Here is a 72089-nt window from a genome sequence, read left to right on the forward strand (position 1 = left end):
TAAGAACACCAAGTCTATTCTACAGACTAAGACAGCAATCTCCATTTTGGAAAAGAAAAACAAACACCTCTGTATTCAGGTTATAATAAAAGACGCTTCTATGAGTAATGCTTTAACGTCCAGAACAGAAAGTAACTGTGGAATCAGTTTCTTAATGTGACAAGAGTACCTGGGCACCAGGAAACTTATGGCAGCTGGAACTGACTCTCCATCTATAGTAAAGAGAGACTGGTGAACATGTCGAGTTACTACATTCTGCAGAAATTTTTCCAAACATTACAGCTTACAAACTAGCGGGTATCTGTTATCTCCCCCTGCAGCCAGACAAACCTCCTCAGCACCTTTGCATGTTACAGATTCCCCACAATTTTAAGAGACTGGTTGACTGCTTTGACTTTCTGCTGGACAGTTGCTCCAGAGCCTCCTTTTTCTTGTCATCTCTTTGAGGCTAACGGAAGTCCCAACGTTCTATCATATCTGCAGCATCAGGCCCACTGTAAAATATACATCATGCATCTCAAAGAGTTTTGAAGCAGCATTTGTTACACATTGAACAAACATTTGCTATATATCAGTACACTCTCATGCCATAGCATACACAATTATCTATTTAACTGTGAGATGTAGTCATGTGTTCCCATGCAGACTCATTATTGTGGAGGAGGAGTGTCACGACACTGAAAAACACCCTGTCAGGATGAAATCATGACTGCGTATCAAGCAAGAATTGTCTTCCCTATCCTTAAATGTGGTATCTGAGCACATAAAAAAACATGATCAGCTACATTATGGAATCATCTTGGTTTCATTAGGTTGGTGTGAGCCCTAACTCATTCCAGACAGGCCCCAGCTTGGCATGAAGTACCACTGACATTGTGATCCCTTCCCAGGCTTCTTACACAGCTCCTGGCAGCACTGAAGGTCTGCATCAGTAAAGCTTTGGCGGAAAGAATGTTACTGTTTTTTAGAAAGGAAACCTGGATTACTTGCAATCTGCTTCTTTGTTTTATAAAAGCAACTATTATTTAACATTAAAGCAATCAATGCACTAGTGTGCTTTCTTCCACTTATGTTGTTTGCCTACTTTTCTACAGTGAGCAAAATGTGAAAAGGAAACCAAGCCAAACAAGATTTAACAGTGTTTATGAATCACACACACACATGTATGTATATATATATATACACATATTTTTTAATTTTTTTTTCTGAATTTCATGTACTGAACAAACATTAGGAATCGGGGAAAAAAGGACAACATACCCTACTGAAAAAGTGAATTGCTGATATTTTCTTCAAGAAATATAAGAAGTTCTAAAGCATCCTTGTAATGTTATATCCAAGCAAGGTAACAAAATTAATAGGTGCTAACTGCCATTAATTGATAGCAGACCACAGTCCAAAATACTAGCTTGCCATAGAGGAAGTGACTTTCACCTTGAGGGAAGGTTTTCCCTGCCAGACTGAGGTGCAGGTCTTATGTCTGAAATAATAATAATAATAATAAAATAAAATCAGTTTTTATTGGAATTTCAGAAGTTGTTAGCTCTAAAATACTCCAGAGCTCAAGAATGTGGGAAAAGATTATAGGAGCTGATTTTTTATTCAGTTTCACTCTAGCATTCAGAATACAGAAGAAAAAGTTGATACACCCATGCCCACAAGGGAGAAAACTGTCTTCCTTCCTCCTCTCCATTCAAGGTCTGTGATATCATTATTGATAAAGACAGAAGGACTGGAGTTGAGTGGTGATGTGCTAAATGTCAGAGGAACCATTAGCAAGGAATTCGCACAGGGTAAATAAATAAGTATCAGTTCCAAATCAAGAACTCACTTATGAAGCAGATCATTCAGTTCTCAATGCTTTCTGTACTTTGCTTGACTTCACAAAATCATCCTGGAGCAGACCAAGTGGATTTCTTTCAGAAAGAAAGAAAAGGGTCATGTTTCCACATAAGGATCTCTCAGAGTGAAAGAGCCAAAGTAATTCAAGAAAGGTACAAAGCCATCTGGGAGACAAAGCAACTTCCAGAGACTAGACAAAATGCAGATTTCACTATGTGATTATTCACACTATTTAGAGTGCATTCTGAATATATGTGGAAGAATCAGATTGCATCAGTCATGCCAAAGGGTAGCACCAGATGAGACAATCTCTCAAGACAATGCTGAAATATTTTCTTGCTTGCCCAATGAAAGCCCAGGATGAATTTTCTGTAGGTTTTCCTATCTAAACGAAAAGAAAGAGGGGTCTCATGCATTTTGCTAGATCAGCTTTTTTATTATCTCTTGATACACCGGTAGGGAAAGAAAATCAACTCATCCCATCTGGGAATTAAGAGCAAGTATAAATGAATTGACTTAGCTTTAAATCACCACAATGAGCAGACACATCATAACTCTAACTGGAATGTTACTCAAACATTTTAACATGTGCATCTGAATATGGAATGGCTAGTAATGACACTCCAGTAAAAAAAAATCAATTGCACCTCCAGTTATAGCTGGTAACTGAGAAAGATAATCATCTGCTCGAACTTCTACCTTTCCCTCCCAATTCCCTGTCGCAATAGCGGAGCCTTTCTGTTTTGTTCACAAGGAACCTACGAGTTTGAACTTCATTATCTTCACTCTGACATCATTTCAAACCCTTGTTTATCAAGCTCACTGGGCATTTTAATGCCTCTGTAATGTGCAGAAAACCATTCTGCCAGGAGGAGAGGACTTTTTCTCCTTAAAAAATAAAGAGGATGCTTATGCCAAAGCCCTTGAGTTTGACAGAAGCTGGCCCTTGAAACATAAATGTGTTTTTACTTCTTCTAAGCCATTTTCACTAAAAGCAAACCAATACAACAGTAACCAAAAATGTGTATATATTTGGCTGTCTAAACAAGTGCTATTACTTCAGAATAAGGTTGCAAGTTTGGATAGGCTTGTAAAGCAACCAAATAATTTTTGTTTACGACTGATTCATTGCACATTCAGTATATCAAACTAAATTCTCATAGAATTCCACTACTTCATTAATGCTAATTTCAAGCCTTTCCAAGCTGCTAATAGCATAATGATTTTGGAGCAATTGTTTCTACCTAATAGCTCCTTGACCCTGGAAGGTAAAATTTCTTCAGTGGTTCATAACCCAACAGACTGTAAGAGCTCTGTCATGTCAAGAATCTGCATCTTAATAAACCTCAGGTCATGTATTTGACCAATCTGGTGAGCAATATGCATTTCTAAAACTCTATAATTATGTATTTACATGATAGTTTGTAAAAGCCCAAAAGCTAGATGATCGAAAGATCTTTTTTAAGTAACAGTGTAATTAGTTAGTAATTAGTGTAATGTAGTTACATAAATATGTAGTAATATTTAGTTAGCTATTATTTGAACTTCCTTCTCAAAGAACAACATTTTTGAAGTTATTTTGAAAAGAAACAATCAGAGTGACACCAAAATCTGAAAGTTTAGACTTAGTCTTTACAGACTTTAGAGAACTGAAAACTAGTAAACAGTGGCTTCACTTGAAATTAGAGTAAATTAAAAGGTAAGAACTTAAGGAACAAGTCATATGTTGTATATTTGGTTGGTCTATCTAGACCTCATTTTTTTTTTTTTTTTTTTGTGAAGAGTTGCTTGGGTATTGGGGGAGTCACAATTAAACTGAGCCAAACAGAATAAAACTATATCTTAATCCAGCCAATCAAACAGTGATATCTTCTCTTTCTCGTTCTCCAAAAACAAACACACAAACAAACAACGAAAGCTCAGCTAACACTAGTAAAACTAAAAAATGTCACACAGTAGAAAGTTCCTTAAGAAATACTTCAGTGGATTTCAGGATATTGGAACATATTACAAAGTCCATCATTATCATTTGGCAACACTCACATTAATAGGTAGCAGTTAAAAACACTACAAGGCACTGAAGTGCAAAGAAAACCACCCTTCAACATTAAAAATATAACAGTACATGTATCGTCTTCTGTGAAACTATGAACTTCTTTATAAGATAACAAACCCGTAGCTATAGATTCAGTGAACTATCTCAGTGAACCTATGCCAGAAAAATTCAGACTTGCTTACTCTATATTTGTAACAACCTTGACAAAGACACTCAAAGATGAGTTTGAGGGAACGTTTATTCTGTCACTCTGTATGGGTAAACTATAGCCACTTTTGCCTTCAATTTACTACTCACTTTTAGCATTGCCTTATTGTCTGGGACTCTTGAAAAAGAATCTCATTAAGCCAAACACTGAATATACACAGGACAAAGACAGAATCAGATCCAAAGAACTTACAATTCAGCACATTTAGAAGAAAGACTTACATTAAATAAATGCAATAAGAAGTACAGAGAAAATAACCAACTACAGGTCTTTTTTTCTCTCTCTCTTTTTTTTTTTTCTTTTTTCACCAGAGAGTCCTGAAATCCTGAGCTTAAATCCTGATTTAGTCTCATAAAGAAAAGCATATTTACAAGTAACAGAAACGTGAGTTCACATTGAAGGCCTCATAAGCACTCTGAATTAAAACTCTTGAATGCAAAGGAAATCAGACTCAAGGCTAAGAACACAGACTGACACTCAAACTCTATTCTTAAATCAGGTCTTTGGCCTTTCCTGCACCTACCTAAGGCAAACATTAAAGCTAAATGTTGTCCTAGATTTCAACCTGAGTTTTATCAGTTTTATGAATTTACTTTTGTCTTTAATAATCACTGTTAGTCCTCTGTCTGTGTATGTTGGCACAAACAAGTAGGGGAGAGAAGGGATGAATCTCCAGTGTCGAAAAAATCAGCTGAATGCTGCACTCCCACACTGAGTTTGGCATACTAAAATCATAGGCTTTTCACAACCCTCAGTTATATTATTCATGCAGAATGCACTCAGCTTTCTATTGTTCCTGCTCTCATTGTTTATAAATGAGTCGTTGCTACATCTGGGGATGGAAGTTCTTTTAAGTTTCTCTTAGTAAAATTACTTCTGTAACAAGGTGCAGTACTATCACTCAGAGGTTAAAGAAGTTTCCGGAAATGTCTGTGTTTTTGGAAAGCAATATTTCCTTGCTTTATTGAAACAAAAATGAACAGCGCAACTGATCGTTTTGTTTTGGCCAACGGAGACACAGGTTCTTAATTGTTTCCTAAATGTTTCAGAAAGTAATTAAATGCTTCATTTTGTTCCTCATTACTGCAGTGTTTGCAGAAGAAATTTCTAAGTATGTAAAGAATCTTGTTTTTACATCTCACTTAAATGTTCCCAGTACTGACACATTAAAAAAAAAAAAAAAAAAAGGCCCTGAGATGTGTTTGAAATGTTGTGCATGGTGTAAGTACTATTTCTCATTATAGGACATGAAACGTGCCAGAAATTGCTGCTCCCTTCTGTTGCGGCCAATACAGCTGCAGAAAACCATGTAACACCTTTGTCTAGCAATACTGTGAATTTCATGATTTAGCTTGTTCAACAGTTCAGGCTGTCATCATTAATCCTGGTGACTGCACAAGATTCTGATGCATTCGCCAGCTTAGAGTTTTTTTCAATCCAATTTAACTTAATAAACAGCATTGCAATTGCAAAAGAAAAAAAAAATAAGTCAGTCACATGGCAACTTAAATACTTTTGGCTTCAGAGGACATCCTACTGTTGAGGTTTATCTTTATTAAAGATAGCCGCAATGCTCTTTTACTCCTCACAACTCTTTGTTTTTAAGCGTAGAGGACTTCTTTTATGCATTCTGATAAGGCTGATTGCAAATCCAAAGGTGTCAACTGACAGACTGACACCTAATATAGTAGGAACAGAAAATTGGAGTCAGATCCATCTATTCATATTCTGGAATGAAGAGGAACCTGTGTTTGGTACTACAGACTGAAGAAATGTATCAGTTTGCCCAGAAAATGCACATATAATTGTTTAACTAACGTTAACCAAAGTAACAACTCCATCTTTTTCAAAAAACAACTCCTGCCCACTGGCAAATACCCCTTGACTTCAAGAAATTGATGTTTTTAACTTTTAAATATCAACCCCTAACATACTAGCTGCTAAAAGAAGTTTAAGGAAACCTTCCCAAAGAGCAGTGTCATTATACCAACAAGCTTTCCCTTCTTCTCTGGATTCCTCTAACACTCTGCACTGTCTTCCTCCTCCCTCACCTCTTCTTGGCTGTTTTTTTTTCCTCCCCTGGCCTGATTCTGATTTTCATTACATCAATGCAAACTCTGGGTAACTCCAGTGATCTCCAGAGAAATCTGTGTCTCAATTTACAACTGCCTAGCCAGCAGAAAATGTAAATTGACCTGAATGGTATTTAGTTTGCTCATTCGTCCCTTTTATTTATAAGGAAAAAAAAAAGTCTAAATTCCAATGCTCACGCATACCTTCGGTAGTACCTCATTCCTTTACAGCGTATATTGATAAGATTGTTTTTCACTCAAAACATACAAGTAAAACTTGGTCTGCAATTAGTAACAGAAAAGCACAAAAAGTATTCATTTCAACAATGAAACTTTCAACTCTTTCAGGTCATCTGAAAGAGTGACAAGAGTGCACTGTTTTAATTGGTTTTAAAACAGCCATTATTTCTTGATATATTTGCATTTTAAGTGCCAAGTTTTGTCTAAGAAGAAAGAAAATGCTTGCAAATGTTCCTGTCACTGCCATATTCCAATTAGTTTCAGAGGAGCAAAAGGTGACAGATTAAAACAACTCCATGTAACAGTGGAGAGTAAATAGCCTACAAATCTGGAAACTATCGTGTGTGTGCACGATGAGGACTAGCACCACACAGAAAACATACAAGCAAAAAAAAAAAAAAAAAAAAAAGAGTGCATTGAAAGGAGACTGGGTTGTTTTTAATCAAATCCATGTCTATTCAAAACAGTCATATCTGAATTTCTAAGAGCAAGCAAAAATCACTGCGTATTTACCATACTAAATGCCTTTTTCATGAACTAACAAAACAGAAAAGATACAAATGAACCAATCAGGGATTTCGAGTGAGCTATCAGTGTTAGAAAAGCTAGTTTGCACATTCCAGTTGAGTCACCACAGAGAAGCAGGGGAAAAAAAAAAGAAAAAGAAAAGAAAAAGGAAAAAAAGGGGGGAAATAAATTACTGTGTGCAACTCCATCTGCAAACTGCTTCTCCCGCACTGGTATGTAATAAAATGTGTTGCTAAGATACAAGCTGCTAAAGAAGTTCATTAAAGGACACTTTAAACAAAGCTGCCAGACTCTTTTCCCTTTAAAGATTGCTTATTTGGTTCTGTCCCTTGTGTTTATAATTAGATCCTCTATACGAGAGATTGTGCTCCATTCAAGCCCACTCAGCAAAGAATGTTAATAAAATAACGTACATAAGACACTGGCTTAGGTGGTATATATTTATGGGCTACAGAGCTGCTGATAGAAATACATCTGGATTCCACTTGTATTTTTAAACAAGAAATAAAGCTTTTCAAAGTAGCTTCTCTCTAGTCTGGAGAGCAGAAATGTCAGTTTCTGTATCCAGCACTCTAACCTAACTTTTAGAACAGACAGCAAAGAGAACTGGCTTCTTGCCTGAAGTTTGGACGTTCTGAGATGTCTCTTGTGTAAGCTTTTATGTACAAGCTTTCGTTACCTAAGCTGAAATAAAGGCCAAGATTGTTTATGTCTTTCTCTTGGCAATCTTTATCCTTTTCCACCTGTATCTGAGCTCCTAGATGTGTGTTAATGATGGCAGAATTTCCTTGACCTTAACATAATAATGACAAAGGAGGTCTGTTTTGTCACGGTTTATATCCAGGAAAGTTATTTTTCTTAAAGAGGTCTTTATTTGACCTTGAATAAGATTTTAGTTTCCCTAGAAACATTTTCATGGTAGGTGTATTTTGGCTTTTGTTTTGGCTGAGGGGAGAAGAATAGGCAAGGCGTACTTTGCATTCACTCACTGTGGTGAAATTATATCTTAAGAAATAATTCCAGCATTTATCTGTTCAGCACTTAATAACATGAGACATATAAATCACAGATGAGAGTTAGTATCAGTGATTATATACGAAATGTTACTTGTCACTTTGTAACCTGCATCTCATATAAAATTCTGTATCACAGTCCCCAGTATGTATATATTTTTAATTATATTTTCAGGCTCATTTACATGCGCATATTGGCTTTCTGCCTGAATGATATCAAAGAGAAAGACCTTATGCTCACACTCAACCAACACACACACACACAAGCACATTTATACACAGAGATGCTCAAGTCTGTACATTTCTGAGAATGGAATCTTCTCTCATCTTTTTCATTCTTAGAAAAGCTTCAGTTCGCCAATAAATCTTTAGGCAATCTGAGCCGATTCAAAGCGCTTTAGAAAAATGTAGAATCACAGAAGATGCAGGTTAATCTCTGCTGCATGTCAAAAGTATCAATGATTATCACTTGGCTCATGTTAATCAAAATGTAAAGTACATTTTTACTTTCTGTAATGGTGTAAGATTTGTCAACAATACCTGAGTTTGCTCAGAAAGGTTATTCCATTCCTTCTCACTGGCTAAGAAGTAAGCTACATCATAAAGTGCCTTCAAGACCAAGTTAAATCAATGTGAAAGGCAGACAACTTAAATACTGTATAGATTTAATTTATGTTTCAAGACCAATTATATCCTCCTCTTGATGACATGTAAGCAATCAGACAAATTTTTAGATGAATGCACTGTTCTTACCACAGCCTCACTGATCAAGCTCTTAGGGCTAAAATCCAACTCTGAAAATAAGACTGCCTCACCAAAACTCAAATTAATACCACGCATTGTATCTACAGAGTTCCAAATACTTATTGTTCTGATTTTACTGCACTCACATTTAGGGCAAGTTCTCTGGTTCGCTTCCATTCAGTCAAATGAGTTACTTTGCACTTCAAACTCAGGCATATACTTAACCCCTCCACAGGTTAAAAAAAACAAACAAACAAACAAAAAAAAACCACATAGATTTTCCTATTTTTTCCACTGTTTCTGTATATTAGCCAGAAGGGTCTACCTGTACATGTGCAAAAGAACCCTGCAGTACGTATTAGATTTCAATAGATGCTTACTATTGGCAGTCGCAGGTTGTAGCTAGAACTAAGCCACATCAGCAATTTCACATGACACTTGGAAATTGCTACTACATAACAATAAGTAGCTGATTCAAAAAGAGAGAGAGGTAGAAAGCATGCCAAAGGAGGTACATTTTGGCTCAAGAAAACCATTTCCAAAAAGCAAAGTAATACCACTCTAAGTGAATAATAATAATAATTAATATATACATACATTTATATATATGCATATCAGAGGAGTGTGTTTAAGTTAAGGAGTGGATAGACCAAATATATTTCTGTTAGGCTGAAATAACTATCTAATTTAATGGCAGAAGGATGAATTTGCATTTCAATTAGTTCGATTCTTTTTTTGTTCTTCTATGTTCTTATCTTAAACTTGCAGTCCATTTTTGTACTTCTCTCCAACTACCGTGCATGTACAAATTGCCTTCTTTGACATCATGGTCACACATACACCACTTACCACGGCCTTGTCTTATTGATTTGCAAACTTCTATCTTTAAACTATATTGATTAGAAATAGTGTTGATACTTCATGTTTTGTTTGAGGGGTGGAGGGGAAAGTGAGGTATCGTTTTATAATCAAGTAAAAAAATACTGCATATTTTTATCTTTGATCACAGAGAGAAAGGATTAGAAGAAAAAGTTAAAAGTAACTCTGTATTAACATGCTTTTATATGCCTTCATGCTTTCAACTTGAAAATCAAATCTGGAATGAGATGAAAAGAGATTTTCTCTACTTGAACATACCAGAAGTGTTTAAACCGATGCAGTATCCTACCGGAAATGTGATTTTAATTCAGCATTCAAAAAACCTTCTCTAGCATCATGATACAGAGAAGAGACATTTAGAGCTATATTATGCTTCTGTTCCACAAGCAAAAGGAGCCAGTGGGCTAGGTACTGAAACAAAGTGAACTGATACAAGTATCTGACATGATAACACCGTTCTGGATCAGCCATACACAAGGCATGAATAAGTTGAGAATTTTTCCCATTGAACCAGAGCTCTAGACAAAGACTCCCTTGGAAGTATAGCTTTTAGCTTTCCAAGTGTCTACTAGAAAATTAAAACAAATTCTAACTCCAATACAGAATTCCTACATAAAACTAAAGCTTCTTCGAAAAGGTCTGTCTATCAAAGTATCTTGTACATTTGAACCTGTTTATTATAACTATATATAAGATATTTTACACTGTGTAACAGGTAGCAAATACTGCTAGTATAAAACCAGAAGTGAAATAAGAAGGTATTGTTGCCGTAATTCCTTTTTCTGAATAGACAAAGGCATTGTAAGGAAAAAAATTGCTAAATCACAGGGATAATCATCATAGCCAGCTCCTCTAATGAGGCATCATGGGATTACTGGAGTTATTATAAGAGTCATCTTATTGAAGAAATTCAAAGTTCATTGAAATCAATTGTACTGTTCTGACAGCAGGTGTTTTAAGTGGCTAAAATATCAAAGTGAACTCTTTAAAATGGTTAGAATGAATGTAACGTTCACTTTTCAACTCTTAGCCATGCCAATTGATACACTGTTCAGCTACAGAAAAGTGTACAGTCAAAGAAAAATGCTAGAATAAAATAGCATTTCACATGCTTGTCAAGCAGCTACCAAACAAAAGGTGATTCTAACTCCCTCCAGTACACATTTTCATTACAGATGTGCAATTTCCACGAACTTTAGAAGGGAAACCTAATGGAAAGCAGAAAGCCACGAGTATACATACTTCCACTGTGCTTTACTTCCAAGAAAATGTTCTTTATTATTCTTTTACCCAGTGTGAACATGGAATGTCAACATAGTATTAATGAAAGCAAAAACAGACTACTAAGTTTGCCATTATACTAACTGTATTCCCACATTTATCCTCCAAGGAGCTGAAAGTGAATTCTTTCCTAGTTTCATTCCTTCTTCAACAGATGGTGAAGCAATCAGTAGATTACTGGGTGGTTCAAGAAAAAAAGAAAGAGAAGAAAAAAAGAAGGAGAGGAGAAGGAAAAAGGAGAAGGAGAAGGAGGAGAAGGAGAAGGAAGAGGAAGAGGAAGAGGAAGAGGAAGAGGAACTGAGGTTTTCTGAATGAAAATCCAGAGTTAACTTTTACTTTGATATAGTAAGTTTGTTTGATTCTGAAATTGTATGGGTTTCCTTACAAAGTTAGAAGGACCTCAATGTGCAGAAGAACTGCCTATGTCTAATACCTGTGATTGAAAAATGTAATATTTCACCTGGGGGCTCCTCACACTGTCTCTCTTAGCTTCAGCAGGTGGTCAGTAAGGTCCTTCAAACTAAATTCTGCTAGGATTAACGTTGGTAGATAGAATTCAAGGCAGAATGAATAGGAGTGTTTTGGGACAGTTTTATACTAGGTACAACTTGATTTGGAAATGTCTTTGAGGTTTCATCTCACTTTTCACTGATGCTTATAACCCCTATTTTATTTCAACAATTTTGTAGGTACCAACCATGAAATACTGAGCTTTGGCAAATGTCAATAATTTCCCCTCTAACACATGTAAATAATGCTGCCATTTCCACATGCAGCACAGCATGTGTTTAAAAACAAACAAACAAACAAACCACAAGAAAAAACCCTACTTCCTCAGTTTCCCCAAAATAGAGATACTACACCAGTAAAATCAGACATCTTGAGCTAAATCCTTTCCAACAATTCGTGTAAGAAGTGTATTTTAATTTTAAGTATAACACTTTCTACAAACAGGCTTTGTGGTGATCACCACAGGCAAAATACAGTCAGTGATTTAATTTCAGATATACTACCCAAAAATACGGTCCAGCAATAGCACAGGCTGGGATAGCCTGCCTGAAACTAATGTTGATTTTCTGCATAGATAGTAAATTATCGTAAAGAAATGAGGCAGTGCACAAGTGAATGGCACATACATAATGTCTTTCAGGAAGACATATTTTTATTACTGTGCTCCAGGATAGGCTGACTGAATTCAGAGTTCATCATAGTTGAAAACACAGTAGCCCACCTGCTCTCATTGTTAATTTTTAAGACCTTGCTTACTACCTAGTACTTATGTCAGTAACAATTAACTTTCGACTGGAAGTTAAAGGTATATTTATTTGTTTATCTTGACCTATTAATTAGTAAGAGACAACTTTCAAAAATTAAAGAACACTTAATGACTCTGTAAGGACATAAAGAAAGCAAGATACACATGCCACAGAGCACCTCTTGTGTGATTTTAAGACCAGTGCTGGCTCTTATGATAGCCCTTTTATTTACACATAAATGCTTGTTGCTTGACAATTTAGATAAAAATGTTACTGCTGCTCTGCATGTGCTGTAGATTGAAGGTGTAAAACCACTGGACCAACTAATGGAGTCTTCACACATCATATCTTGTTCAAGAAAAGGTAACCCACTTTCAAATGCTATTACAATTCATCAAAACTATGGCATATTAAGAATGGACTTTGAACAAAAATCTAACTTCTGTCTTTCTGAATAAGACACCAAGTTACACACTGATTTAGGCCATGCCTTTTCAATAATAAAAATAATGGTTCCAAAATACTTTGAAAATATGAAAACACATTTTTAATTCCATACTTCTCCAAACAGTCACAATAATACACACACGCGTGCACACATATATCAGTGGCGTATTAGGAATCTTGAACTAGGCTGCAACTTAAAAACCAATTGTGCACATAAGTTTACTTCATACATTTACCTAAGGTACCAAAATTTGAGTTTCACATTCAACTCTTTCTGGCTTTAATTTAAGTTCTAAGGAGAGGTAATACTGCCACAAATGCTAACATCTACAATGAAAATTTGATAAGTAGAGGTACTGAAAGGTAACACTCAGCCTTGCTGTGTTTCTAACAGATGTGAATGATGTGATCATCCATTCATTTTACTATCTGTTTCACCATCCACACATGCATTTTAATTGAAACGTAATTTGAGAATCTTTTGTATTCAGCACATGCACAATCAAAGGTATACAATATTGAGTTATGAATTAGTTGTGCCAAAACAAACTGGGAGGAAGGAAGAAGAGGGTGGGGGTAAGAAGGGAAGGAATGTAAACACATATGGAAAAACAGTCTTCCCCCTTTCACAGCCCTCTTCAAGTTACCTTAGTGTTTTGATACCCACAAATCCGTGAGCCTGAAACTGCTAAACATCTCCAATACTAGACAGTTTGTTGTCTCAGTCCTTAAGACTCTCAAGGACTGACAGTTCATTTGTAAGCCAGTATCCAAAAAGAAACTACTAATAATACAAAATCTGCAAATTTGCTTGATGGTTTAGAGATTTGGTCGCAAGCTAAGACCTCCAAACTCATTTCACTTGTGAGTCAAGAAAGATTCCATTTTAGACCTCCAGAGGTGGCAGTCTGGAGCAAGAGAACATCACGTCACCAGCTAGGCTCTATTTATAAGCTCTTATTGCACAAGATACTGAAATTGGTCAAAGAAATCTAAAACTAGGGTTTTGCTTAAACATAACCTGTTTCCTGCTAGGTCAAATCTGCTGTTCATAGAATTTCAGTATTTTATGTTTAATTACAACATACTTTATTGATTTATTTATAAGACCATGAGAAAGTCAAGTCATAAATATACAGCAATTGTTTACTAGTTAGTTTGGATTAAGCATAAATAGATTGTGCAAGCTTAGCAAAAACCTTTCGCCAAGCTGAATCAGAACATTCAAACTGTATTTTCAAATGTGTCTCTCTGCCTTATCTAAATTCCAGCATGACACATAATAAATAGCTTCTCATTTACTATCATCATAAAAATTTAAACAGCCTTGAAACAGTTGCTACAATACAGGGGAAAATGATCAAATGTATGTTCTAAATACCCACTTAGAACAGTAAAACTATTTCCATATTGAAGAAAGAACACATAAAGATGCATTGTTGCAGTAAAGACTGCTACCTTGTTTAGAAGAAATCTTCTACTCAGTATAGTAGTATTAGAGTCAACAACTTGCTGTTTTACACTGCCAGAAAAAAAAAAAAGAAAAAAAGAAAAGAAAAAAGAAAAAAAAAAAAGAGGACTAACAGCCCTTAGCTATCACGTAGTGTCAGATTTGCTTTAAAAAAGAAAGTATCTGATTTGATTCTATACAGTGATTAAACATCTTTGTGCTCTGCTGAGTAGGGTATTCTATCCCCTCCCCCCTCCAAAAATGGCATCAAAGCAATCAAAATGGTAATGTTCAGCATGAATGGGGCCCCATCCCCCACCTTCAAACTCTGCAGACTTTTCTCCATGTTAGAAGAAACCAACACCCCTTCCTCACAAAATGGAAGCTTCCACTACCAAATTGAGAGTGCTGACAAATTCTGATTACAATAAACTGGGAGGAAAAGGGTGACATATAATCACCATCACCTATGGGCATGGATTAGATACCCGTGGATCACTTTGCAACTTTAAGAACAACTCCAGGAAAAGAAAAAAAAAAAAAAAAAGTGGGGGGAAGGGGGAGGGAGGGGGGGCGGGGAAGACAAAAAGAAAGAAAGAGAGAGAAGGAGAGAGAGAGAGAAAAGAAAGAAAGAAAAAAAGAAAGAGAGAGACAGAGACAGAGAGACAGAAAGAGAGTGAAAGAGAGATAAACAAGGAAAGAAAGATAAGAAAAAGCCCGTGAGGTCGCACACGTGCCCCCGCCTCAGCCCCCTGCCGGGAAGGCGGCCGCCCCTGGGCTCCCCCCTCGGGCGCTGTCCGCAGCCGTGGTGCTGAAAGAGCTGCTGCATTCCGGAGGAACAGCGTTCTCTCCCTCCCGCCACCGGGAGACGAGGGATGGGAAAGGAAGCTGGTCCTGTGCTGCCCGAGCTCAGCACAGCCGCACCGAGCCAGGGGAGTCGGGAGGAGAGCCAGGAGAGCCGAGGGGGGGGGGCGGGTGTGTGGAGGAGGAAAGTTCACCCCTTGGGGGAGTAGGGGGGTTAAGCCAGCAGATCAAGCCTGCAGATCTCATACTGCCTTTGTCAAGTGCCCTTTCAAGCACTGGAAGTGCTGAAAGTGGGAAAGGGCTTGGGGGGGGAGGGGGGGGAAAGGGAAGACGAAGGGGGGAGGTTGAACAGGCGAGTTATGTGAGTATGAGTGTGAGAGCGTGAGCGCGCGCCCGGCGGCGGGGCCGCTGTCCGCGGTGCTGAAAGCCCGCCGCCCCCAGCAAGTTCCCTGGCGGGGTGGGAACCCGCGGCGACAGGGGTCACTCGGCACAACCAGGGGCAGGAAAGTTTGGGGAGGGCAGGGGGGAGTGGTGGTGGGAGGCAGGAAGACAGGTTGCCGGTTTATTTTGTTCTTCTCCTCCGGTTTTTTCTTCCCCCAGTAGCTGAAACAGGTTAATCTGTTTTTATTCCTATTTTTGAAAAGGGGNGGGGGGGGAGTGAAAGTGCCTAAGTGAACTCGAATCAAAAGCTAACACGTCAGATCAGACCAAGGAAAGAGAAAGGCAAGTGGGGAGGAAAAAAAAAAATAAAGAAGAAAAGAAATAAAATAAAGTGATCAATAACAATCAGTTTTGTAATCAAACCCAGAAATGGCTCCAAACCGGGCTCCAGCCTCCTTGCTCCCAACTCTTGCTCTGCATATCACGCAGAAGTGCACAAAGTAGCCCAAGACAGGAGGATTTTCCATATTCCTAAAACATGTCGACCAACTCAAAATGGACGCCTCTTTTTTTTTTTTTTTTTTTTTTTTTTGTACGCTTTAACTACTGCTTATCTTTTTACTACTAGTACTAAAATCATCCTTTCCCCCAGCAAGACACACAAGAATCTGATCTCATTTTGAAAACATGCATTTTCTTACTTTACGCTTAGGAAAAATGGATGCTATATTCCCTGCTGTTCGTATTTTTCAGCTAACACAGACACTTTTCGGATGTTTAGAAAGTGCATCGTACAAACAAGAAAAAGCAAACAGAACTGAATCGATCTGTTCCTTACTTGTTTCTCATTAAGAGCTGCTATCCTTGATTGCCTTTCATGGATTTGTTTCTTAAGATCCCCGTTCTGCAAAAACGGCAATAAGATGCATATTAAAGGCAAAGTGGAAACTAAGCCCTGTAATGAATAAACTTGCGATCTAGAAATTGTTCAAAGGCAAAACCGTTCCATCGCAGCCGTACAAAAGCATGCACACACACAACACACAACCTTAGTAAGAAAGCTCAGCACAGACTACAAAATGAGATCTCTTACTGATAAAGTTTCTCATCCTGCTGTCCCAGCATAACTGCGCTGATTATGGCAGGGATAAAATACTGAAGAAGAGAAAAAAAAGGATCTGCATTTACCTGTGGATCTTGCTTCATCTGTGCAATTAGTTTCTATTAAAAAAAAAATAAAATAATAATCACCCCCGAAAAAGGAGGAATTAGAAACTGTTTCAAGTTTAATGGATTTTTTTTGAATGTATGTATTTGTGTGGACGGGGGAGGGAGGGGGGTAAGGAACAAAGAGGCAAGTAAACACTGCGAGTCAGTTTCAAGCAAAGCTCATAAATATTCAAGTCTCGTCCTAATCTCTCCAGCACACACACGCACACGCACACCCGCTCACACCCGCACACACTCACACGAGCCCCAGCCGCAATGCTAACTAACTCCGGCTCCACGGTACGCAAGGAGAGGACAAAACAACAACGGCGCAACCCCCCGAAGCACCCCGCAACTCGGGCCAACAAGCCGCCAAACTACTTTGCCCGACTGCTCGTCATTGCCGCGGGGGCCGGGGGTCCCCCCACCGCAGCCCCGGCCCCGCCGCCCCCCGCCGCTGCCTGCAGCATGCAACACGGGCGGCCCGACCCGGCCGCCGGGCGAGGAGCGGCTCACGGGCATCTCGTGGCGTTTTTTACCTGATGACATTGGATTTCCACTTTTAACGCCTCTTGCAAGCTGTGCAGCTCCATCCCCGCAACTTGCCGGGCACTTTCCTGTCACTTTCAGCTCCGAATGAAGTTGTTTTTGTTTGTTAGTTGGGTTTGCTTGTGTTGTTTTGTTTTGTTTGGCTCGCTTTTTTTTTTTCTTTTTTGGTTGCTTTTTTGTTTTGCTTTTTTTTTTTTTTTTTGGCTCCTTTTTTTTTTTTTTTTTTTTTTTGGCTTTTTTTCCCCCCTCTTTTTTTTTTTTTTTTTGCACCCAAGCAGCCACCCCTCCCCCCCCAAAAAAAATAAAAATAAAATAAACAACAAAAAAAAGCTGAGTAAAAAAAAAAAAGCGAAAAAAATTGCAATAATAATATATATATATAAAAAAAAAAAAGCGATAACAACAACCTAAAGAAACAACTACTACTCAGGCTGCAAAGCAAGTTCGTCGCTTCTTTGCTGGGGACACAGACTCATCACTCACTTTCCGCCAAACTAGGGGGGCCCCGCCCCGCCCCGCTCCGTGCCACCGCCCCCCGTCGCCCCCGCCGCCAATGGGGAGGGGAGGGGCTGCGAACGGGAGGGACTATATTTCCTCGCGGCGTGCGCGCCTTGATTTCACTTTGCCTGGGGAAAAAAAGTTGTGCCGCGGCTCTCCATGCTAATACAGAGGTACCCGGATGGGAGGGGAGGGGATTTGGGGGGGATTTAGGAGGGGGGGGAATGTAAAGGCTTCGGCCCCGCACATGCGCTCTGCCCGCTTCGCCGCCGCCGCCGCGGTGGGCGAGACAACAACAAAGTGCGAGGGGCTGAGTGTGGGGGGAGGGGATGGGCTGCCTCGGTGGGGCGGCTTCCCTCTCCGCCTCCAGGGTGTCCCCAGGGCCCGCTTCGGCAGCTCCCCGCTGCTAGGTTTCTTCCTGCTCTCTCCCTACATTGGTGTTTGGCCACGTAGTTGCAGTATCTTTTATTTTAATGCAGTAATTGGAGCCCTAGAATTGGGTTTACCTTCTCGCTGACGCATGATCAGAGTGGGGTTGGAAGGCAAAAGTAGTGCTTAGAATTATTTTACTGATGACGCTCAAAAGTGAGGGCACATCTTTACATGCATGATGATGGGGACGAGAGCCTCAATGCGCAGATACTCTCATGTCTGCAATGATTGCACGCAGGTGTTTTATTTAAGCAGCACGAAAACATGAAGTTGAAACTCACCCTAAATAATTAGTGAGTATTTCAAACACCACCATACTCCAGATGTGCTGAGATGCCAATTTTAGTAACAAATTAATTTTAATACTAATTAAGGACACCAATGCGCACCAAAACCAACTTACATCAAGTATACTGTAATAAAAGCTATTTTGAAGTATAACATGCTGGGAGTCCAAAACATTGTACTTAATTTACATTAAACTTCTCAAATGTGTTTTGTCCAAACATCAACAACTTCTTACATTTCAATCATAGAAATCATTAAAGTTGTAAAATCGTTAAAAAGACCTCAAAGATGATTAAGTCCAACCATCAGTCCATCACCACCATATCCATTCTTCCATGTTCCTCAGTGCCATGTCTAGACACTTTAACACCTTTAGTGATGGTGGCTCCAGCACTTCCTTAGGCAGCCTCTTCCAATGCTTGGCTACTCTTTCAGAGAAGAAATTTTTCCCAACATACAACCAGAACCTCCTTTGGTGCAACTTGAAGCCATTACCTCTGGTTCTATCATTAGTCACCTGGAAGAGGAGTCCACTCCCCACTGTATGAGGAAGTAGTGAAAAGAAGCAATAATATCTCAAGATTAAAAGGCAAATCCAACAGTTAGTATTAAAAACCATCCAAATCTTAATGATTTTCAGACTCCTAATGCTTTGCTTTGAAGCAATTCCTATGTTGATCGAGATTATAACTAAAATTCCTGATTTCAAAGCATCAAGTTAGGACTTCCTGCTTCACTAATGAGAGTTTTGCCTCAACAAACTCCCAAAAGCAGGAACTCCAGAAAAAGACTTTCAGCTAGAAAGAGACAAGTTGCATTACAGATGACAGCTACCTCCTTACATGCACATTCCAAGCTACTTCCTCTCTACATTAGTGATACAAAGATTCACAACGACATATTCTTAGTCTGAAAAATAAATAAATAAATAAATAAAATAGCAATAAAGCTTAAATTAAGCAGAAAATTTATATTAACCTCACAATTAAATAAATTATATATATACGTGTGTGTAAACAACAACAGCAACAACCTTCCTTTAAGTTACTAATGTAACAGTAATGGTTGACAGACTACATTACAGTTATTGTAACAGGCCATATTTTCAGCAATTGTTTAGTGTTGCCACATGGCTTGAACAAGTTACAAGCCAAGAAGCCAGTTTCATTCTTTTTATAAAGATAATTTCTAAGGCAGTTTATTTTCTTTTGTCAGTGTATTGTTTTCTGGATTGAAAATGTTGGAGAAAGGTATTTAAATAACCAGTCAGTAAAAACGGCTTAGCTGTACAGGGGATTTTTAAAAACCAAACTCTACTCACCTGAGTAAGGACAAATAGGTGAATCCCACAGACGGTGATGAATATGAAAATGTTACATTGTTAAATCAATGTAGCTTCTCATGCTTTCTGTACAGAAGTGTTTTATAGTGCTAGACCCAAAAGAGTAGGGCTTTGTAAGGTAAATAAATACCAGATGAGACCCAAAGTTTTTTGTGAACTGGGAACATTAGCTTTGTAACCTCTGCTTATATCAGTGCAAAACTTCTGTGAGTTTAGAATCAGGCCGTCAGCTAAAATTGGCTAAACTATTCAAGGAACATTTATTTATGTGTTGTTAATTCACTGGTGTTCTTGCAAAGAAAAAGTGTGCAATTTCAAGAAATGTTCAATTTGTGATATTACCTCCAAGGGGCAAGGGTTATTGTGTCGTCCTTCCCACACCAGTGAGATGCCAGGAAGAAAGTTCTTAGGGATTTATGTTAACCTGCTTGCCATTCAAAATTGGTTTATATGTCTACAGTGCTATGATGGGTCACAGATTTTAATACAAATATAAATTATACATTATAAAACATAATGAAGTACTTTGCTTTTCATTTATTGATACTACTTATATTGTTTCCTAGGGAAGTTGTGTAAAATACATTAATCTGTCAGATTCATTTATGCAATAATATTATGCAGTCACCTATAAAAATGTTAACAGCTTTATGCAATTTACTTGAAGATTACAGTGGCAAAAGTCATCCTTCTTTCTGGAGGGACATTAGAGCTCAGTGAGCTTCCCTTCCATCTATGCATTCTGTATATGAGAACACTTTACAGTTTAGTTGGAGAATGCTAAGGGAATGGGAGACCAAGTGGAAGTGCATGAAGCATGACAGAGGGATCTACTTAAATGTGGAAATATACAGTCAGTGCTAACTAGGAAAAAATATGCCATGTTACATGTAGTATAATTTATTGTATGATTAAACACGTTTTTTTGTTGTCCCTTGGGGTGGCTGTCATTACTCATACTAACGGCAATAGGCTGAGGGGTGCAGCTGATATAATAGATGGGAGGGACACCATCTAGAGGGACCTGCACACACTTGAAAAGTGGTCATATGAGGATCCAGTGAGGTTTAACAAGGCCAAGTGGGAAGTGTTACACTTGGGTTGAGGCAATCCCAAGTATGAGTATCAAAAGGGAGAGGAACTCACTGAGAGAAGTTCTGATGAAAACGGCTTGAGGGTTGGAGGCAGATGAAGGTGATTTTCCCCCTCTACTCTGCCGTTGTGAGGCCCCATATAGAATACTGTGTCCAAGCCTGGGGCCTTCAGTACAGGAAGGATGCGGAGCTGTTGGAGATGATTCAGAGGAGGACAATGAAAATGATCAAAGGGCTGAAGTGTGTCTCCTATGAAGAAAGGTTGAGGGAGCTGAGCTTGTTTAGCCTGGAGAAGACAAGGCTCTGGGGAGATCTCATTGCAGCCTTCCAGTACTTGAATGGAGCTTACAAGTGGGACAGGTACAACATTTCACATGGTCTGGTGGTGATAGGACAAGGCGAAATGGCTTTAAACTAAGAGAGGGCAGATTTAGAATAGATATTAGAAAGAAATTTATTACCCGGAGGATAAAAAACTGGAACTGGAATGGGTTGCCCAAAGAGGTTGTGGATGCCTCATCTCTGAAGGCCAGGTTGGGTGGGGTCCTGGCCAGCCTGATTTAGTGGGTGACAACCCTGCCATAGGGAGCTGGAAGCTGATGATGTTTTAGGTCCCTTCCAACCTAAGCCATTCTGTGATTATGTAATTCATACAAATTTTGGAATTTCAGAAGTCCTCCTGAAGAAACGGTACCCTTCCTTTCTCCTTGCATTGGAGATCATATTTATAACCTGCAAGGGTACTTTCACAATCAAGGATACTCTGCAGTCCTGGAGTAAAGATGTATGTGCTTGACAGTAAATATGTTATCACTCTACTGCCAAAAGTATTGCTGGCTTTTGTATAATACTTTTTTTCAGATGAATAGGAGTAAAGTGGCCGGTTACACAAACCCTTTTGCTGGTGGAGAGCTTTATCCATGTGATTCAATTTGATAACCCTTGGTAACAAAGCTACATATGCAACAGTGTTTCAAAATCGGACTCATTCTCTGTAAAAGTTATTGCAGAGAGGTATTTGACAAACTGCCATACTTCAGAGGATTACCAGAACATGCACAGCACTGTATCAATAAAGACCAATAACTGTTGGTGATTTTGTAGCAATATTTCCTGCATGCAGAGACTCATGACCATTGAGCTTAGAACTCAAAACACCCCAAAGATCTTACTTCTAATGTATCTAATTACAGGTTGACAGGAATCCAACAGCAAGGAGTGAAATCTCACACTTTAAGTCCCAACAAGATGTGATAATGTTCTTTCCTCACCAAGATTACTGATTCAAGAAGAGATTTGCAAAGCCAAAAAGAACAAGATACTTAATTGCAGCTGGCAATGCTGTATTTCTACTACAATTAACTAGGAAAATCCACTTTCCACATACCTTTGTGTAATATGTTCCCTTTCTTTCCTATAAAAAGTGCTACAAATATGTGGAGAAATAAATTGATTTTTAAAGACAAACAATTGCTTGATAGCAAATTTAATGCATTTCAAATTCTTCTTTCCAAACCGACAAGGAAAAGAGTCAGATAATAAGATCATGGGCAGCCCAACAAGAAGGGAGCAGCTGCTCAGCACAGAGTACCCTGGAAGAGTACTTGGAGTGAATAGCAGTGTACCATGGAGGTCCATCTTCATTCAAGCCAGTACTGACTCATGCAGGAGCAAGGCCTCTTGAAGCACATGGGATAAGATAGTGGTAACAAACCAGTGGAACAAACAAGGTGAGATAAGAGAGCAGAGCTTGAAGCCACATTGAGAGGCTTAAGGTTGGCTGATCTATCCAAGATGCATAACTCGTCCTGTATTTTCTGAATACTGCCATCCTACAATATGTTCCTTCCCCTTTTAAGACCATCACTCCAGCTCAAATGGGAAGATGTTTTAGAGATCTGGAATCAATTGTATGGAAGTAACATTTTCCTCACCACAAAGTCATCTTAACCGAGGCTTAGAGACAGCATCTGTCTCAGCAAGACTGAGTTGTATCCAGTTCTTGGCTATGGTGAAAAAACCTTCAGGAAAGGCAAAACAAATCAGGATATTAATGATTTCTGTCTGATTATTAGAGGGGAAGGACATGAAGAATGATGAAATGGCATTGTCTAATGTTTGCAGGTGGCTGCATCATGATCCTCCCAGCTCATTTCTATGTCTTTGGCATCCTCATTGACCAGACTACTAACCTCCCAAGAACTCCTTCTCCTGGGTTTGTATGTTACCACTTCAGTGCAATTGCAAGAGAAATTGCGTCTTTTCCTTTCTTTTTCTTGAGTACCATCAGTGCCACAGGAGCAGAATTAACTCTCCTTTGATCCCTTCTACATCATGCACCACAAAGTTGAGGGAATCCCAACTAGAAGGGTCACGTCAATAGACAACAACAACATCAGAAGGCATTTTAGTCCATTTGGACATTCATTATGGAGAAAAAAAGAGCTTACCCTACCTACCATGACAAAAACTGTGAATGAACCTCGGCAGCCCTCACTTAACTGGAATTCCTCAGGCTATTATTCCCCATGTGCAACTATTTTCCTCATCTTGTTTTCTTTGTCTCTTTTTTTTCCATCACTCTTTCATTTCCCTTGTTGCTCAGCTCACGTAACTTTATCCAATCTGATCCTGCTCACTCAGATTGTTCTGGAAGTACAATGGTACAGCAACATCAGGTGCCTACAGATGAGGCAACAATTTAAGATTCTTCAGCATGTCTCCAGTGGCAGTCTGACATCTAGTGATCTTCTGTCAATACAGACAAATCCTTCCACCTACTCCCTTTCCTGTCTCCTGCTAGAAAATCTTTGACTCCAAATAGCATTTATTACTCTAAAGGTTGAAGAGAAAAGAAGCAGCAAATCAGCATCTTGCCAGATTTCTCACACTGTCATTTATGACTGTGTGATATTGTCATTTATGAACTATGTGATGAAATAGGGAGTATTGAGTTTGGAGATAATCTTAGCTTTGGAAGGCAATGTGTGTTTTGAATGATTGTAACAAATTGGAAAAAAATGCTCTAAAAAAGTAATCTGTGATTCCATATGAACAAGTATGAGGGATTAAATTTGGGTAGATATGGCTAACTTTACAAACAGGGATAGGTACTAGCTGCTTAGATAATGATTTTACAAGGAAGAGTTTTGAGTTTACAATGAATCACTAACTTAATAACAGTCAAAACCTTCACCTTATTTTAAAAAGGGCTGAGACCCATAAAAGTGAAGACATTAAGATAGGCAAAAAGATCCCTGTGCACTACTCAGCACTGGCAAAGCCTTAGCTGGATTCCTATGTCCAATTTGGAGTTCCACACCACCAAAAACTTGGCTGAATTGGTGATAAGACAAAGAACAGTAGTAAGAACATTCAGAGTTCTGGAAAATGTTTTATGTAAAGGGAAAGAGTTAAATATATGCTCAGCATTATTTAGGCTAACTGGAGGACTGTGGAGAGATGTTGTAACAGTCTTCAGCCGTATAAAAGAGAAAGGGAATAACTGTTCCATCTCATCAATTGTGAGAGAACAGAAAGGGTTGGATTTACAATAAAGCAATGAAGATTCAGACTAGACAGTGGGAAAAAAACATCTCTAAAGGTGAAAGCAGGCATTGATTATATATGTTCCTTTTGGAGACAAAGTTATTGTAAATCTCTAAGTGGAGGTTAAATAACCTACAGAGAGAACAGGAGTACAGTTTGATACTCTCTAGGAAGAACTGGATAGACAAACAACCTTCTGAGACCTTTTCTGGACCAATATACAGTTATCCCTCTGATAACACACAGATTTTCTTTGTAATAATTCAGAAAGTAGCACAACTTGAAGAGGGTTAAAATGAGTAGGTTACTCCAAAAGTAATGCCTCTTATTTATTTTCATAGAAACTACATGAGATACAAAGAGCAAAATAACACTATTTGATAGAGCAAATTCTCAGCTACGAAGCACTACTTTTCAACACAGTCACCACCACTGGCTGATTTGCTGGGATGAGCTGATCAAGATGCTCTGAATTTCATTGTGTGACAGCTGTGAATGGCCATCCAGAACATGGCTTGCTTTCACAACACTGTTGCCACTACTGAAATGCATAACCCACTGCCTCACTGTGCTCACATACACTGGTTGATTTCAATAAATGTTCGATAAGTGTTGGTGTATGTCATTGGGTACAATTTTTTTTTTTTTTTTTTTTTTTTTTTTTTGCATGGAGGAATTCAGTGACACACCTTTGCTTCATACACACTTCCATGTCTGACATCATTTTGTCAGACTGCTCCTCTGCTCCCATCTGTTGCACAGTATTGGTGGGAAGGTTCAGCCTCTACTACAATGCTGCCAACATATACCTCTGATGTCATGAGCCTACATAATAATAATGCTGAGGCTTTTCCTAAGTCTTACTGTATCATTGTAGGAGCAAAATCGCTTCTCCTTGCTCTAGCAGTGTATTCAGCATTTGGTTTCTGGAAGTTTTCCCTACTGCTGCATTCATCAAGTACTTCTCTGCTTTGGAACATAGATTTACTGAACACATAAGACTCAAGAGCCCAGAAATCTAGGTTTGTAAGTATATTTGCATCTCTGACTTGTATCCCAAACACATTTAGATATCTGACTCATCCTGCAAAGCACAGATTTATTTGACTTAAAAAGGTGCTAGGAGCCTGTATACCTCTAAATTCTGATTTTTCCCTTGAGGAAGGAGCTCTTCTGGGGTTCTCAAGACCATCACTTGCAATTAAATGGTGTTCTTTCCATTTTCAGCTCAAAGCTTTTTTCCCATTGTAGAACTCTCCCTTGTTCTCCTGATATGTTATAAGCACATTCCTCTTCTTCCTTCCATTCTTCCCTTCAATTTTTCATATATTTCCCCCCATTTTTTCCCATCTATCTCATTTTAGCCTTCTATTTGGATCAAAAGATCAAGCCAGCCAAACACAGTGAATCACAAGAAAGAACCAAATTCTGTTTGATATGCACACAGCACATACAGACATCAGAAGAAAAGGCCAGATTGCAAGTGCAGAAAATATTTGGCCTCCCTAAATGCAAAATGCCACCAGTTTTTAATGCACTGGACAAACTATCAGTGGTTTACATAACACTAATTCAGTAACTGATCTTTTGCTTTCACTTCAGTCCTTGGAAAGTCTCTCCCTGTGCTGTCATATATATGAAAGAGGATGTCTGAAAAATGTAGATAACATGACGCAAGAAAAATCTATTAACATTAAAAAATGGCACATTTGCAGTTCTTAACAATTCTGTCTCAGTAATTTATTATTGTTGTTGTTGTTATTATTATTATTATTAATGGAAGATAGCTGTATCAATAAGTGTAACTAAAATCTCCAGGTAAGAAGAATAAAAACATATTTTCACTCTTTTTACAGGTGTGATTGTAAAGTTCTACTGGTCATCCCTCTGAAATCACAAGTTCCATATACATTCCTTACCTGGAGGCAAAGAGGTAAAGTCAATTCCATTCTTTACCCAATTCCTTGTTATTATAAAAATCAAATTTAGGCTATTCTGTGCCATGTCTCATATGTCACATACTCTCCAGTGGTTGGCAAAATAAATGAGGTGCTTTTCGGAAGCACAATTACTCAATAGAGACTTTGGTATTCATTTTCAATGGGAAGATTTAAAGTTGTTTTCTTGATTTCCTTGTTTAGAAAGAATAGCATTTTGAATGTCACTAAATAAACATTAATACTCCTGTTAATGACTCTATGAAGTGTAAAACTATGAAAACTGAACCCCTATTACTGTCCGTATATTGTAAAGCAACCTGTGCAGAGAGGTGACTAAAGTCCTCATAACTCCAGGCATCTGGGAAAAGGTGGTCAAGAAAACATTCTTTCTGAAAGAGGCTACTGCTATGTGAGGGTGTGGTACAGCGTAACCAGGGCAGAAAGTATGTCTAGCATCTTTCTCTGAAAAGATGTGCCTGGGCTGAACTGCTGAAGCAAGTCCTGAGAGTGTAACACACCCCTGATTTACTCCTGTGGTGTCAGTGCAAAGTATAATCACTGGCTGAGAGATTTAAATCAATGCAGCGTGATTTTCAAAAGCTCTCATACTGAGCTAGCATCACTAACTTTGAAGTGAAGGGTAAAATTCAAATGAGGTATAATAATGCTAGTGCTGAGCACTTCTGAAAATCCCTCCCATGACCTTGAGGCTAAAGAAATACGTTAAAATTTGATCAGCAAATCCTGGGCACTTCTCATATTGAAATGAGTGCTTTTAGGGCTGGGGGTGGGCAAGCAGGGATCAAGTCACTTTGAGGCATATAAAGTAATGCACCTGAAAAGAAAGCATGGTCATATTCTCTGGCAATTATTATTGTTATTATTTTTCTTAAATTAAGCTACAGGCATAAAGACATGGGCATATAGTTGGTAGAGCAGGGGAAAAAAGGAAAAAAAAAAAAGTTTAAAGGATTTAGAAAAGGAATTTACATCCTCCAAGTTACTTGAACTTATGATGCTCCATTCTTTTCAGGATGTGCACATTCACACTTGAGTCCCATTGACCTTCAGTGAGCTTTGGGCTTCTAATCACCTTTGAGAAAAGAATCCTACCTTTGCTGAATATCATATACTCCCAGAAGTTTCATATTAATGAAGAAATCAACAGACTATTGAAGTTCTCTCCTCACTTTCAGTTGATCTTTCTCCTTCCCTAGGAACGAGCAGTCCATACCTTCCAGCATCACTCTCCAGAGTGCGCCTTGACCTCCTTTCCAGGCAGGAGGTAATGAGCCAACTGTTTCTACAAAATGTTTTCCAAACAGGTTCAGCTCCCATTAGCACTTGGGAAAACTCAGGCAGCTTGATACATAAGCCTGGCTGAAAATCACAGTAATACAAAGAATGTCTCACACTATGCCTGAGGTTTCCCAGCCTTCCAAGGAGATTTTAAGGCATCTTTCCAACTATAGTTATGAATTTAAATCTCTTGGGCAGCCCAAAAAATCTTTTCTTTAAGCTCTCTAGCACGGAAAGATAGGAGAGAATAACGAAGTGTCAGCCCAAACCTACTCATACTGCCATCACGTTGTTTATGGCAGAGGTATGTGTGCCACTAGGATCTTCAGTATACTAAATGAGTCATCTGCCATGGGGGGAATTTTGTGCTTGTCCTGCTACTGAAGGAACCAGACTTGGCTCTGGCATGGACCTCAGACTTTCTGATCTCTGTCTTCTTCTCATGGTCAGTGAAGAAAAAGCACTCTGACACCTGTCATCTTGGCTTCATCCCAATTGATGTGGCTGCCTGATGCCATATTTTGCTCTTGCACAAAGTGCCTGTAAATGTATTCTCTAGGCTTTTTTCCCCATGCACTGCTGGTGATTTCATTCAACATCACCTTCACTTCAGATGAAAATATTATATTAATTTCTGTGACAGGATGCAACAGGGCTTTGTAGTGAAATGAATAGGCAGTGATCCAGCAGGGAATGAGAGGGGTAGTATAATGAAGCCTTCACCTCTCTTTGGCTCTGTGCAAAATTTTCCAGCAGTACTGAGAAAAATTTTGGTGGGACAGTCAAATTTCTGCTGAATAGGATGAAAAGATGAAGAAGCCCTTTCCACTCTATTCAGTAGGCTCCTGTATAGAGAAGCCCTGCTTAACATTTCTGCTGAACAGAGCCTTAGGGCAGAAAATACATTGAACTCCCATAGTAGAGTACTAGTAATGGCTTTTTAAAACTGTCTCAATTTGTATCATTTGCAAAGCACAAATATTCTATCTGATTTTAATTATAGGATTCTCCCAGATATTGTATTTCATTTTCTTTCTACCTCCCCACCTCCTCTTTCAATTTTGTTGTTGGTACTGCTGTCCTGCACTTACAGTCTTGCTCTGATTTGCAAGGCTGATCCCATTGCCAGAATCCTTTTATCACTCTGCTTTGAAAAAAGAATTGACTTTCTTTTGTACATTGGGGTGAATTTGTAAATAACACTCGTTCAACAAATTTTGCTCTAAGGATCACTCTGGGAATATATTCAGATCAATATCATCCCTGTTAATATCACTTGAAAGTAACGCTGCACAGCACCACAGAAAGGCTCTGGGAGTATCATCTTCAAAATAGGGAGTCTGAGAAAGCCAAGTGAGAAGCATTGAGCAACAGGATATTGTACATGCAGTCCATGCACTCGTTCTCAGAAGCAGGGGATACTAATTATTTCCTAGTATTGCAGCAGTACAAACATAGCCTCCCCAGATCCAGGAGCTGTACACACTGAACTTAAAAAGAAAAAGTATTTTTTTTTCATAGCATCATAGAATCATAGAATGGCCTGGGTTGAAAAGGACTACAATAATCATCTTGTTTCAAGCCCCTGCTATGTGCAGCGTCACCAGCCACCAGACCAGGCTGCCCAGAGCTACATCCAGCCTGGCCTTGAATGCCTCCAGGGATGGGGCATCCACAACCTCCTTGGGCAACCTGTTCCAGTGCGTCACCACCCTCTGTGTGAAAAACTTCCTCCTAACATCTAACCTAAGCCTCCCCTGTCTTAGTTTAAAACCATTCCCCCTTGTCCTGTCACCAACCATCCTCATAAACTGCTGCTTCCCACCCTGTTTATGCACTCCCTTCAAGTACTGGAAGGCCACAATGAGGTCTTCCCGAAGCCTTCTCTTCTCCAAGCTAAACAAACCCATTTCCATCTACCTTTCCTCTTAGGAGAGCTGCTGATCATTTTAGTGGCCCTCCTCTCGACCCAGTCAGTTTTTGTGACCCCACAAAGACCCCATGTCCAGTGCAATTAGTGTTCATTATGTTTTACTTAGCACATAATCACAGGTAACACCTCTAAAGAATATTAAGATGTGCAGTCTGCATTCTCAAAGTTCTCTTCTTTAAATAAACATATGGAGGTTCTTTAAATAGTTCCCTCTGCACTAAGCTCAAGTGCAACAAAAGATATGCAGTGACTGCAAAACACAACAGAGCACAAGAAAAAAATAGATTAAACCCTTATGAGTCTTTCTATCTTGACCACCAGTGTTCTGTTTTGGTATTCAGATGCTCTTACCTCACTCACAGGCTGATGAAACAAAAAGCTTTTAAAAGTCACGAGGGCTGTCAAAATAAAGCAGGGAGTATATACATGAAGTTGCTCATTTTCCTTTCCCAGATGAACATAGAAAGGCCTTAAGTACCTTAGTAAGTCTTAGATATTGAGGTGTCTTCTATAGGAATATACTGTCCCCAGCCAGGACCATGCGGCATACATAAGAACATACAGATTGAAGCACACACAATCTTATTGATGCAAATCTCTGAGCTGCAGTTCACCCAAGTTGAGCAAAAAGCTGGTACCAATGTGCTAATACTTCTTATGTGTTTTCCACTGCAAATTCCCAGTCTAGATGTTTTTCCTGTCTTTTTCTGGGCTAAATGTCATCTTCCCTGGCCTTGTCCCAGTTAAATACTAGGTGAGTTGTATAAGGATGCCAAGCAATTCACACAACAATGTTCTGTAATGCTTGTTTTACTCTGCTTACATCACTGCAGAAACCTTTTTTCCCTCCCTTTGTTTTGCTCATTCTTCTAAAATTAGCATTTGGCATGTTATTTGTGTTTTTGTTTTTAATGCCCTTTATTCTGGTCTTAAAACTACTTTTTGTCCTTTTATTTACAGGGAAAGTCTTGAAATCATAGCCCCGGCATATGACAAAATCAGAACCAGAAAGTTAACAAAAGGAAGCCCAAATTTACTTAGAGAGCATCTCTTTACTCTTTTATTCAGTCTCATGATTAGGTAGGAACAGGCTGACTCATAACATTTGAGTGTCCTGGCTCAGCAATACTGCTTTCACTGTCAGAAGGTTCCATCCTCTGTTCCATTACGGTCCTTCATCTCACCCTCAGCTGATTTGCATTGCTAGGCAAGTACAGGATTACAAAAATTAAAAGAGAGTTATGAAAAATAATTTGAAGCAAAATAACAACTTGGAGAGATCTTTTCTGGAACGGCTGACTGCTGTTACTGAAGGCTTCCCAAGTTAAAAACGCAAACAAGCGTGGTTGGAATCCAACTGTTATCTCACTTGGTTCTTTAGGAACGGAGATGAACCTGTTGGTCTCTACTCCTCTCATTAATTTCTCAACTTCTATTGATCTGTTGCAGTGTCAGTGATACAATACTTTGTGTTAACCTTTTTTGTTAATTATGTTAGGTGCTGAAATACAACTTACTCTTCTAAATGCAAAGTACAGACCTGAAAAAGAGGCAGTAAGGAGTCGCAGAAGGGAGCCTTTAGAATCTCATTTTTATTACTAAGAAAATTAATTTACTGCAATTTTTGTTTTATTTATTTATTTTTTTTTTTAAACCATGTTGCTACCTCCTGCCTTATCCAAATCCCTCCTGGCCTCATCCATTGAGTAGTGGAGGGATGTTAGCAGGTTATGTCCATTGCACCATCTTCACCTTTCCACCTGATCTAGTGGAGAAATATCTGATCTTCCTATTTGATCTCCAAGATGCTGTGCTGTGTGTGTGGTGCTAATGGGTTTGCTCAGATTCCTGTGGCTGAGCTGAGTCACAGTCAACTCACCTAGTAGTGACAAAGCTCCAGTGTGATATTTGCTTGAAGGGCAAGTCTTTATTTCTGAGGCTAGAATCAGGCATACCTCCTCTGTAGATCCAACCTGAGGACTTCTTCAGTATTATACATATAATGATCTCATAGTAAAATCGTTCTGAGAAAGTATGATAGGGTCAAGAACAAAATATTGAAAATTACAGACGAAGAAAAATAATTTTCTCTGCTGAACCATCCAGAGAAGTTAATCTTTCTAGATTATGATGTAAAACAAAATACTATATTTCATCTATATTTATATGTGTCTTTTATCACACAGACAATTGATGTGCAGTGGATATGTGTTATTTAAATACCTGTATATCTTCCATATCTGCATGCATGCACATACACTTGTACATATCTACACACACATATATGAACACACTCACATGTAAGGTTTGCTATGAAGTTTTGCTTCAGTTATTCAAATCTAGCTGCTAAACACATGCACAGCTGCAGCACAAGTGCAAGTTGAATCAGCTCCCCAAGGAGCAGAGGCTTGGCTCGCAGATTCCTTAGTTCATTATAATCACTGCTTTCAATCTCTCATTACAGAGAAACTGTCACCGAGATTCTTCAGAAACCTGAGGCCAACAGCTCTTCATTTAAAATAGTGTCACTTGGCCGAAGTCAAAGATATAACTGAGAGGGCAGTGTGTCTGGAAAGATCACTTAAAGCCAACAATTTTTCACATTTCTATTCTGTAGAGCCCCAGTAAGGTTTCAGCTTCCACCAAATCTCTGCTAGCACTAACTACTCCCAAACCAACTAATTCTATATTAATTAAACAGACTCTTTCTCCCCGCTGTAAAAACACAGGAACTAAAAATAAACCTGTTACAAAATATGCTTTTTGTTTATACATATTTACATAGATCTCAGATCTGAATATATGCATTACCAGAAGGCTTAACCAATCTGATGCAGAAGATCAGTAAAGCAATCTGCAGGCCCTACAGGGGCCAGAAAAGGAGCATTTGTCTGGTGGCAAACAGCATTATGCAAGACGTGTACTGGCTTTAGATCGTGAGGGGGAAATAGTTGCATAAGTTGTGTATCTGAACTGACTGGCAACAATACTGCTCATCCCTGCACACAAAAGAAGGGAGGATCGTCTCTCTTCTGTGCATTTATGAAGATTTTCAAGCTCAGGGATACCTTTCTCATACTCCAGGATTTAACCATTTCGGCTTCCTTTTGCCTTTTTCTTTCTTTCTTTTTCTTCCCCCCCCCCCCCCAAATGTGACCCTGGAGTTTGATTTTGGAGGCAGTAACATTGCTCCTTGTTTTCAGCCCTCTGTCTCTCACAGCCTTGCCTGTCTTGCGTGCTCAATGCATATGATGTCTCAGCAAAATGAGTACGTTTTTCACCATTTGTTTCACTTGTTGTTTTTTGTTGTTTTTTGTTGTTGTTTTTTCTTCTCTAAGAAGGAATCTGATGGGGGAGGAAGAAGGCTGGAAAAGCCTGATGGGAAGCATAGTCCAGCCGCAGCCACGCTGGAACAAAAGAGAGCAGAGCTCTGCGTAACCACACAGCCCCTGCACACAGTGTGTGGGCAGGGGTTATGGCCAAGGGGACCACAGGGATCTAGGGGGTCCCATAAAAAGTGCATTTCCTCAGGTCACCTTGGCTTCATCTTCTTGGATTTGGGTAAATTTTATGGAGAAAACCTTGAGCATACATGTGGACAGATGCCTGGACTGGGCACAGTGGGGTCCCAGGGCTGGGACAAGGAACAGGATGAGGCCTTGAGCAGCAGGAACTGCTTCTCTGGCTACTTCATCTGGCAGCACTTGGCTGCCTAATGGGAAAACTTTCCCACTGTTTTTTGTTTTTTTTCTTTGAAAGAGATTTTATTTTCACAGAGGCAAGACAAAATCTCTCGGATCTGCCTTCAGCTTTGCATCTCAACAGGAACACAGGTTTTAACACATCACATACATTTAAGCAGTCATTCATATTTCTCAATAAAAAACTGCGGAGGGTGGGAGGTCTTCCTAATTATTGTTGGTATTTTCAGCACACAGCCAGTTGCACAGTTACACTGTGCATCACCACCACCACACATCGTCTCTTAATTTCTTTATTTTCTACCTTGGAGGAAAAAAAGGAAAAAGGAAAAGAAAGAAGTGGAGTAATTTCTTCCTTTTAGCCCCCAGAGCAAGCGACTGTGGGGTAGAAAATGGAAATTCTTGGAAGTCTTCTGAGATTATTATTATTTATTTTATTTTATTTTTAAGGAAATAGAGTGCTCAGCCTCATGCTTTCAAAGCACAGAGGTATTCGCTCTTGACAAAGCAAAGGCTTTTGCTAATGTACAGACAGGAGTTTTCCCGGTGATTCTTTCACAGTCACTGTAGCACATGTAAGGCAATAGCCCGGATCTCTTTCCCTTGCTTTCTCTTTTGCCTAGATAATTACATGAAGTTTCAGCTTCTCCCCCCTCCCCCTTTCCGTTAACCTTGGATCCATAGTTTCTGATGATTACTCCCTGCTCCTTTCCTTCAGCACATCAGCTGTTACTTTTCATTTCATGGCTCAGTGGTGAAACTCTTGAACTCTTTTCTCTTTACATGTCCAAGCTGCTTTCTTCCCCCAGATGCTTTTGACTTTTCTCAAGGTCTCATCTTTTATCACAGGGACATCGTGCTTGCTCACTAGGGCGCAGATGCTCCATAGGCGCCGCAGTGCAGTGAGGGTGGGATGTGTATTGCACATTGGACATTGGGGACAGTGAGCAGACCATGCCTCCTGCCTTACTCTGGGAGTACTAAGAGAGGAGGGGGCTCAAGGTTGCAGCTCTCCAGGTCCCCCTTTCCCCCCAAAAAATGGGCTGGCAAAGTGCAGCCAATTTAATCCTCATTTACAAGCATTACAGATATGGGCTTGTCCAGAACTGCTGTAACTCAATGCAAGCAGAGAAAGGAAAGCTTCACTCCTCCAGGTCACCAGGAATAATTTTGCAACCCCTCTCTAACCTTCAGTCTGGCACGGATTGGCTGATTAATCATTGCAGTGCCGCCAGATCCCTGCTATTTGTGCACCTGGCAATACCACTCCGATCATAAAGGTGTTAGCAGCAGCGGGGCTGGATTTTCTATCTTTTTTTGACTTTTTTTTTTTTTTTTCTTCCACCCCTTCCTCTCTTTTCTTTTAATAACCAAAGCAGTGAATGGCAGAGAGTACATGAAAGGACTGATCAGCAGGCACTCATCATGGTTGTGTCGGTGGGGGGAAGGGAGACACATCCGCCTGATTTAGTGACGGACTGGGGAAAACATGCTCTGACGGGAAAGGGGCTCTTGGGGGAAGGGAGAGCAAGGAAGGGTTAACGAAGCAGCATTTGCCAACATGAACAGGCAGCCCTGGAAAATCTCTGCCTTGTGTTATCTAAGTGGGGGCTGTACTAGCCTCCCCTCTCAGCCACAGTTTTTGAGAATCTGCGAGCCTGTACCATCACAGAGGTCCCAGATCTTCAGCATAGAAGAAGCCATAAGGACCACCACTGACTTTTTCAGAGCCCTGCTGCCAGCACCCTCACTACCTCCAGGGATGGAGGGTTCCAGCTCCATCCTCAGCTCAGGACTACCCCAAATGTACATCACTTATAAGCCATGAAGTAAAAAATAAGGTTACATTGCCTGATTTCTCCCCCTCACACACATCAAGCAACAGTACTGTCATTTTTTATGTGTACTTTAAACAAGGTGTTTTCCTGTTAACCAGTATCATTAGCCTCTCTTCCTGTTTCTCATTAGCTCCAGTGACAGTATCACTTAGAGGTACTGTCTAAGGAATTTAGTCCAAGCAGTGGACTACAGAAGTCCATGGATTACAGAAACAATCCCCATGCTGTCTTCAACCAGTCTTTGGTCAGGAGAAAGCTGCAAAAGGCAGCACACAGCTGGGAAGTTCTTTCCCTTCAGGACAAAATTATGTTGCAATGGGACAACAGTGCTCCATCATGGGTATTGTGGGCTGAGGGTGCCAAGCTCTGCCACTTATCCTGCCCCTGTACACACAGCCCAGTTGCCAGTTCTCCACCAACACCTCCTCTGCAGCCCTGGTACTTGTGGTTATGTGGTCAGCCAGTTCAGAGAGCTGATCCTACCAACAGCTATCCTCTCAGAGAAATAAGAATGCCGTTTTTCAAAGCAGATCCCCCCCACTGCCTTCGCATCCCTTTGAAGTACTTATCATGAACGCTAGCTATGAAAACGTGGCCATCTAAGGAGCTACCACCTCTACAAGGAAACTACTTGTTACGTTGAAGAAGATACTTGCTAGTTTTAAAGAAATTTCAGTCTCTTCCCTGTTTGATCCTTTAATCCAGATGTGTAGGGTAGCGCATTTCCATGTTACCAAAGTGCTGCTAAGTGTAATACGTATTAGCTACCTACAGTACTTCATTATACCTTTTTCTAATTCTGTACCATTCTAAAGATACAGCTGTACTTTGGTGACAAAAATAAGAATTTCTGAACACAGTGTTCAGTACACACATCGACAGCATTCCAAACAGTGACAGCAAGTGCAACCTTTTAGCAGAAATAAGAAAAACAGAGTTCTCATGATTATAACTTAGAGTTAAGAAAAAACTAACAAGCTTGAATCCACTTGTCAGCTGGGTCCTGTAAAGAGTCTCTGACAATTTTTAAAGGGGCAGAAAGCCATCTTTTAGCTGGTAGACCAGCTCTCTGCATGCTGTGGAAATAAGTGTGTATATGACAGATCTAATAATAGGTAGCTGTCATGGTGATGGGTGACCAGAATAACTAGCATACCCCTCTGCCTCCATCTCTGCTTTCTTCTCAGTCTCCCTTCAATTTTCCATATGCATCCCCCCATCCTCTCCTCATTAAACTCAGTGGGGTTCAGTTCAGACCCAGGACTACCTTGTTTGGCGTGATTTGCACAACCAGATCCTAAAGAGTGACATACCACTACTGAGAATGGATTACCAAAATACATTGAGCACAGGTTGTCTGTGCAGAGATAAATAACACTGGCATAGTTACCAAAGCCTCAGACGTGCTCAGCTTTATGCACATACAGTGGATGCAAAATTGACGGAGACCGGGTCAGGCTGACCGCACCAGCCTCTCGCTGGTGTTAGAGAAGTGTGAGAGTACAACAAGAGAATGTGAGAAAATGTACTGTGGAAACAGGGGTGGGAAAACAGAAATATGTAATAATTCCTCTATAAATCCTAAGGATATGTCTTTCCCCGTGCAAAGAGAAACTTCAATGTAATCTTTGCATTTCTCTGCAAAATCACCCAACTCCTACTTCTCTCTCTTTCTCCCTCTCTCTCCTTTTCTTAAGGACATCAGTATTTTTCAGCCGTAAAAGAGTCTTTGTAATGTACTCATTTTGTGAGGCCTTTTGTTACCTCCATATAATTCTCCCAGACAATTATTATCACAGCCATTGTTACACAATCCAGTTAAAGCACTTCTTTTGCGCCTCTGTCTCTTTCTCCTTCTACAAAATGAAATGTTTGAATGAAGAGTTACATTCCTCAAGATAATGAACTCTCCAGAAGGAAGGTAATGGAAAGTACATATTAATTAACAAGGCTGAATTGTGGTATGGTATTTATATCACATTGAGAGATTACGAACACAGAAAAAGAGTTTTGTTTGTTTTCTCTGGATCAGGCCTTCTTATTTTAAAAGTACAAAACCCCAAACGATGGGCACACATGCCTTTACTATTCAGATTCTTCACACAAATTGATAAGCATATGCATTTCTTGTCTCCCTGTTGTGTCTTTGCCCACAGTGAAGCTAGAAAATTTCAGACCTTCTCCTAGAAGTCTTGTCATATCCTATGTAGGACATTTTACTTTGCTTTCTGCTTTGTTGGAATACACAGCAGAATTACAAAAGTTTCACTGTCTGAAGGTTTGAGGAAACAACGTCCCTTCTGTTTAGACTTAGAGGGGCTGAAGAAGGCCTGGCCCAAAGCTGGCTCAAGGAACAGAACAGTGCAATCAGGTGCAAGCACAAGTGTTTTTGAATTTCATTTATTATATATGCTTGCTTCTTTCACTCTGTATTTCCCAAATGTCTACAAAAGTCAGCTTGTACCATTTCTGGCAAAACATCTTCCTTGTCTTCCTCTGAGGAGAATGGTCCCTCGAAGGTAATGTGAAGGACATTTCAGGCTCTAGTCCAAGAGTCTGAAGTCAATACAACCATTACCTTCCAGAAGTTGTGATGAGAGCAGTGCTGAAAGCCTTGCCTGCATCACAGAGCATATTCTCATATTTCTCTGCCAACGCACTATGCTTCTTGTGCTCCCTTGACACAGCATCCTGCCAAGAAAGAGGAGATGCAGCCACAGCAGTAGTTTTGTCAGGCCTGTGGTGTTGGTAGGTCCAGCACACAGTGGCCTGCCATAAGGGTGACCAAATTCACGCTCATTTTAGTAAAATGAAAAGCTTCCAGAAATCTTCAGAATTCAAAGTTGTTGAATTCTAGGCCATTTTAGGGTCTCTGTTTCAGCAGCCATGAGCTTTGTTGGCAATCTCAGTCTATGGGCCTCTTGAACATGAAGAATTTTGCTCCTGATGTCGTTTCAGTTTATGACACAACTTCATATGTTCCTTTTCATTATTTTTCTAAGCAGTCAACTCTGTTAAAGAAGTTCTATCCAGAAAAGACTTTAAAATTGTAATTCCTTTTAAATTTAAATTCAATATTTTCTCAGCAAGGAAACATTTCAAGGTTTGGGAAAACATTAATGTGCTAAAACCTCTCTATTTCTTCAATGATACCAGCTGTTATAGAATCAAAGAATTGTAGGGATTGGAAGGGACCTCCAGAGATCATTAAGTCCAACCTCCCTGCAAAGCATGCCCCCTACAGCAGGCTGCACAGGTAGGTGTCAGGGCGGGTCTTCACAACCTGCCTGGGCAGCCTGTTCCAGTGCTCCGTCACCCTCACTGTGAAGAAGCTCCTTCGCATATTGGTGCAGAGCTTCCTGTGCTCCAGTTTATGTCTGTTTCCCCTTGTCCTGTTCCCACAGACCACTGAAAAGAGGTTGGCCATGTCTCATTTACTCTCACACTTAAGATATTTATAATCATGAATAAGATCCCCTCTTGGTCTTTTTTTCTCAAGGCAGAACAGACCCTGGTCACTCAGCCTTTCCTCAGAAGTGAGGTGCTCCAGACCCTTTATCATCTTCATGGCCCTCTGATGGGCTCTTTCCTGGAGATCTCTGTCTTTTTTTTTCATACCAGGGATCCCAGAACTGGACACAGTACTCCAGGTGAAGCCTGATCAGGGCAGAGTAGAGGGAGAGGATCACCTCCCTTGACCTCCCGGGTACACTCCTTTTAATGCACCCCAGGATCCTAATGGCCTTCTTGGTCAACAGGGCACACGGCTGGCTCATGGCCAACCAATTGTCTGCCAGGACACCCAGGTCCTTTTCTGAAGGGCTCCTCTCAAGCAGGTCATCTCCCTGCCTGTACTGATACATGTGGTTACCCTTGTTCTGAACAAGGATTATGTCTCTGGTTTATATTCTCATACCATATGTTAATAATGCTACTATTACACAGTCATAAGCCTTTTATTCATGTTCACAAATCAGATAGCTGGATGTGGCTATAGTTTAAAAATAGAGTTAGTTTCTACCTGGCTTAATCTCTAATTGAATACTTGTTTGAGCAGTGGAAAGTAGAAACTACTCTACATTACACCAGGTAAATTCTGTGCTGCAATGCCAGATTCAAACCTGCATGAAAGCAAGACTCTGGTTTGTTTGAATTCCATAATTACAGTCTTTCTGGCTGAGGATGATCCTGATGAGTGTAACTGCTAAAGACATAAGTCTAAATATAGACAAACTCCATGTGACTGTATGGCAGATGTCAATTTGCTATTTAAACTCTGCTCTTCTGCGACTTACAAAGAAATAAGTGAGAAGAGGGAGACTCCAAGATCTTACCAATTTAATCATATGCAAAGTTAAATCTCCTTGAAAAATATTTATAAAAATCACTAACAGCAGTTGAATGACATGGGGAACGCACATCTGAAGACCAAAGCAGAATTATGAATCGAGTCACTGGTGAAGTGACTTTGAAGGTGTCATCTCCATCTTAAAAGAGTATTTGCCCTTCAAATAAAGGAAGAACAGGATCACGTTTAACTTTCTGCCCTGCTATGGTGTGGACCTGCTGACAGCACTGCCACTTAGAAGAGGAGCTGTATCTCTCCTATGGCATAGCAGCATGGCTCAAATAGACCTGAGACCGTACACATCATCATCATAGTACTAGGCAGGAAGTGAAAGCAGATTTAGAAATTAGCATGGACTCTTTCCATTTTTACCTGGTGCAGTCACTGCTTTTATCTCCAAGATGCACTGCAGCACATTTACTTGAATTTTAAAAAATAGAAATAGAGCAATAGTTTAAATACTGAAGAACATACATATATATTAAGAGAATATTTACATATATATATTCTCTTAATCTGAATTCCTAAACGCAAGGCCTCTTACTGGAGACAAATAAGAAAAACCATATACTAAGGCAAATAGCAAAGCCTGTTATTGATTGTCTTTATTTATTTAATTTTTTGCTTCTAGGAAACACTGCCCATAAGCAAATGCCATCTTCAAAACTCATTCTATCTCTGGGTCAGTTTTAGAAAGAAAAACATTCCTAGAGAGGAAATTTTGCACTGTCTATCTTGTATTTCAAATATATTTATCTCAAAGAATTAGTCCAGCAGAATTTTCTAGAATGATGAATCCTAAATCAGATTTGGCAAGAGGAGTGGAAAAGAGGATGCTATGGGAAGCTCTTGGCAAAGAGAGAAGGAAAACACGAAGTCTTTGTTCTTTCACTGAGCAGGAAAAATAGCTACAGGAGTGGTCCTGGATCTGACCAATGTGCTTGGCCCTTTGTATACATAGCAAGAGGCAACACGCTCCAGCTGAGAATAGAGAAGCTTCTGTTTCAGTGAAAAAGAAGGACCTCTACATTCCTTTTTTTTATATATATATAGGGAAAGGACTAATCTGATAGAAAAGGAGTATCTTTGGCCTAATATTCTTATCTAATTATTGTCTGGATTTTGTTAGCATCTAGTAATCTATTTGAGATGCCCACTATAGACCATAGATATGTGAAGAAATGAGCTGGCCCATGAAGTTTGGACTCCAAGAAATCAAGGAAACAGAAGAAAAGTGGAAACAGAACTAGGAGGGAAACAAATAGTTCAAAGTTGAACAATAAATGGAAGAAATGAGGCTAGAAGCCAAAGCCTGAGGTACATCACAACATCAGGTATGATCTCTGAACTAATCAGCTATTTTGACCGCCTCCAGAGGGAGCCTCAGTCAGTTTAAGTACTTCATGGAAAGATATGCTGTTAGGTGGAACAAGTCTGAAACCAAATCTTCCTACTGCAACTGCTCTGGGATATCCTAAACAAGCGTACTTGTAGCCCACCTAGATGCGCAGCAAATCTATAGTGAAATATTTAAAGTTGATGGTTAAAGTTCGTAAAGATTTTTGACGAGGCCAATTGGTAGGCAGAGGTGCAAAAAGGAGATTCCAAAGTTGGTGAAAAACTCCTGTCACCAATCTGCATACCTGAAAAAAGTTAAGGGGATTGAGGAAATTTATCTCTCAATTGCAAAATATGCGTACACACACCCTAGCTAGTACCTGCTCAAAATTATACATCAAAACCCCCTAATACTATGCAAGATTGCCAATCCTGCCTGCAGTAAGCGTATCATACTAATTGCCTAGGCAGTGTCCTTGGGAAAAGATGTCCCTGCATCAAAGGAAATCACTCTGTTTAGCTCCCTTCTGGAAAGAAAGTCTGGGAACAATGGAAAATCTGTCCTCTCTGTTACTGCTTCCTTAACTTTTGCCACAGCACAAGTCACAGAGAGTCAGCCTTGCTGGTAAAGTTTGTAATTGCCAGTTCATCTGCCAGCATCACCCCACTTGTGCCAGCTTTGGGCCTTGGAGCTCCAGGCTGGCACTTTTCCCACTTCCTTTGCAGGCATGGGCTGATGAGCCAAGGAAACATGCTCAAGAGGAGCACTCACCTGCCCAAGTACCTTCATAAGCTAACTCCATTGGATTTTTCATAGAAATAATCACATTAACTTCATAGAGTGGTCAAAAATGTTTAATCAGCTGTTTTATTTGACATAACTCAAGATGGCAAATTTTAACAAGGGATGATCTTCAAGTTGATACTGGACATTTGTTTAATTCATTTAATTTTATTATTTGTTTAATTTTAGCTATCAGAAAAATACATGTTCTTTTTCCTTAGTAAATTCTACCTGTTAGTCTTTTTCCAAGCACTCACTAGTGAGAATCAACAGCACCAGGCTCACCAGTTGCCTTAACATGGAAGTTCAATTACTTCAGAACTGAATTATGTAAAGCAGTACCAACAACCAAGTGAAGGTATCTTGAAATATTGCCAGAAGTGTTAAAAAAGAAAATGAACTCATTTTACTTTGCATTTGAAAAAGGAAAATACAAATGACAAATATTTACATTTTAGCTGGAGAGCGATAACTTTCTGAAATGCTGGAATTCAATTGTTGGTGACCATCTGAAAGCTGTTTACTTATTTAGTGTAGTATATAGCAAGGAGAGTCAGGTGAAAACTTGCTTTGTGTTCCATCAAATAAACAATATTTATTTGTTAAATCCAGCCTCCAAAAACAAACAAACAACAACAAAAATAACAAAAAACAAAAAAACCCTCATAGATTACATAGGACTGAAAATCGTATCTTGGGTGTTAAACTAAGTACTTAGCTAATGCCCCATTCATCATTAACAGCACTTCAAAAATTAAATATAATTTCTAAACCCAGTTTAGTTTCAATAGTTAAAAAAGAATGAGATTTCTTACGTTTTTATCCCAAAACCCACTTTTCAATGTGTAAACTCTGTGTTTGAAAATTTCACTAATGCTACTGCTGAGAAATCTTCTATAAAAATACCATTTTTTCTATGCAAACTCTTTACCTCATTCATAATCAAAGGAGCACTGGTCTGAGCTGTCAGTCAAACTTAAAAGGGCCATTTCTGATAATATTAGAGAGACCACATGGGAAGATTTTGTCATTCTAGTAACAAAGGCCTTGAAGCATGACTTTGACTTAAGAATGGGTACTTTCAGGATTGAATTTAAGATACACATTCTCTTAGATGCATTTATCAGAAATGCTTTGTTTCAGGTAGAATAATTTTGGTTTCTATTTCTGTAGCTAAACTGAAATTATAAGGTTCTCCAACAGTTTTTGCTATTTGCTTGTCTTCTTTCTGAAAGGTATTTTTGTAGGGCTTTCAGCACAGAAAAACCTGAAGATTTAAAAGCATTTATGTTGTGCACACCGGTCATTATTCCTAAATTGCTTACACAGTTATTTAAGTACTAAACGCTAAATGTCAATATGAAAATTGCCTAAACATATTTACATAGCTTCTCGCCTTGCTGTTTACAAACTTGCCTTAACTCCCATACCCTTTTTTTCTGGGCTCATTTGCAGTGCGGGTGTACTAAGCAGCAGAAAAAAAGAGAGGTTGGGGCAATGATTTAGTGAAATAGCTAAGACCAAGCCAGTGTAGGCTGCTTTTTCTGCCTAATGCTCTGGTAAACCCAGGAACCTGCAGGCTGTGGTCATCAGCAACAGGGTGGAAAGCATTTCCAACAGCCTAGAAAAAAATGGGGACCTTCGCAAGGCCTAAAGGGTGGGTGTGTGTTTTTCTATGTATGTCAGGAGATGCACTGAACAAGAACGTCCAGGATCACTGGAAATACAGCAAAACAACTGGAGAGGAGATCAGATCACAGACATGGGAGTGAAAGGAAGGGCTCTGTCCTGCTCTGTATTGCCAGAAGTCCTGTCAATGCAGTGGGAGCCATGCCACGCTCAAAGGAGAAGGGTGACTCAGAGCACTCACCATTTGATGAAAACATTTTCCCTATCAGCAGTTTCACAGCTCATTTGCTTTGCCTTTTGGGGTGTTCCCCCTCTCTCATTCCCCCCCCCACACCCTCCTCCTCATCTTCTCTTTCATGTATATTTTGGAATTATTCCTACTCCAGCTGAACGGTACAGAGAGCTGATGTTGCATTTTTTGTTACTTGCAAAAGAGTAAAATATTGCAGAGCAAGAGCCAACCAGAGGAGTTACAATGACCAGTCAAATGAGAGAGATTCACATAGTTTCCATCTCATTAAAGAAACTGCAGTTCCCCTTGCACTGTCTATTAAAGGTACAAGAGCACCAAGCTCTTGCTGGGAGCTATGCAAATTAAATACAGAGCTACCTGCAAGGAAAAACAACCAAACACAATGCTTTCAGGAGCATCCTGGTCTTTGGAAGAGCCACAGTAACTCTGCTTTGGTGCAGTCTCAGTTGCACTGGCCTCCCAGTCTTCCTTCTTCACTTTGCATGGGAAACTGTACGTCCCAGCCCTGGGAGGGAGCAATAAGGGGAAATCTTTAGAGACAGAGCTGGCTAGAAGAGGACTTGAGGCTGTTACTGAAGGTGTGGGTGGCTCATAACCTCCTATGTTCCTGGTGTAACCAAGGAAAATTGGTCACTGTTACAAAGTTATGTAACTGCACTTTGGGGTTGTAATCCTACTACTTCGCACAATTCCAGTGATGGGGAAAACACAGCATGCACCTTCAAATACATCATTAACATGTGCAGAAAGGTTAAAGCCCCTTAAAAACAGGGAAATAAAATACATCTTCAGCTTTGCTTTCAGCTATGTTTTTCTTCTACACAGCTCTTTAGGACATCTAATATTAGTCATTTACATTAACTATTTGTACTAAAGCAATCCAGTAGAACATATTTGTGCCAGATTAGATTGCCCTTTGAGTGGGAGACTGTTTGGGGAAAAAAAAAACCAAAACACAACTTCCAGAATATTCTAAAAACACAAACTGCAGCTCTCATATCTGGAGCCAGGAAAACCATACTTGTTTCCAAAACAGCAACACTGTTTGCGTAGTCCCACCAGTAAGAGTCCACATAGAGATGCCAAAGCTACTCTACTCCTGTGCTCTACTCCCTTAAAGCAACACCAGCCCCACCCTGCACAGCAGCACAACCCCTCCATTGTGCTGATTCATGCACTAGCCTCCTGGAGAAACACATGAGATAGCTGGTAATCACCTTTCCAAGTTTTTAGTCAGAGCCATCTCATTCCATCTCAGCTGCAGGAGCAAAAGCAATTTTGCCACCCCAGTCAAAACCAGGTGCTCACCTTTTCCTTCACATACAGTGATAGCAAAGCTTAGCATCAATGCTACAGCAGAGCATATCCCAGGGCTGTGCTCAGATGGTTTGGTTGGGCTTCTGTAGAAGACAGTGAAGTCATGGCGGATGTTTCAGGGGGCTGTAAGTGGGAGCAGCTCCTGTCTTCCTGTCTCACTTATAGCACTCTGACTCCAGTGCAGGACAGCAGGATCTGCTCCTGAAAGACTTGCACTGTCCACTCATCAAGGGGGATTAAGGGAGACATGTCCCCTCTGCACTGCTCCTACAGCCTCTTCTCTCCTGCCTTACCCTCTTTTAATACTCCACTTCCCATTGCATGCAGCCCAGAGCCACTCCAAAATCACTGGTATTATTAGAAATTCCTGCTCCTCAAAACAACCCTGAAATGCAGTAGCACACTTCCCTACATAGAACTATGTTCATTAACTTTGCGTGTCCTCTAAACACCTATTTATTATTTTCTTTTCCCCCTTATTTCTCCATATTTCTTGATTCTTTGTTTGTCCCCATCACCTCTCCTGCATTCCAGGACTTCTGTACGGTTCTAAATTTGCCTACGCATAGTCTGCTTAAGTGGGGTATTTTTAAAGTGCTAAAACCATTTGAGTTCGTTATTAGAAATGTAAAGGAAAACAGTCAAGAGAAGTTTACCAGCTGTTCGTGTTTCTCAGCCTTCCAAATAATTTCTATTTAAAACAAATAAATACATTTGGCAGGAATTTTCCCTTTAAAAAGTCTAATAGCAGTTGGTAGCTTGAAAGTGTCTCTCTACAGCAAATGAGCAAAATGCACATATGCAATAAAATGATTTTTCATATTTTTATACCAATTATTTTTGTGCCTAAGGAAATATTTACAGGACTGATTCTGTGGGTTTGAAACTGCTTATAAGCCACAGTTAATATGTAATGTTTGTACATGTGTGGAGTGTACTTGCAAATATCAACAGATACATTGGACACAGTGAAACTTTCTCACAGTGACATTGTTTCTTCACAATAAAACAAAATACAATAAACTATTAAGTCATTTTCAAAACAGTCATTAGAACTACTGTCACTAGGAGTCAGTACTCTCACCCAGCTTTGTTGGTCTGGCTGAGCAGACACTGCCGCACTGGGATTGCCCAGTGCTGAAGGACACTGTGATTTGGAGAAAGCCACTGCACCTCCTTTTCCTGCATTCAGTGTGAGTGATGCATTCCCTTTTGTGGTGAGGAACGCAGTGCAGGAGATGAGTGTACCTCCAATTAAAGTGAGATGCTGGTATTGCACAAAGCTTCCCCACCCCTAGAGCTTTGCCCCCACACACCGATTATACAATGCTACTCTAAGCAGAAATTCTCAACCATCCTCAGCTTTCTCTGCAAAGGCAGTAGCAGAAACCTCTCATCTCCCATAGCACACCTGAGTTACTATTTGTTCCCTGTGGGTAACTGTACATAGCCTGCTTCTTCCCCCACCACCACCCACAGGGGACAAGGCATTTTGACTACATGCCTCCACATAGCCTTCATCCTAATGGATTTTCTTTGGCTTTTCCCCAGATATACCTGTGACACAAGCTGGTGGCTACTACGGCCAGAAGCATGTTTTCTTTTATCTCTAAATAGGCATGCTTTGGGTAGTATTCAGTAAAGCACAGCAGACTTCTGAAATGCTGGAATCTCACTTAATCACTGTGGATAAGATCTGTCCCTACATACAGAGCTGTCTTAGTGCCCATTCACAGTTTATGTCCCACTTGACCTCCATTTTGGGGGCTCCCTCAGCCCACAGGCTCTTCCAGCTCTTGCACAGGAGCTATTTCCCCCTCTGCATTAAGTTTCTTTACCTGGGTAGTAATGACTCGTTGCTTTGAAAAAACAAATCCAAATGCTGAAGGGCTAAACTGAGCAGGACACTGGCAGGCATCTTTCCCAGAAGAACTGCACATCTAGAGGAAAGTTTGTGCCCCTTGAGCCCAGAGGAAGCACCACCCTGAGGCCAGAGGATTAGAGCAGAGCAGGGCTGCTGTTTTCAGGTTTTACCATTTGGGTGAAGAGCTGGAAGACAGCTGAGATGAACCTGGGGAACAAAGTCCAGGGCTGAAGGCAGTGGCAAGGAGGAGAAGGAAAGATGAGAGCAGTAAAGTCAATGCAGGCACCAACATGCATCACTCACACCTCAGCTCCCCACATTGTCAGATGAAACCTTAATTTATCCCAGGGTTTAGTTTGCCCCTGTAAGAGTTTATTTAACTTCTCCTGCATTTGTCAGAGAGGAACTGGCTTCTCAGAGTGAGAATGCCCTTGCAATTCTGCAAGCTTCTAGTTCAGCCCATCACGCTGCTTTTCTCATCAATATAGGCCCATTTTTAATAAGGCCTGCAATCCCAATCCTGAGGTACAGTAAAAACACTCAGATCCCTCTAGAACGTATACTTTCAGGTGCTTCTCTAAGAAAAATAGAAAAGCCAAACCTTTGAAGCCACATGGGATCCCTTATTGACCCAAATACATGACATGGCTGAGCAACCACTTCCATTCATTTAAACTTTGCATTGTACATGTAAATATAACTGTCAAGAGCTACGTTTCTGAAACAACACCTTAATAGCTCTGAAAAAGTCAGGCTGTTTGGTGTTTTTTTCTTTCATTCCTGTTTCTTTTCAGTTCATTATGGCCCAATACTGCCAAGAGAAGAAGGTGCATTATCTTAATTCATTATTCATGCATTATTTTAATTCATTTGACCTCAATGAGACTATTCACGTATGTAAAGTTATGCACAAGCCTAAATCTGTGCAGAATCAGGATTTGTGGGCTTAATCTAAATCCTACTGAAGATTTCAGTCAGTTTTGGATCAGGCCCCTTTCCCTGCCAGCAGCAGAGACTCATTTCTAGCAAAACACATCACGACCAGGATGAAGTCTGGCCAGGGACTCAGCTCCTTCTGCAGACCTCAAGCAAGACACCTGGGGAATTCTGCTCACAAACCTGTGTGAAGATCCTGGAGCTATCAGAGGGCAGGGGCTTACCAGCTGGAGGCTATTCATACCTGCCTGGCTCCTAGAAGAGTCAGCCCTGGAGCAGGTACCCCATCTCAGACGCTGCACAGCCAGCAGAGGCACAGAAAGCTCACATCTCTCCATGTGCTGCTATGCAGCTGTCCCTTGGGTGTCATGCATCAAAAATAGCTATGCAGAAGTATATGGATAGTGGCAGGTGAAAGTATTGTATTCATGTATTTTTTCTTGTTATTTAAAATCCATAACTGTGAGCAAGATGTATGAAATGTGAACTCAAGAGTAACATTAACTAAGCAACCCAGTCACCGCCAAGCTTCATTCTCCTACCACTGAAGTCCTTTGTAGTGGTGGATTATAGACACCTTCCACCTTAAATTCTAGCTGTATTTTAGCCACAGTATCAGAGTTGCAGCTGTTGGTCTTTGGGTGCAATTTTATCTGCCACCTCCATCCCCAACTCAGGGAAGCAGTTTTTTTGCCTCTGGACTCAGCAAGAGTGTACCCTTAATTAACACCAAGAAAGTTTTGTCAATACAATTCACTCCTAGCCCAAAAGTCATCATGCCTCCTAACCTCATAAGTCAAATACCAAAAAGCTGATCAAAAGGCAAATTCCAGAAATAGCTGAGAAGTCAGATTATAGTGGCTTTCTGTCAAAGTCCCAAAATATCCCTGTGGGCCACATCAAAACTGAATGTTCCCCCTGCTCCCATGGCAATGCAGCAGCTTCTGATCGTGTGTTCTCCAGAAGGGAGGAATTCCCAGCAGCTGAACTTTCATGTTCACACAGCCCTGGTTGCATGATGGTACAACATGGGATTCACAGAGGAATTGCTCAAGGCTTGAGAACCAAAGGATGGGCAGTATCTTGCACTAGTCTCCCCATCCTGCACCTGGAATACAGAAGTCCAAATCATCCTGAACTGACAAAAGCAGCAAAATACCAACAGATGTGTCTCAATTTGAAAGCACGGGCAACCAAAGATGATTACTTCAAATTGTCTGTGACTTTCTCTGGAGATTTCCTTAACCTGGAGAAGTCCTTGCTGACTTGAGAGAGAAATCTACCAAAATAAATTACATTTAGATAGCAAGATGCTTTGGACATGATTTAAAATTGTTGGAAGTAAATGCAAGAACTCCTGTTTACATTTGGATCAGGCCTTTGATACCAGAGAGAGCTCATTTAAGAGTTGGTGTTGAATTTGAAGATTTAACCTTAGAACATTTAGGAAGATATTGGCATATATTCAGTAATTTCTTAGGTTTCCAATAAGGCAGCTTGACTTTCACCAGCAGTAAAAATAATAAAGATACAGTGTGGTTGCTATAAAACCTTAAGTTCTCAACTGCTCAAATCTTTACAAAAAATGCCCTTTGCAGCCAGATGTTATAGGCACAATCCTAAGCTGAGTTTTGGGTTGTTTTTAGAGAAACATCACTGCATTCAGAAGGACTGGAGTATGAACTTTTTCTTTTTTAAGGAAATATCTGCTGAATTTTTTTCCACTCATGCTCCTGCAGAAGTGTAGCTCAGGGCAGATAACATTCATGGGATCGCAAAGGAGATAAAAATGTTATTTTGAAACAAGGAAATGCAGTGATTTTTTTTCTTCATTTATTAAAACATGCAAGAGATCCAGCTTTATAGAAAAGCAAGGTACACACAGGCATACACAGCTGGCTCAGGAAGGCTCATACATTGATATTAAAAGGCTTCAAGTAACATTAAGCACTTTGCGCAAATCTAAATTTTGATTGCGTGAGTTCTTCAAAAGGGACTATTGTCCACAAAATAAATTGTTGACCCGTAATAAGGTCTTTATGGCTCCTGGATCACTTAGTTCAAGCCATCTTTAAAGAGTCTCTGCTGTATAATCTCATTAGTTAAAGACTTAACATCTCATTTCTTTAAGTGTCTTCATGCTTTAACTCCTTTTAAGCATTATGAAAAATCCCTCTGCTTATTAAAGCAACTATTTAACACAAGGAGTTACCCTGAAAATGGGAAGATATGTTGCCAGCTGACTGCTGGCACTGATTGTTTTGCACAGTATTGGTGAAGGAAGAAACATGCAGACAGTCTATTCTATAATAGCCAGTAGGAGAACAATCCTTTGTGACCCAGCTTACTCTCTCATATTTGTGCTCTTCAAAACAAACAAGCAAACAAACAAAACACATCAGAAATCTGAATAAACTGTTTACTCTTCTCTCAAAAGAGCAACAATTCTACTACATGCTGCTGATGCACACACAGTTCTCCCTGTAGCTTTGCGTCTGAAGAAATCAACTTTCTTTACAGTCTTCTGGAGTTTGCAGTGTCTCACCAGAAATGCCCAGAAACAGTTTAACAGTAATAAGCTAAAAGAACGGGGGAAAAAAGCTCAAATCAAACATGTTCTTTTTCTTTAAAAAGGAGAGTTAGGGCTCACTTTTTGTTATGTGCCAAATTTTTTATGCTGACAAGGGAGTGATTGACAACACTTACCAAGGAGCACTTCTAGCCCCTCTCCCCTCCCTGAAAATCATTTTGGGAAAGGTAAGAAATGTAGCCCTGTAACCCCTTCACACTTGAGAGCTGGGATTTAATAGCAGGATTGTATTTGTGGCTGACACCACAGTTCATGCACGGTGAAGACATTTCAGAAGCTATGCAATTAGCCACATCCACTGGAGTCGTGACTTGTTCTTTTATCTTTCCCCAGACAGGACATACAAAAACTCTATGGAATCAGTGACTCTGCTCATTTCCTTGCTGACACAGATTTTTCTTCTCTACCTTTCTTTTCTACCTATGTTAAAATACCCTGTGCACTCAATCAGCTCTCTTGATGCTCTTTGTGTTGGCCTGCAGCACAACCTTCCTACAGCTCCAAGTGCCCAAACTGGGTCATGTAGGGCTGCAGCCAGAGCAGGGGAGGAAAAAAAAAAAAAAAAAGCTCTCAGTTCTACACTACCAGAACTTCATTCATGTTTTGCTTGGGTACAAACTACACAATTAATTCCTATTCACTGATTCTCCACAAGACTGACCTGTTTAATTCAATAACATCCATGGAGATCAAAAACACACTGAAGCAATGACACTACCTTGATAAATGCCCTGAGGATTGGTCAGGGGGTATCCAGAGCTTGCAACAGATTTCCAGCTCCAACACAGATTTATATCCCTTCCAGACTGATGACAGAAGGGGACTTGTAACAACATATTAATCAATTGGATGGATGCAGTTTTGAAAGTTGAAGGTGGAAGCAGTTTCACTCAAATATAGGGAAGCAAAACAATACAGGGAATATTGTGATTACCCTCTGAAGAGCAGAAAAATTATTGTGGAAATGTAAAAGGAGCCCCCACAGCCCATGCTGCATGTAGTTATACCATGTTCTTCTGAAACCCTGCATTCTTGTTACACTCCATTGCCTGATAGCCATTTTCCTCATATTCCTGTACCCCCATCTGTGGATTCTTCAGTACCTTCTGAAAAAGCTTATAGTGCCAGCTCTGCTACCAGTGGATGGTTGATTTTCAGTGCATTGCTTAAAGGTAGAAATGGACACTAATTAAGGCCTCATAGTACAAGTAATCATGATTTCTTTTTCATTTCTGATCTGAAGAACACAGAACAGCATCTCAGGTTAATATGGAATACTGTAGGCTGACTGACTTTTTTCTCCAGGGAAAGCGGAGAAGTTTAGTACAGTAATCAAATGAAAGTTGTCCAAACTTCATAGCTTTCAACTTTCGAAGTCCTGTATAAGTGTCAAAACATTCAGTACGTTAAGTACCCACAGCAACAATAACGCAAAACACCAACATATGCATTTAAAGTGATTTTTTTTTTTTTTTTTTAAGAGAGTGAAGCAATTTAATAAACTCCAAACATTTTGGCAAAATGTGCCAGCAGGAATTGCTTCTCTGAGGTCATGCTTACATCCTGGGCACAGCCAGGGTCACCAGCCTCCTTACTTGCACAGGCCTCCATGTTTTATCCAGCTTTACTTTAGTCACTTCATTTCACGTTTTCCCAGATCAGTTTTAACCTTTGGAGTCTTCTGCTGCTTTTGGTTACAAACTATTTGTCACAGGAAAGATAATTCCTGCTTTGCTCTGTGGGCGATTTAGCTTTCCTCACCCCACTTCATAAAGAGCAGAGCCCTTCTTTCTCCTCCACCTTTGTTCAGAAGTCACAGCCCTGTTAGCATCAAGCCTCCATGCAACATACATACATAGAACCTTAACGTTAAATGAAACTGAAAAGTTTGATGAGAACTCCGTGTAAGGAGACACAAAGAAAAGTGCACAGTGACCACTAGATGGCTTTCTCTGGTAAACCTAACTCTGGTGCACAGAATACTTTATTATTATTATTTAAATCCCCTTCTTTCTTCACGCTCCTCCCCCCCTAAAGTCACCACACAGAAAGAACACCAAAATAAGTTTAACCACCTTGTCTCTAGAGCCACCCCCATCAAGTTTCAGAGCCCTGTTTCATTTGCTGCCTTCCTGTGTTGTGGTGCATGTAAGCGAGAGCCTCTCAGGTCTTCCCTATGGGAAACTCCCAGCCAGCCCAGGAATGCCTGGCACTCTCCTGACAGCCAGACAGCTGGCACAGCAACAGTATGGATGTTAAAGCAGGGTGTACTGCTATGGCACACAATGCTTCTTCTCCTAAATCCTCTCCTCAGCTAAACTTCTCCTTCACATGATTAGTCTGTAAAATCCAATGAGAGAAATTGCAGGCATGTAGTTATAATTATCGGACCTCAGCAAAAGAATGAATAAGGGGTACATTTCATAATTTAATCCATTCAAAAGTCAGACAGGTGCTCATGCTGTGAAAAATACTGCAATAATGGTGAAGACAACAACCTGATACTCCTAAAGCAACTTTACCTGTTGCAGCATTCTCAAAAGGTTGCAAGCATACTTCATACCACAGCTGGCTGTGCTGCAGCCTCACAGCTCTGCCCAGAAGTCAAAACATCTGACTGTCATGATTTCCCTTGATTAATACTATTTCATTTACTTCGATGTCTGTTATGATTTAGTTTTTGTCTCAGCCAAACTACAGTTGTCAAAGTTCTTTTGGACCTGTGAGGGTCATAAAAGGGAGCAAAACCACACATCCCTTCTGCACCAACTTCTTATTATGCCAGTGTCAGCAGAGATTTATAGTATTTTATATATATAAAACATACCCAAACTTTAAGAAGAATGACAGTAATAGGACAGTGCTGCAGACAAATATTCTTGAAAGCAGAATGCAAAGGACTGCAATACTGTTAACACCATGGCTTCTCCACACAATATTTATTCGATGTTGTCTTTAAAGACAGAAAACAGTAAACTTTAAAGATTAAAGGGAACAATTTCTTTCCACAAGTAAGCAGAAAGCTATAAGACTCTACTCTGAAGTATTATTCTTCATATAATATTTTAGTACACATCCCTCAATTCTGTGAAATTAACCTATACTTAGCATTAGCTGATGTGATGCAGGTAACTCTGCCAAGCCACATCCTCCTGAAGTCAGGAGAAGCAGCTGGACCTGTGCAAACTCTGCTTCTTACAGGCAAGCACTTTACAACACATTTGAACTATTAAATGTATGTTATCAGAGTAGGAAAGTGATCCAAAATGGAGAGGGAAATGACAGAAGATAAGAAAATTGCACACCACTGACTGTTTCTTCACATCAGACCTATCAGAAGGGATGATGAGGCTTTACAAGGCTGACTCCTGCTGCTCCCATCCCTGTTTTCTATAGCCTGATGCTCTACCCTCACTCAATTTCAGCTCTTTCAGAGATGTTCCAATTCATACCTCCTAAAGTTTGGACCAGTAAGATTACTGCCTGAGAAGGCAGAAGTCCAGAGGATCGAGCTCCACTGGTATAAAACAAATGAGCAAAGAACATGGTGGGAACCTTCCAGGTAATAAATCCCTCCTACCAAACAGCATGCATCCAAGTGAACTAAAACTCTCAGTATCTGAACATCCCAGTGGGCTTCAGGGCATCGCAGGCCTTAACCTTGTAGGTTGTTCCCATGAGAAATTAGCTGAACCTCAGAAGTTGATATGGAACAGGTTATAGGCCCCCAGGCACTGCAGGAACACTGGGACAAGTACTGTGGAGAAAAGAGACTCAAGATAGTAAAACAAGAGCAGGCAAATGTATCTTCATAAGATGATGGTTCTGTGTGCTTCTTTATAGGTAATACTTAAGTTGCTGCAGGTCCTAATCAAGAGCATGTCTCAGATGCACATTTGATATTTGCAGGTAAAGACATCGGGTTATGAATGACAGAAGTGTAAAACACACAAAACAAATTAAAAAAAGACTATCCTGGCATTTGATAAAAGATACTCAGAACACCTCCTGTGTGCAAGAGCACATATTATGTTTATTTCATACGATACATTCCCTTACTGCTAAAGTATTAAAGCAGGGAAATCTTTGGTCTCTAGCAGCATATTTAGCATTTATTGCTGACTACCCTGATTTTCAAGAAGGCTGTTTCCAGCTTGCACTTCCCAGTATTCCTTGGTGCCTCTTGTTCTTACAGCCGCTGCGCTGAGCAGACTAAAGGAGGTACCCAGGCATCACCCAGCCATTAGAATTGCTGGCATCTGCTCTGTAGTGTGCAGCTTTCAGTATGATAATAAGCAATTAGCCAGGCATTTATGAACATAGAGAATGAAGATTTGTACATAGTGCAAGATTTTCTGCTGAATGCACTAATAGATACTATATGAATAATAACTGGTCAGGTACCTAAAACTCCAAATTTTTCAAGCCACAGCAAAACGAAGAGATCATTGAGTTAATAAAATTATCCAGCACTGTTTGATTGCCCAGCATTTAACATTAAGCACAATGATGCATGTTCATCTATTAAGATCATATAAATGTTAACATTCTTAGTCTACCTTCCTATCATGACTCAGCTGAGAAGATAAGCACAAAAGCCTCATTATGTACTGGGGGGGGGGGGGGAAACAAAAAGCTACCAGAAAACAAACTTAAAGCAAACAGAAGACATTATTCTGCCTGATTTACCCATTCAAACAGCATTTTCTAGTCAGTGACAAGCAGGGACAGCCAAGCCCACTTGTGATTTTGCCTAGTATAAAATATCTTCCCTTCTCCCGTTTCCAGCTTTTACAGAGAAATGTATGGAAACACGCTGTTTCTAAGATATCAAAGATCTCCCATTTGGTCAACAAATACTTTGATTTTGCAAGTGTTTTTTGTTGGTTTTTTTTTTTTGTGGGCACTGCAGACCCACAGCACACTGATGGGTCAGTAAGATGGCTCCTCATGGGAGCATCAAAGATGGCTAGAGACTTCAGACTCAGATTTAGGCAGAAATAGTGTCATGGATCCCAAGAGCAGAGCAACATTTTCATATGGTCCTGCCCCCAGGCTTGCTACTAACAACACCACAAGGAGCAGAACTAATACAGTTGGATGCTGCTGAAACAGGTATATTCTCTCAAGATTGTAAACCCACTTGCCCACATCCCTGTGCCTTGCTCACTATGGACACACCTAACACTCTCAAGAAAAAGACATGCTTTTTTGCAGTCAAAATCATAGGCAAGTTTTCTCTCCATCTTCTCTACTATTTATCTACTTCTGCACTGTGGAAACAGAAAGCAGATACAGAATTGAAATACTGCTTGTATGAGCAGAGCATGGAGAGTGTGCATCATCACCTCGCTCCTGATCAGTGCTCACCCCTACTCATGTTGCAGGCCCCTTATTTCCACCACCACAACATTACACTGAGTGTAGGAGTTCACACTTCCTGTTTCTCCCATAAATTCTTTCCAGAGTTTGTCCTGCAGAGGAAGAAGGGTGATTCCCACCCAGTAAAGTTTGGCTTATTAACAATAACTACATCCAACTCTATGGAATTGCTTCTGCATAAACTGATTGCTGAATTACAACAGTTTTGCTCCACACACCTGGCCCGCCCCCCAGAATAAATGGTATTCTAAACAGTTAATGATCTGACTGGATGTAGGTATTGGCAGCAAGGAAGACTTACATGAGAAATGCCAAGGATTGCACCATGCTAGACACCAATGGCTCCAACTGGCCATACCACAGATCTACCACAGGACACAGCAGAAGCCTTCAGCCAACAGTACCTTTCTTTAAGAAAATGCCATAGAGAGGGGAAGAAAAAACAGTGTGAAAGTATATGGCTGACCAGATGTTCCCAAAAGGACTGCAGCCCAAGAGGAACCTCACAAAGCAGAAGAAGTTCAAGATCTACTTAAAACAAATGAGATGAGGTATCCCCTCCAAACTTCTGAGAAAAAGGTTTTTCTGTTGGAAATAAACTCCAACAGAAGGCTGCAGATTTAGAACTTATGATACAGATTTACTTCCATCATTTATGACAGTGCTCCTCACTCTCACAGAAAAGCAACAAACTTACACCTGAAAAAAATCACTGAACTTGATGTCAATAACTTGGTTCACTTTAGATGGCTTTAGGTACTGGCAGAGAGCTCCAGACTCACTCCTAGGGCTTCTGGAGTACTGGCCGTAGCACACACAAGAAAAGTGAGAGTGGTAGAAGATCCTCTTTAAGTGTTAGAGAGCAGGCAGTTTTCATTATGCTAAACAATACAAACCAGTCTCTCCTGGTGATAGATCTTTCTTGTTATGTACTGTTCATGTTTCAGTAAAGGAATCGCCATAAGAACTAATTAAATCTTTCACTGTAATGAGTGTAGGGAAAAAAAGTAATAGGCAAAATTTGAAACTCATTGAAAAAAAATTGTATAAATTTGAGTGGATCCCAGCGTGTTACAGTCAAAAAGGTCAACACAGCCCAAAGGCAAAACAGGAGTGGAATGGTAAAAGAACAAACAGGAAAGAAATTCTCACCTACCTCCAAAGTTCTAGGATCACAGAGGAAAAACTCCACAAGCAAACAATCTTCAACCAGAGACCCTTCCCCTGTGGCAGTCAGCCCTTAAATGAGGTCTAAGAGAGGTGCAGCCAGGCTCCACCCCTTCTGATCACACAGCTGAATTGCCTTCTCCCAGGGCTGACCAAGTCTTTTCCCCAGGTGCTCAATCAATGGTTCAGGTCATGACTCAACAGTTCCCATACAAGGTGTTAAATGGCACTGTCAGAAGACCATGTGTAAGCATTACACCACTAGACAAAGCCTCCTGTCCCAGAACTTCAGTTAAAAGATTGTTACTGTTATTGGTTTATTGTAAGTGTTACTCTAAAACAAAATGGAACACCCACCAAAAGAGACTTCAGCTGTGGCTGCTGTCAGAGAACATCAGCAAAGAGGAATGCATCCTCCAGTCCTAGGTGGTGGCGCCTATAAGAATGTTGTTATACAAGTGAAGTGTGGCAAGTGCAGTGAAAAATAACTGTTCTGCAGCAGAAGTGATGGGGCTGCTGGATAAGATGCTTAAAATTTACAAGATCATTGCATGGGGACAGGCACATGATCATCTGCCAGACAGGCCAACAGGTGATTCTGTGGAAGAATTACAAAATATTATTAATATTATTCACGTTGCTTTTAATAGTAACAGTGATTAACTGCAAATGTTTCTTTTTTTTTTTTTTTTTTTTTTTTTTTTTTTTTTTTTTTTTTTTTTTGGTTGGGAGAAATGAAAACAGTTTTCTATCCAAGACTGATATTTCAAGTGTGTATATGTAACAAAGATGCCAACATCAATGAAGCCATTACTTTTAAATGGGCTTTGTACTATTTGATTTAAGTGGTTTGGGCACTGCCAAGGGACATGATGAAACTGATCTTCTAAGCAACTTCAAGAAATATATTCTTAGTGAGCCAGCTTCTTTCCTGTCTTTAGGTCATATAACAGCATTGATTTTATACCAGAAATCAATTGTGAACTTAAGGAAAAAAAAAAAAAAAAAAAAGAATCGATGCCATGATATAGTTTGTGATTAGCTATCTTTTCCAGTGCTTTCTCAGAGCACTTCCTAGAAGCTATGAACCCTCTTTCCAGGGATTTTATTAACTTATGTGCTTTCCTGTTAATGTATTAAACTAAGAATTCCATTCAGTTTTCTCCCCACCTGCTCCACAAGGGCTCACCTGCCCACTCAGATTGTGCTTTACACCTTTTCTTCCACAGTTTTCTTGCTTATCTTATTACAAAGTGGGACCAAAATTGGATCCATCACCAGCACCCCTAAGTGCCTCTGGCCAGAGGGATGCTCATTAACAGGATACAACATCTGAGGCCATAGCTGTTAGAATCATAGAATCATAGAATCACAAGGTTGGAAAGGAACTATAAGATACAGAAACTTTCTGTTTTGACACCAGTCTCTGAGCCATTTATTCAATGCATGTACTTTCCAGGCCTGTTCTATGTCCCTCAACCCCCTGATGGTACCCCCCTGTTAAGCAGGGGTCACAGAATTGGAAGGCAAAAGGTGGCTTCTTGGTGGAAAAGAGAAGTTGGCCTTAGCATTTTATCACAGTCTGAATCACATTTTCAAATATGCCCTAAAAGTAAAACATCAAAAATAGAAATAATGTGGCTTCTCATCTCTTATAGAAATTTACTCCTATACAGTGGGATTATTTATTTATTTATTTATTGAGGAATGACTTAAGCATTTTGATGGCTATAAGCCCAGCTGCTAGGGCAATGTGATTATGAAGATCCCCAGCTTCCATTTCCTAGCTCAAATCCACATTTTCCTATACTGTTGTGATAGTATAGAAAAACTTGGAAACAAGCTCTACAGCTTAAAACTTTTGATATAAAATAACCAGCATTTGAATACGCACAATGTAAATGAATTCTCTAACTTCACGTTCTTTTAATGTTTTGGTTGTTTCTCATTTAAAAGTACCACGTACAACCTTGTAAAGAAAAAAGAAAGAAAGAAAATCACAGAATCACAGAATTGTAGGGGTTGGAAGGGACCTCTAGAGATCATCGAGACCAACCCCCCTGCCAAAGCAGGTTCCCTACACCACGTTGCACAGGTAGGCGTCCCGGTGAGTCTTGAATATCTCCAAAGAAGGAGACTCCACCACACCCCTGGGCAGCCTGTTCCAGTGCTATGTCACCCTCACTGTAAAGAAGTTCTTTCTCACATTCGTGCGGAACTTCCTATGCTGTAGTTTCATCCCATTACCCCTAGTCCTGTCCCCACACACTACTGAAAAGAGATGAACTTCACCACTATGGCTCCCACACCTCAGGTATTTATAAACCTGGATCAAATTCCCTCTCATCCTTCTTTTCTCAAGGCTAAACAGACCCAGTTCGCTCAGTCTCTCCTCATAGGGGAGATGTTCCAGGCCCGCATTTGCTAAATGTTTGGGCTTCAAATTTGTTTCCAAACAGTGTTCATAGTAATTGTATTAACATAATCATTGCATAGGTTATGACATGGAAAAAGTATCCTTTCTATCTCCTGCCAGCCTAGCTGAACTTACTGGTGCAAGGGAGAGCCTGGGCTGGAATTGCAATACATCTGGCATGCAAAGAATGCATCCCATAGTCATGATTTAAGAATACGTAGTGTGACCATAGTATTTAAATACAGACACTTGGTGATATGTTTCCTGAGCATGTGTACCTGCTATATTTTAATTTGTTTTAATAGCTACCAGCACTGGTAGGTATTTTATGTGCATGACTCCATAAAACGTGCTCAGTATTGTCAACATAAGACAGTAGTGTGAATATGCATTTAAAATCTAATTGGGCTTTTACAGTCAATTCTGAAGTCCTTTCCTACATGTCTGTCATTTCTGACAGCTGAGTTATCTGCTTTAAAGCTAGCATCAGCATGACTACACACGTTGTAGCAACCCCTTTGGTCTCTGCACAGTTACTGTCTGATCTCTTTAAGTTATAAGCACCAGCTAAATAAATAATTTTTAAATATAAAGCAGGTTTATCTCTGAAGTTGTTCAGGAGATTATCTAACCTCTGTACAGCCACACATAACACAAGTCTGCGCATGAAGAGTATGCCTATCTTGACTTTCTAAAGGGAGCTCCTAGCAATTTACAGAAATAGCTCTGAATGCAGCCCAGGTGTGCTGCATGCCAGCAGCAAGAAGCAAGCAGAGATGGCTTTGTAAGTCATCTCTGTGGGCACTGAGAAACAATCATAATCATCCTGTTTTGAATAATGCTTGAAGATGACAGGAGTTTTACAGGAGAAGGACTAGTGCACTAAAAGGCTTCATGTAACTGACTTCCTCCTGCAAATGAAATGCTCTCAGGTGTGAAAGGGGAGTCATTAAGGCTCACTGGATGTTTAAGAAGAGCCACCTCTGGCTTTCTACTCTGAGCATCAATGTAACTGCACAGCCTCCTTCAATGGAGCAATTTCTGTACAAACTGTTCACTCCTTCTCTGATCTGCCATCCAGAGAGAGGTTCAGAGCTCCTTTATCTCCAGCAGTTTGACTTAATTCCATTGCTGTCTCACAGTTTATCAACTACCACCTCTGATCTGATCACCCGGATGAGCAATCAGAACGGAGTCATTTCATTTATACCAGGAGTGGGAACAAAGAAAATGGTAGGTGCTTGCTGTGTCCTTTCTGCACAGAAGCCATTTTGCCAGTGAAAAGAAGCACTCCACAGCCAGATGCTTTTCACCCAGGTTTAAGATTGGACTCTAACTTTGTCATCCAGATTTGCTTAAAAAAAATAAAATATATATATATGTGTGTGTGTTTGTGTGTGTGTATGTATATATATGTATTTCACTGTTTCGTAACAAAAGCTAACGGTGGCTGATGCACAAGTGCTCCAACTAAGAATAGTAACCATGGTTATCAGGCAAGTTTCTGGATCCCAGCACTCAGAGGGAAGCCTGGGAGTTAAAGAACAAGCTCTCACATTTCCATAGGCTCAACAGCAAATAATTCACAAGCCATTCCCACGCCACGCAGATCTAACCCAGTGCAGATTATTGTCAGATTCCTCATTTAATAACATGTGAGAGTAACACCTGTGGCTGATGAGAGTGTCATAGAAGCCCAGTCCCAAAAATAAATAAGCAGCAAAGAAATCAGCTATAATCCCCAGCAGACCATATTGGTACTAGAATAGCAAATATAAAGTAAGCATGATTTTTTTAAAGAGAGAAGGACTGAAAATCTCATTCTGTAGACTAGCATGTCAAAGTGAACTACACACAGAGCCCCTTTGATGTGTGCCTGATGAGTCCTGCTTACTTTCTTTATAGTAGGATGAGGAGTGGCAGCCTCCTCACCATAACCAGGACAAATGACATAATTGATTTTCCTTTGCTTAACTGTCCATGTTTCTATCACATGCTCAAAATATACCCAATCACAGCAGCTATGCAAATTTAACTGCCTGCCCTTTGTACAGGTGTACAAGCAGCTATGAATAGCCTTCTTGCCACTCAAGTCTTCAGCTTCTTTATCCCCAGCCATCATAAAAAGGCTTCTGCCATGAATACTCTGATGATTCCCTCCACCACTTTTTCATCAAACATCTTGAAATCACACCCTGCTTTGACCTCTTCTATTTTGCTCTGGGCTCTGCAATGCAATGCAAGTAAAGATGTACAGTAAAATCTGGAGACGTAAGAAACTAAAAGTGCTTAAGCACAGAGTTAATGAGAAGTAATAGTTCTCATAGCTCTTGTTCAAGAGACAGGGACTGGTAAGAACAGAATAAAGATTTTCTAAAATTATAGCAGCCTTCATGGAAACACTCCCGTAATTGTTTTCCTGGAAATATGTATTTGCATGGAAGTTACATAAGCTAACAAAAGACTGCTTCCAGAAGTCTTCAGTCCCATTCAAAGAGCATTTTTTACAATAAGAAAAGCAAACATACATTATAAAAACAAAGAGGAAGATTCGGAATGGAATTGTGACACTTGGAAGATGCTAGAACAGAGTTGGAATGGACCAGGAATAAAGAGTTTTGAGGAAGTCACTCACATGTTGGGTGCTTCTCTGAAGGTGGGCCTGTCCCTCTCAGCTCATTTGTGTCACTTCTGAATTTCTGTGCCCCAGAAAACTTGTTTTATATGCCCTTCTGCATATAAATCTATTTGTGTAAGTCACCCGCTACACCTGGATAGCTATAAAGTAAGATCAACAGCACCATGAACTTCCTAGCTGCTGGCTGGATTTCAAATAACAAGTCTGAGTGTAACCATGATTATGTTGGCAACATTCTTTTTGCAAAACTTGTTGCTCTGAACTGGATGAAAATTGATAAATTCATTTGCCATAGGAAACCAAGAGCACATGCATCCTACTGTGGCAGCCACCAATTACTGCTGGCCATCATGGTCCCTGGCAGCTAGAAGGTATGTCCTGCTTTTTACAGTTCTGACCACCACAATATTAGACAGACACAAAACTAGTGTCCAAAGGAGGGCTGTGAAGATGGTGAAGGGTCTAGAGGGCAAAATGTATGAGGAATAGCTAAGGCTCCTTGGTTTGTTCAGCCCAGAGCAGAGGAGGCTGAGAGGAGGCCTCATGGTGGCTGCAGCTCCTCACAAGGGGCAGTTATGAGCTCTGCTTTCTGGTCACAGCAACAGGGTTTGAGGGAATAGCATGGAGAATTGTTAGGAGGAAAAGGTTAGGGGTTAGGATAAGGTCCTTCATCAGAGGGTGATCAGGCCCTGGAATAGGCTCCCCAAGGCAGTGGGTGCGGCCCCAAGCTGACGGAGTTCAAGGGTTGTTTGGGCAACACTCTGAAGCATCGGGTTTGATTGTTGGGTTCTCCTATGTGGAGCCAGGAGTTGGGCTTGATGGCCGTCGTGTGTCCCTTCTAACTTGCTACTCAAGATACATACCTGCTGACAGTGCACAATTTTTCACATCCAGAGGGACATTTGTACAGTCTCCCTTGCTCATTCAAGGTTGTACACAGAAATGGAAGTTAACACATAATCCACTATTCTTCCCTACTGCTGTATTTCAGAAGATAATTTCTACCCTGGATTACTGGTCAAACTGAATGCTAAAGCCTTTAACATCAAGGACATAGCCTCCATCTGCTCCATTAAAAACAAGTTTAATTTTTACTTCCACAAAACACTTGATATTCCCGTGGAAGTGACTTTTTCTGCAAGCCACAGTACTACCAAAGCACTTGATAACACACTTCCTCCTTTCCCTGCCATTTCAGTGCCCTTGTATATGCCAGTACTGCTTTGAAAGAGCAAAACCCCACTTGGATTAAAAAGTTTTCTACTTCTTTCTCTCCTTCTCTCCCTCCCCTTCCTGAGGTTCCAAGATTTGCTTGCAAAAATCACCACAGAGATCTGTTAGCTTGCACAACCTTACTTTAAGATTCATGCTTTTGGAGGTCATTTGACTCATTTATACATCCACAGGGATGGCCTGATTTGTTCAGCTCAGCTTCACAGCTCTCACTTACAGCAGGGCTGTGTAATCTGCTTTGATGAGCTCATGAGAAGAGACAAATCAAAAAACGTCCAACACTCCAGATATACATATATGTAGAGAACAGTTTCTGCTGGAATGAATCAGAAAGAGCTGACTACTAGCTGTTGTTTCTGCCCTGCCTTTATTGTAATTTAATATCCCAAGGATTTTTTTGTGTGCATATGCACATGCACATATGTGTTTCTCTTCAAGACCACTGCCATCTTATGGCCACAGGAAGCTGCTTCAGTGGAAGATAGGGATGTATTTCTGTGCCTCAGTGTTCAGGTAGCAGTTTAACACACCAGCACATTTTCTGAAATACTCAAACCCTTCATTATGACACAACTTTATACTAAATATTTTGAAAATCATTGAGAATGGGCTTCTCAAACAAAGTTTAAAATAAGTGGACAGTAGTGTGTGTGCTTGTCATAAACACATCACCATTAGCAGTTAGGAGTATTCAATGAAGGCAAAAAAGTTAGGCAAGTTGTTATGTAAAAAAAAAATTATTCTCTTCTGTAAATTTTCCAACAAAGGAGACATAAACAAAAAATAGAAAGATGGGAAGAGGACATTTTCTAATTCTGAAAGACTTGGTCACAATACTTGCTGTTTTTTAAATGAAGAAAAAACAGTGGTGAGCTTCATTTTAAGTTAAAATTCAGACCATATATACACAAACTGGTTGTCACCTTTGAAATCAGTGACTCGTGTCACAGATGGTTAAAGAGTTCCCATCGCTTTATCAGCAGCCTTGCACTTTTAACATGCTCATCCAGTATTTACCTCAGTGCTGGAAGACAGTTACTGCTCCAGTTTTATAAATAGGAAACTGAGGCACCAAGGCAAAATCCTGTTCAGGACTGCCAAGGCTAAACACTCAGCTAAATGAGTGAGTCATTGTTTTTCTCAAGTAGTTATTTTCTTAGATACCGGGAGAAACACGACAAGATGTCAGTGAGCCTTGTGCATGATATGGACTCCTCTGCAAAAGTCAGGAAATCGCATCTTGCAGATTTGCTTCCTGGGAGGTACAGATCACTGCTGCATGAACCAAAACATTTTGATAGTGGTTCAGCTGGATTCATTTTGTAGGGGCCATGTGGCGTGTAGCTGTTATGGAAACTGTGGAAGGGAGATGACATTGAAAAAAACCAAACAGCAAATAGCCTTTCGTGTCCATTTCCATGGGAGTGAATTGAAGTCTAATTCAGGAAAAGCTGGCTGAATCCAAGCTAATAAAGGTTAAAAAAAAATCACCTGTTGCTGTTTGATTGGTCTCTATTGAAACAGAGTTACCACCTTAACACAGCAAAGATTAAACCTAACAGAAGTACCTGTAGTGGCATTCAACGCTCAACAAGTCTCGCATAATTTTTGCATTACTCTTCATTTTGCACTACCTCTCACATTCCAGTTCTATGCAGAGGCAGAATAAAAAGAAGGAACATTCTACCTCTATTTTCAGTAGAGGCACAGTAATTAAGAATCACATGTTCTCAGATATCTAGAGCAACTGGTAGGCTCTAAACATGCATGTGGTTCAGAGAAACATCAATGTGTTTGGGTGTCTATTAATCCTGCTCAGTTTCACACATACGATTAGAAGTTAACAAACTAACACAGAAACACATTTACATTTACAGGCATTTAAAAATTGCCGAATAGATATTGTCTATTTGTCAATATTCAGTAAAGGACTTGCTTGCTTTTGTGTTTACCATTTTGTACGGGTTTCTTAACCCAACAGTGTGCTTACTGCATCTGTCTGTCTTCTCTTGATCCCTTACAGTCAGTCAAACAATGCAGTTTTAACACAGTTCTACTATAGAGACGATCCATGGACACTTACTATCCTGGCAGCTTTTAGGTAGTCAGCAACACTGCTGATGAACAATGGTAACTAAGGGATAACTTCAAACCTTAAAGTACCTCAGTGAATAAAGAGGACATGGCCTTTGAGGTAACTAAGAAAGAATATTCAAACGCCATTCTGGATTCTGAACCAAGTGATGAAGTTGCTCTGCAACCAAGCTCAGTGAAATCGGTATGGTAACTGCAAGATTATTGATTCAGCACAACCAGTTTCCTCCAAATATATTTAGGTGATTTCTTCGGCTGGGAGACACCATCAGACTGCCCAATAGTCCCTACAGCCTTTTTCAGGAGTGATCAGATTTTCAAAAGAGCTTGGGATTTTCAGCACTGAACTGTTCCTTAAGTCTATGTCTACACATCCAAAGGTATCATGCACAACTGAGCATGATAAATTCCCTTCATCAAGTCTTGTTTTCTATTCTGACTACTACAATAGTATAATACTAATTCATTACAGTAAGGAGCAAGATTTATCACATATTAACAACAACTCAGAGTGGCTCTACACACAGTTTGGTGTATGAATACACAATTTATGGTATTTCAAAGAGTATTGGTGCAACCACTATTCTGGAACACAGGGTTAGAGCAGCATTGAGGCAATTTACATCACATTACCTATTATTCTTATTTCTTTCTTATATGAAAATAAACAATAGTTACAATGAATGCTTCAGCAACAAAAGACTTTGTAGTCACAGTAGAAAATATTCTGTCCCTTAGTCAGATATTAATGCACCTCTCACTTTCTACCAGAGCAGGTTTCAAAGCATTTCCTTAATTAGGAAATTAGCTTCAGGTAAACCACACCTAGCTCAGTTTAAACATTTTAAACCACACCTAGCTCAGTTTAAACATTTTAATCTGGCCTGCATTTATGTGTGACAGAAGCATTAGGGACAGATCCATGAGATCCCTGTCTTTCCTGACAGCAGGCACGGGAAGACATCTTGGTGAATGTCTCATTGCAGTGCCAAGGCTCTATGCAAGGGCAGCAGTCCAGTCTTGTGGCCGCGGAGAATCTTTCCTGAAACAAATGCTGCAGAAGTCTTTAGCAAACCTCAACTGTTTGACAAAAACAGCCGTGCTATACACAGAATCGCTGTATCCAATGCCTTTGCCTTCTCTCTGAGAGAATACTACCAATTATGGAGTGAGTCTTTGAAATAAAATCACCAAACTGCTATTTTCCTGTCAACAGGATGGATTATTTCAGAAGAATGTCAAAAGAAGCCTTTATCTCCACCAAAGAAAACATGTTCTTGTTGATGTGTTTTAATCTTAAAGAGAATTTGACAGATAATTTCTGACAATGGTTTGTAATCTCACAACCATGAAGTCTGAAGAAGCAACTGAAGGAAAGAAAGCAATAAATTGCCAGAGATCTTCCATTTACTTTCCTACAATTGGGCTGATGCCAGCCTCACATAGCCTTCACTCCTGCTTGTATTGCTGAGTGTGCTGAGATTCCTCTTTATTATCCAGGCTTTAACTTAAGTTAAAACTCTTGAAGAGGAATCAGTGTACAACTTTGTTGCATAAATGCTGCAGTAAAAGAGCACCTATCAAGTCCATAAGTTAAGGTGAAGAATCAAACTGCCATTATAGTGAAAACATTTAGCAGCGCTGGCTTAAATCAGTTAAATTTTCCTCAAGTTTTGATAGAAACTGTGGGATTTTAAAAGCAGTCCTGATGTCAGTATGTCAGCTTTCCTGCCTGGAGTGGCTCAATCATCCAACTTGTGAGCTGGTCCTCGTGCCCATTCATTCCACAGACCTCATGAGAAACACTACATTTCACACACACACACACACACAAACACACATATGTATATAGAATCATAGAGTCACAGAATTGTAGAATCACAGAATCATAGAATTACTCAGGTTGGAAAAGACCTTAAAGGTCATCAAGTCCAACCGCAGCCTAACCATAGTACCCTAACTCTAACAACCCTCTGCTAAATCATGTCCCTGAGCACCACATCCAAATAGCTCTTAAACACATCCAGGGATGGTGACTCAATCACCTTCCCGGAGAGCCTATTCCAGCACTTTACAGCCCTTTCTGTAAAGAAGTTTTTCCTGATATCCAGCCTAAACCTTCACACATGTACATAGCCATAAATATGCAGACATGCATACATGTATATATGCATACTCACACTCCTAGCTAGAGTATCTAACTTAGAACAGTGACATTACCCTGCAAACCTGCTGCCTAAAAGCTCAGCATTGTAATGCAGAAATCAGAAGACTATAGTCAAATAGAAAGAGGATCCTGGAGCTTAAGGGGCAAACAGCCTAACCAAAGGATGCTCCATTTCACCTCAGCTGTCAGATCTGGCTGGTTAGTTCCAAGAAGAGCAGACCCTGTCCTGTGAGCACACCTGGAAATCACATTTTCTGAACAGTTCACTAGCACACTGTGTTCATGACTTACTAAGAACTCTTTTACATCTTTTCCTCCCACTGTTGAAAGTCTGTTTATAAAATTTCAGCATTTCCTGTCTCCCTTTACCTGTGAGCAAAGTGAGAGGCAGATGGGATCATTTGCAGCTGCCTGTGTGTGAAACTGAAACACAGTGTTAGTGAAAGTGAACTGGACATAGAGATATGCAACCAGCCCTGTGTGGTAGCCAGAAAACACCAGATCTTTCAAAGGCATGAGAGAATTATGCAATGTAAATGCACAGTGCAATTATTTGCTCTTAATTACTCACTGCTTTCTAATAGCTGTTTGGCATACAGCACTTTTTATTTTACTGTTTTTGGAATAAAGGGTCTTTTAGCCTTTATGATGCCATTGCTTTGTCTTAATTAGTTATTACCCAGGACCAGGACGTGACCGGGGCTACATGGCATGGCTGTGCAGATGAGTGCCTAGTGTTGTCTTCAATACTTCTAATATTTTTCCAGGATACATTCTTTTTTATTTGCATCACAAAGACTATAAAGTACTTATACATGACACTTCTAAATTCTTTATAATGCATTGTGTCAAATAGCCTATTTAGCAGCGACACCCTTGTATAAATTAGCACAATACACTGAAGTTGCTATGCCGAATTGTGTCAAAAGATCTGCTTTTTTAATTCCCCCATAATCTTATGGATGGAAATAGCACACTGTAGCAGCTCAGAATCAGTTCCAGTGTGGCATGTCAAATGTTACTGCAGCACTATTTTGACGGTGAGTCATCATAGAAGACAATGAATTGAGACAAATATTGATGTGTCACTGAGTTTTCTCTCTTTATTTTTCTTTTCTCTCTCTCTCTCTCTTTTTTTTTTTTTTTTTTCCTGAAGTTAATAAAGCAACTTGAATTTATGATCTCCTTACTGCTATTAAGCCAAGGCAGACCTTTGGCATTGTTTAAGGATACTCTGTCCATGTAAACTACAATACTTGGCCAAAGAGGATGTTCTTGGTTAGGACTGTGGTTCAGGAGCTCTGCGCTCAGCTCTTAGCTGTGTCACTGGAGTTGGTCTCTTCCAAACCAATGTCCAGACTATAGCATGCTTTTATTTGATGCAAAAAAACTGCACCTGGACAGAAACAGATCTCTCCATCCAAGGGAATAAAGGAGCAGCAAAGAGATAGCAGTGTACCTAGGTAGAAACCCTCCAACCTGCAAAGAGTCAGGATAAAATATTTGCTCCTTTCATAGGAAATTCAGGTTTTATTTTATGTAGATTATTCAAATCCAAATTAGTCACATAACTGACAAATTCACATGTAAAGACTCGATTCACATGTTGGCACAAAAATAGAGTTGGATCGTTGTGTTCACTTCTTCTAGAAGTGTATTTTTTTATGTATATGTCAGTGTTTTGTATGCGACTCCTAGCAGCAAAGAGAATAAACGGATATCTTAAACCTTACCTACAGAAAATGAGAATAGATCTACTCTAGTTTACTTTGTATAGCTATTTGAAAGCATTTGTGTTTCAAGCTAAATCCAGGCTAGTTAAATAGCTCTCTGCAAAGGAAAAGCAGAGAAATAGGAGTGACTTCTACATGCACATTATACCATTAACTAATGACTCACATCCAGTTTCTCTTCTGTTTCTCTGCCCTCCTTTTCTTCAGCAGAAGGTGATCATTGCCAGTCTGTAGCTAGTACAGTGAAGTCTGTGCCAAATGAAAGCAATCTAATTATATTTGTTGGCATGCAAATGCAGCCTACTATTGCTTAACTGGCTTTTGAAAATATAGTCATGCTAGTAATTAATATGTGCTATAAAGTGAAATAAAAGCCATATGCAGAGAACTTCCCACTTATTAGATATCATGTGTATTATTGGCACACGAATCTGGAGCCAGGTTTTCAAATGCCTTCCAAAGGTAAGTAATGAGGTGCTAGGTCTATCTTCAATGCAAGGGAAGGAGGTTAAGCCAGGCTGATACTTAGAAGTGGGCTAAGTGTGTGCAGATAGCCTATGGTTCAGCTGACAGCAGTTATTTATTGTGCTGCAGTAGCTTCTTCAGTTGCTTGAAGGCCTCACTGGAGACACAAGGCCAGCTCGAATTCAGGACTGAAGCCGCGTTAACAAGAATACCAACCTGGACAGGGGTGCAAGAGGTGTTTTTAGTGGCTGTCAAAGGTTCACATGGTGATGCGGTTTGACAATGCTACCGTGGCTGGACCTCACACTGGTACTCATGTTCCTAATCTATGGGCAAAATTAAAGAACTGAAAGTTTTTTGGTCACATAGGACCTCCCCCTTAATTCTAGGGCCAGGTTTCACCAAGTACTTAACTGTCCACAGCATTTGTGGGTTCTTTAGAACTTGAAAGCAACATAATTGCCCTCACCATGGGGCACAATACAATACATCTGGTGGTACTAGTTCAAAATAACACGTATTGCTGTGCAAAGCAACAACAGCTGATGTTGCACATGTGGCACCCACACCACGCTGTTTTATTGCATCACCTTGAGCAAGAAGAAATTTTTCAGGTCATCTCAAGTATCATCCAGAATGGAAATATGAGAAGCACAAAGCAAGTTTTTTTTGGTAGGAGTGCTTTTTGCCATCCACATGTATTTTGCCATCCACTCTCACTATTTGTACATAATTTCCAGCAAAAGCTACTCACCGAGCTCTGTAGGAGGATTGCCCTTCTGTTAGCTAGTGAGCTGTTGATCTGACTGTCCAAACTGGGTTATAAAGATGCATGTTACTCAAATACAGTGAAGGTTACATTCAGGTTTCAGTGTATATGTAAAACCTGTTAACAAAAAGCAAAACCTACTAACAAAATAGATATTAATATTGCTGTACCTGCAAGATGTTCTGAAAAGATTCAGTTTAGCCTTGAATTTGTTCTGAGATAAATAGAGGATTTCTGTCTCATGTTGTCATCTTGATACTAAATCCACTTCCTATGAACACAGGTATTTTATGTTTTTCCTTTCATTCATGGTGATTACTTTATTATGTGCTTATGTCATGGTTTAGCATCCTTCTAGAAACATGCTCTGGCAATATTTCTGTCCATTATCAGACAAGACATTTTTGACATGATGAGATGCACACCCAGTGTGCAGTTCATCTTTGTATTATTTAGAAAAATGTTGACTAAAAAACAAACAAACAAACAAACAAAAACAACAAAAAACAAGAAATTGAAAAACCCTATGAAAATCTATAAAATAGTGATAAAGTATGTGCCTCCATTTTCTTTTCACTACAGGTACTTGCTCTATCCAGGCCCACTGGATCATTTTCTTACTTCATCAAGACATCTTATAGAATCATAGAATGGTTTTGGTTGGAAAGGACCTTTAAGATCATCTATTTCCAGACCCCTGCTATTGGCAGGAACACCTCCCACTAGACCAGCTTGCTCAGAGTCCCATCCAGCCTGGCCCTTGAATGCTTTCAGAGAGGGGGCAGTCACAACCAAACTGGACAACCTGTTCCAGTGTCTCACCACCATCACAGTAAGGTATTTCTTCCTAATATCTAGTCTAAATCTACTCTTTTCCAGTTTAAAGCCATTTCTCCTTGTCCTGTCACTGCATGCCCTTATAAAAAGTCACAGAATTATAGAATCATCACAGTTGGAAAAGACATCCAAGATCATGCAGTCCAACCATCCACCCATCACTAGTATTTCCTCACTAAAACATGTCCCTTAGAATAATAGAATCATAAAATCACCAAGGTTGTAAAAGACCTTCAAGATCATCCAGTCCAACCATTCATATATCACCACTAGTTCCCACTAAAGCATGCCACTCAACACAACTTCTAAACATTCCCTGAACACATCCAGGATTGGTGTCTCTACCACCTCCCTGGGCAGCCCATTTCAACACATGACCACTCTTCTAAAGTAGTATTTTCTAATGTCCAACCTGAATCTCTCCTGCTGAAACTTGAAGTCATTCTCTCTAGTCCTATTGCTAGTTACATGGGAGAAGAGGCTGACCCTCATCTCACCACAAACTCCTTTAAGGAAGTTGTAGAAAAAAATAATGTCCCCCCTGAGCCGCCTCCTCCTCCAGTCTAAACAATCCCATTTCCCTCAGCTGCTCCTCATAACACTTGTGCTGCAGTTCTCTGGGCAAAATTTCCCCAAACATGTGAGTATTATTTCCTTGGTAGCTGTTCCTAACCACATTAGTGACTTGGCCAACATCATTCACAGTGCACAGTGATGAGACTGATCTCTAGCCTCGTAAGCCTTCTTTCTCTCTTCACTTGTAAATCAGTGTGACTAGTTCATCTTGGCTCATCAGTCCCTCACTTTTCCACAGTGTGGTCTTATAAACTTCCAGCAGGTCCCTCTCCAAAACATCCCCCAAATGCCAATAAAACTCCACCGGAAGCCAACAATTCCGCTACTCCTTCCTAGCTCCAAACACGTTAGAGGCTTGGAAGCTATATTCTGCAATTCACATTGTAATCATCTAACTGACTGAATAGAATGCTCTGATGTGAACAATTCCCAGTGAGCCCAACAAGACTGTTCATCATGCACGAGGTTGTTCAGGAGAAGCAAGGGTGTCAGGGTTAGCCCCTTACCCAGCCTTGGTCCCCATGGCAGATTTGCATGTCACCTTGGACTTGAGAGCAGGGCTCTGGTATCCTAACAGGTTGTGTGTTGTACAGTTCACTGCATGAGTATGCACACTTGCACCAAATTTCTCTCACACAAATAAAGTTTTCTGAAATATGGTATTATTTTTTTACTGAGCA

At 40.0% G+C, this 72089-nt stretch overlaps 1 protein-coding gene and 1 long non-coding RNA gene across 2 annotated transcripts; one reads left to right on the top strand and one right to left on the bottom strand.

Moving 5' to 3' along the window:
• Positions 1-15831: 15831 nt before the first annotated feature.
• Positions 15832-17148, bottom strand: LOC116653828 (PHD finger protein 21A-like). The gene is made up of 3 exons (XM_032446489.1): positions 16950-17148; positions 16390-16422; positions 15832-16105 (listed from the first exon to the last, which is right to left on the bottom strand). The coding sequence occupies exons 1-3, from the start codon at positions 17001-17003 to the stop codon at positions 15926-15928; spliced, it is 267 nt and encodes an 88-aa protein (XP_032302380.1). The 5' UTR covers positions 17004-17148; the 3' UTR covers positions 15832-15925.
• Positions 17149-17544: 396 nt separating this feature from the next.
• Positions 17545-32098, top strand: LOC107317537. The gene is made up of 4 exons (XR_001556916.2): positions 17545-17630; positions 26019-26095; positions 27136-27387; positions 31799-32098. It is a non-coding gene; the product is annotated as an uncharacterized LOC107317537 (long non-coding RNA).
• The last annotated feature ends 39991 nt before the right edge of the window (positions 32099-72089 follow it).

The sequence above is a fragment of the Coturnix japonica genome, chromosome 1 (genome assembly GCF_001577835.2).
Source record: "Coturnix japonica isolate 7356 chromosome 1, Coturnix japonica 2.1, whole genome shotgun sequence".
In the NCBI taxonomy this organism is placed as follows: Eukaryota; Metazoa; Chordata; class Aves; order Galliformes; family Phasianidae; genus Coturnix; species Coturnix japonica.

Excerpts from the sequence above, each read along its gene's own strand:
- LOC116653828 (XM_032446489.1), bottom strand. The coding sequence starts at position 17,003 with ATGGAGCTGCACAGCTTGCAAGAGGCGTTAAAAGTGGAAATCCAATGT. Across the intron at positions 16,423-16,949 it reads TGGAAATCCAATGTCATCAG|AAACTAATTGCACAGATGAA; the intron begins GTAAAAAACGCC and ends TTTTTTTAATAG. Across the intron at positions 16,106-16,389 it reads AGATGAAGCAAGATCCACAG|AACGGGGATCTTAAGAAACA; the intron begins GTAAATGCAGAT and ends CCGTTTTTGCAG.